Source organism: Parasteatoda tepidariorum, chromosome 3 (genome assembly GCF_982258835.1).
Source record: "Parasteatoda tepidariorum strain Cologne lab strain chromosome 3, Ptep-v5.0, whole genome shotgun sequence".
NCBI lineage: Eukaryota > Metazoa > Arthropoda > Arachnida > Araneae > Theridiidae > Parasteatoda > Parasteatoda tepidariorum.
In genome coordinates this window covers 67113504-67179359 of record NC_141757.1, presented here as the reverse complement: position 1 = coordinate 67179359, position 65856 = coordinate 67113504, and the positions used below count along the sequence as shown (strand labels likewise).

At 30.9% G+C, this 65856-nt stretch overlaps 3 protein-coding genes across 5 annotated transcripts in view; all 3 read right to left on the bottom strand.

The window, feature by feature from the left end:
• LOC107449304 (innexin inx2) overlaps positions 1-4821 on the bottom strand; it is a 7456-nt gene extending 2635 nt beyond the window's left edge. The window contains exon 1 of the mRNA XM_016064802.5: positions 1-4821. This exon is cut by the window's left edge and continues 2635 nt beyond it. Coding sequence (XP_015920288.1) covers positions 2574-3665 — 1092 coding nt within the window. The 5' untranslated portion in view covers positions 3666-4821 and the 3' untranslated portion in view covers positions 1-2573.
• Positions 4822-13793: 8972 nt separating this feature from the next.
• On the bottom strand, positions 13794-15562 carry LOC147813884 (uncharacterized). Its single transcript, XM_087159478.1, has one exon. The coding sequence runs from the start codon at positions 15560-15562 to the stop codon at positions 13802-13804; it is 1761 nt and encodes a 586-aa protein (XP_087015604.1). The 3' UTR covers positions 13794-13801.
• On the bottom strand, positions 13845-53030 carry LOC107449189 (uncharacterized). Of its 3 annotated transcripts, none has more exons than XM_087159481.1 (4): positions 52711-53030; positions 21732-22400; positions 16920-16994; positions 13845-16820 (listed from the first exon to the last, which is right to left on the bottom strand). In XM_087159481.1, exons 1-4 carry the CDS (start codon positions 52712-52714, stop codon positions 16225-16227), a joined length of 1344 nt encoding a protein of 447 aa, XP_087015607.1. In that variant the 5' UTR covers positions 52715-53030; the 3' UTR covers positions 13845-16224. The 3 variants fall into 3 exon arrangements, with proteins under 3 accessions (XP_087015607.1, XP_087015605.1, XP_087015606.1); XM_087159479.1 differs by lacking the exon at positions 52711-53030 and adding an exon at positions 44785-45517; XM_087159480.1 differs by lacking the exons at positions 16920-16994; positions 52711-53030 and adding an exon at positions 44785-45512.
• Positions 53031-65856: the final 12826 nt, after the last annotated feature.

Below are 65856 nucleotides of genomic sequence, written 5' to 3'. Positions count from 1 at the left end.
AATTTAAATCAATCATAAGGAATAATAATTTTGATACATTACATGAAAAAATTATTTTTAACATATTAATATAATGTTAATAATTTTTAAAAAGATTGAAAGTTTGTGATCTCTTTTCATTTTAGAATCCTAAAATAAATGTTTTTTTACAAATAAATAAATATTATTATTTGTATAATATTATTATTTATTATAAAAATTTATTATTTGTACAATAATTAACTACACATATTGATAGATATTTTATGCTTTAAATTATAGTTATATTAATTTAAAATAAGTTCATTTCACTGGAAAAAAAAAGAATAATCACAAATTTTCCAATCAATAATGTTTTAAACTACTAAAATGATATATTATTTTATATAATTATATAAAATAATATATCATTTTATTATAATTTATAATTTTGTTAATTTTTTTATAATAATTTTGTTAATTTTATTGTAATTATTTATATTTATAGTATATATTTCAATTTTAGGAATAATTTTGTATCAAAAATGTGTTTTTGTCCTCTCATCTTGGAAAATATAGGTTTTTGCCACTTTTTGCCAATTTGCTTGGCAAAAACTTGTTTTTGCCAGGACGGTTTTTACCGGTATTTACCATGGTTTTTTCCACCTGCGGCAAAATCTTGCCAACCCTGTAGCAAATTATATGGAATATTCTATGGAACAGATAAAAATCAGTGAGATGCAAAATACTAAACTTTTTCTAAGTGCAATGTATAATATATACATAAAAGTCAACAAATGCAATATACACTATTTTGAATTTAAGGTAAATGCTGGAATATAGCCAAACTAAATAATTAAATTTAAATATTTTACCAAGTCTTATCAACAGATAGTTTTAATACAGTGCCTATTGCATATATTAGTCCAAAACGGGGAATATTTCTGTGTCGATATCTATTCGCTTCAATAACTATTCTATAAGAAACTTTCAAAAATTTCATATTTACGAAAAGTATTACTTGGAGCGGTTATTTACAAGTTAACCCTTTAAATTGGTCCCCTTTTATTTTTATCTGTCACAGGCCACAGTTAATTAGTGTATTTTGGCACAGGTACTAATACAGAAAAGGGATATTTCCGTTTCTCACTCTGTCTCACCAACTACAACCACTAAGATGGCAATAGATTTCAAACTTCCAAATTTTTTTTTAAAAAACGTGTAGACGTTTACTCGAGGGTGGCTACGAGTTATACCTTTCTATGATGCTTTTTTTTCTTTTCTTTTTAAAGTTTCTAGCGGGGAAGTCTCCAAGACTTGACGATTATTCTGGATACGGAAATCTCCCCTAGAGAAATCTTCCCCAAAAATAAATTAATATTTTACAAAAAAATATTTGATAATAAATTTCTAAGTCTAATCATCAGTAAATTACTTATGTTCTAACCACAGTACATGGATAATATTGACAAATTCATAAAAATGTATGCTTAAAACAGCATAAATATGTTTCAAATATAAAAACATCAAAAGGCACCTTATACATTTAATTATTTTGCGTCTATATTCTACAAATCTAATATCGTGATAAATACGCTTGAAACTTATTTCCAAAACCTATTTATAAATTTATGATCAGTACTACATCCTTATCATTTTAATGATTATATTTGCTGAATTAATTTTATTTTAAGTGCACAAATAAGCTTTTTAGCTTTTAAAAATTATCCTGCATACATTAAATTCATCTAGTTAAATTTATATACAAGATTGTCACCACAAAAACACTATAAAATTGTATACAGTAAGATGTATAAAAATAATTAGCTATTGCTTTCATGTAAGAAATATAAAATGTCAACAGTATGAGTGCTAACAGCACTATTTATGAATCGTAAAAAGTTTTATATCAAAATTTCAGAGTATGTGCACCTAACCGACCTTCCAATTTGGATTCTTCCAAATGGAATTTGCATAAAAATATTAAATATATATAGCAATTAAAATGGAAAAGTCCATTCCCACACAAAGAACAAAATACACAACACATATAAAAAATACATTTGGCAGTAAATTGGTTTCTTGGTTGGTTAATATGGAATGCATTACATATTGGTCCCTAAATGAGTATAAATTATTTTGAGCAATATTTAGTTGGACACTCAAATTAAATTAAATTTTATTATAAAAACAATATTTACATTCCAAGAAATTCGATAAACATTAGATATAATTGAAATGTATCAAAAAAAATATTTTGACCTATTTAATCACAATGTATAAAATTTAAAATGGCATTTAAAATTTTTATATCACTTTATTATTATATGAAATTAGAATAAAATAGTCGATGATAGCTTACAACGTTTAAAAAAAGAACAGTATAAAAATAGTTTGGTTTTTCACAAATTTGTCAGATATATAAAAAATAATTAAGGGACATCACAAGTACTACTCACACATAAAAAATACGTAAATTAAAAAAAAATTCTATCGGCTTAGATTTAAAACGATTACTGAATTGCATTACTTACTTGAATGTGGATGATTAAAATATACGATAGTAAACAAAGAAAAAAAAAACGGCGTTAGGCCTAATGTGTCAATTCATAAACTCATGGCATTGTATTGTCAACAGCTTTTCTCTCCAATCTTCGCGCTAAATCGTTAATTAAGTCCCGATAGTTCAAACTGTCGATATTTTTACAGAGGAGATCCAAAACAAACCAGTCGCTGAGAGAACATTTACGCAGGACGATGTCCAAATAATCAGGTCGTGCTAAACGCGCACGAGATCTCAGAACCAGGAAACGAGACTGAGGCCAGACGAATATCACCAAATGGAATGCCAAAATCAAAGATGAGAACACAGCAAGAAGAACAAACCAAAACCACAAGAAGACATAGATCTTTTCATTGATGATATTAATTGGAAGGATGCACATAGCGTCATGACGCTGAACATCACCTGATGAACCATACCTATGGAAGGTGCATTTAGTGAGACGCGGGAAGACATGAATCATAGGGTCGTAACGAACAGAGTAGTCCCATTCAGTGAACTGGAATACTTTGTGTCCATATGAAGAAAATTCACCACCAAGAAAAGCATCCATTAAATACATTTGTCCCACAACATTGATAAAATTCAAAACTTCGCAGAAGAAATACTCAGCAGCATATAATTTATGATGCCCCATGTGATTGGTCAGATAATCAACAAGCACTTTGCGATTGTCTTCTTTCTTTTCTTCATTTAAAATAGGAGAATTGAGACCTAAAATTATGGCACGAATTTTTCCTCCTTCCCACATCTTCCATAAATATCGAGGAATATAAAACATGATGGCTTGAAGAAAAAGAACGAAACATACCCACTGGTAGTATGCGTGGTACACACGTTTTTCATTAGGAGTAAATTTATCCACGCCAGGATATGGTACTTCTTCACCTACTTTTTTATGCCATGCGCTTTCCACACTAAATGTGGAATGAATCCAACAGAACGAATCCAGTACTTTGTTTGGAATGTCATCCCTCGATATGCAGTCAATCGGATCTCCAATATATTGCTTTGAAGTAACGAGAATGCTAAATGCAAGCAATATTATAACAGTAAACTTATAATGCAAACGAAATACATTGTTGTCAATAACAGTGGAATTGAGCTTTAATAAACTCTTTAAAGATCCGAAAATCTTATCCATGTTTATCACCACGCAGGTGAAATTATTTCAAATAAAAGTAAGCAAATGATTCAAGTTCAAAATCCTGGTCAGACTCCACTGCGATTTCCCATTTTTCCCCCTTTTTCGAAAGAAAAGGTTATGTGTACTAAAATCGCGCCAAGAAAAACTCGCCAAAATTCTCCTTGGGTACTAGTGCGTATCCGAGTAATTTCTTTTTGTTTCGAAAGAGTGAGTTTATTTTGTTTCTTTCGCGTTCACACAACTTTCCATTTCGCAAGAACGTGTGAAAACCGCTTGCATTAAATAAAGAAACAATTTAAATAGCAAGATTGTTTATTTTTACTCGTGTGTTATGTTCGAATATTCTAACACGATTTAAATAAACTGAAAATTCTCTAAAAAGTATAATTCATGAAACAAAGCTGGTTTCTTTTCTTCTTTATATTTTAATTTTTGAATTGAATATTCAAGAACCTTGGTAATTTATTAAAATAATTAAGTAATCTTTAAAAAAAAAATACTTCATGTCATGAAGTCAATTTTTATTTATTTGATTTTTTTAATAATTTTTTTTTTTGCGATTATTTTAATATTCTTGGTAATTCAACAATGTAATAAAAATAAATTAACAATATAATATTTTTTTAAATAAAAAAAAATCTAGCTTTTGATAGAATTTCAACTTAGTTATTAATAAAAGCAAGACAATATCATTTTTAATAACGAATCATTTTGAAATGCATTTTTATATAAGTAAAATAAAATCACAGTTCTAAGGGGGGGGGGGGGGAATTGTAACACTCTCCTAAACACCCAATTCATATTTAATAACATTGTAACAGTCTGTTTTTTTTAATTTTGAGTTTAAATAGAATATAAAGAGATGGATTTCACAAGATGGTAATAGATGTAAACTCTTTGATAATAATTATCACTAATAAGAGCAATTCACTTGCCAAATACGGCAACCTTCTGTATGCTTTCTAAAACGCTTTCATTTTATTGGGTTAGACTATCTCTCTACAGCCAATGATGAGGTCGCTGCTCTGGAGCGGATATCACTATCTTGGGGGGTAGAAAAAGGCTAGGGGCGACCTAAAGCGTCCCCTTGAATAGGTCACGTGCAGAAAATAGAATTTATCTTTTACCTTCATCTCAAAACTATTTATGCCCCTCCCACCTTACCTATTATCACAGAAGTTCACAAGAATTTCCCTCAAATATTTGTACTGTGGGTGGGTTTTTTTTTTTTAATCTGAAATTTTTTTTTCTAACTATATATATAATATAATGCAACTTTTAAGCAAAAAATATATTAGTCTGCTTTATTTTTAACACATTGAAAATAAAATTTTTAACACCACAATCGCTACATAAAATAAAATTTTTTAAAAATTATACATTCTTTATTTTTCACATCTCAGTTCTTCAATGTATTTTGAATAAAACTCTTGACTATAATAACATATTGAACTATTTTAACACTCATGTGCAAAAAATAATAAACTTTGAAAAACGCCTATGATTTTTGCTGCAAATAAATTGTTTTAGATTATTATTTAGATTATAATTAGCCTATATTATATATTTAAAACATTTTTTTCGTTTGAAAGTTTATGTTTTTAATCGCTTCATTCAGTACGTCGATACGATAATATTGATTATAAAAATATAACTATGTAATTTAATATTTTTAATAAATTCCGGCACAGAAATAAAGCTCCTTTCTACGCACAAATTCGGTAATCACCGCTCTTAACATATTGTTTTTGAATCCTTGACAAAATGTATACTTACCAGGAGTCGAATATTGATTAAAGTAGCAAAAATAAACAAAAACGATATTGAAATCTGTCCAATCACTAATGGAGAAGGCGGGATGAAAACCTCAAAACCAGCTTGATTGCCGAATGAACTTTATATCTAGTAATGTAAGATTGGCTATTAGTTTAGAGTTCCCTATATTTCAGGAAAATAATTAGACAAAATTAGATTTTCAAAAAAAACAATTGATGCAATCGAAACTGCTCTTTGTTTTCTTTTTTTATCAATATATTTTACTTATGGAAATTCTAATGTTTTTGGTTTTTATCTAAGGTGTATGGACCTCGTTTGTTCAGAAGATAGAGGTTGTTTCGTATAGTTAATCGCCTTCATAAAAGCACCAATTACGGTTAATTTTTGAGAAAGAAATCTATGTTGATTTCAAGCATGGTGAGATAGTTATAATTTTTCCCATTCTAACAGGATAAGAAGGTTATTTTACTAGCTATTTTAAAAAATATTGTTGTACTTAACAGTTTTTTATTATCAATATTTCAGAAAGCACAAATAATGAGGAAAAATGTTTTTTTTTTCTTTCTTACAATATAAGTAATTTTGTTCAGAGCGCAAAATTAACTATCTCTAAAAAAAATTTTAGTTTTTTAATAATTAATAAAAAGAATTATACACAAACTAGATACAATAGAAGAAGGTATAATGGAAATATTTAAGAACAAATTTTGATTAGCTATTTTTTAACTTGTTTAGTAATGCATATTATAGTTTGCTGAAAAAGAATTGGTAAATATTTCCTTCAATTATTTGCATGTAAAGGAATAGGCATAACTTTCGCAAAAGATTCGATCAGATAATGTCCTCTTAGTTAGAATTTTAAAAAAATTACTTAAGAAAAATGAAATTTTAATTTTTTAATTAGTGTTAATTAATTGGTGTTAAAAACTTATCGTCATCGAAAGCTAAAAAGAAAGATATATTTCTTTATGTGTAACTTACAGAGTTTTAAAATCGCTAATACCAAATGATTTAAACAAAAATTATTTTATAAAAATAATTACTTTAAAATAAGGAAATGGATATTTTTGGGATATATTTTTACGTGGGAAAGCTTCAATTGATTTCAGCATGAGTTAGAAAGGAATAAACAAAAAAAGAATTATTTTTGGAAGTTAAAAATCACATTTGTCTTTGAAATAACATTTATATATAGCAACAACACCTCAGAATTACATCATTCGATAATTCTCCCCAAAAGAAGAGAGAAATTTACAGAGTGGTGCAGTGAAGCGTCCATTTTCGACCACGTGACCAGACAGGCGACTTTCCTGTTAGTGTGCAACGCGCTCGGCGTTTCGTGAGGGATGAAATTGGGGGAGGGAGTGTCCAAGGTCATCGAAGATCTTTGTCCTCTGGCGTCATGGATGTCCTGCTTTGAGCATGCAATAGCGTTTTTCTTTTACACTTCCTGCATTTATCCTGTGTGAATCTTGCAATGGAAAAGAAACGTTTTACGCTTTTTTTCCAGTTATTCTTGTGCCGTGGGTATTCAAGTGACACGCAAGAATTTTTTTAAAGTGGTTCTCATAGTGTATCCTCTAAAAATAAAAAGTTCATTCATTCATTCGAACATTACCTTGGCATAAATGAAATAAAATAAAAAAGAAGTAATATGATTTCCAAATACGGTGCGTTTTTCCTCTAATGCAAATAAGTCTTGAATTTCCACAGTAGCAACTTGTATCTTCTCCACATGGGGTGGATGTGCAAAGAAGAAAATTATTATACATTCTCTGTGAAAATTAGAAACTAAGACGTAGAATGTCATACTTCACGCTGATGTTTTTCTTTTCATTTCAGAAGGAAAGTTAAGAAAGTAATGTCGTTAGTTAACGAGAAAATAAACGAAGCTATTTATTTAGTTGGTAGACGTAGAAGTTTAAATAACATAGCAAGTTGTTGTCAATCCCAAAGAAAGACCTAAAAGCTATTTTGATCTACGTATTAAAATTAACGGGTACGTTAAAATATTATGCAGACATATTTTTGGTGATGTTGGTCCCCCTACTTTGTCTGTGAATTAAAAACACTCCTCCTATGATTAAATAAGATAATTTTTTTTTTCCTTTCTAGAAAGTTATTTTGGTTTTAAACTTATCCATTTTTTTGCATTTTAAAAGGGATTTTTCCAGTAAAATTAGTTAGCATTGCTCATACTTCAGTCCTTTGACATCATAAGTAAACAAATCGCTAACTCCTTCCCCTGCCCCCATAGATACTCATGCAATATTTTAACGATCCAATTTTAATTACTTTATAAACACATGCTGCTACTTTGTCCTATTATTTGTTTTAAAATCACACATTAACCATAGTAACATACGAAAAGTCAATAGATTAACCGCAATTATAGTGTTAGTAACAGATTAATTTGTCAATGCCCAGGTGCGTGCAAAGTTGTTTGATGGGGGGGGGGGCAATTTCCTAAATTAAATACTCCCTAAAATCTGAATGTCATCATTGCGGAGGAAAAAAATTTAATTGGTGTAATTTAAAAAATAAAGACCTTAATCCACGTTTTACATTTTTATTTCAAGAGATGTAAATGAAAACTATTCTAAGGAAAAAAAATTTTTATTTACAACAAAATATTTTTTCTTCACTACAGTGCAAATAATATTTTAATAATAATAATAAATTATTATAATAATTAATTTTCTTACAATAATTAATTTAATTTTACTACTAATAATAATAAATTTTAAAAATTTGTTTGAAAATCATATTTTATTTTTCATTAAACATTTAGCTTCAGTCAAAAATGTTATTTCGTTAAAAAATGTTATTTCATATATTAATAGATTTAAAGTTTAATTGATTAAACTTTTAACTAGATGCCTGGACCTAGGGGCCGTAGCCCTTTTCACCCTCCTCGTATCACGTCACTGTATAAAATAATTCAAAGGAGATTATATTTGTTGTCTCAAAAACTCTTGTATCATCATTTGCATGGTATGAAAATTTATTTTAATAACGTGCATTAGAAAAAACAAGGAAAAAAATTAGTTCTTATTTTCCCTTTTTATTATTATTATTTATATATTTTTTTTTTTCTTCTAATTTCAATGTTTGCTCGATTCCTCACGATCAATACCATGCATATATGATAGCAAAATACGAGTATAAATAAACAAATCAACTCGAATAAAAACATTTTTACGAAATTTCGCATTAATATTTCGCTTCTATGCAAACAAATTATCTGGGTTTCTTCTATTTATATTCGGCGATGGTAAAAAATATTCCAGTTTTTTTTTATCTATTTGTTTATTTAAAAGAAAATTATTACGTATAAACATTCTGAGGTTCGTAATTTGCCTATTTTGAATAGAGAAGGAAAGAAATCAAAAATGTGGCAACATTTCTTTACATATTATTTTAACTACCCTTTATTCCATAATATTTCATTTCTTTACATGCTGAGCAGTTTATTTTTCTATTCATATTTCAGGATTGTTAATATTATTACCATTTTTTTTCAGTGCCTTCAAAAAATATTTTGAATATAACAGTGTTGTTTTTCATCTCAATTTCGAAGTTCCAAATATTGTCATGTCCAATTCCTTCGAATTATCATTTCCTCATTCTAACGACAAGGATATCCGTAACGATGAGACAGAATGTCAATGATAAATATAACTAAAATAAATCACTTAATCCTGAGTTTGACTTCATAAAATCTTCGCGTGAAAAAAAATTCTAACATAGAAAAACATAAGTGTACTTTTCTCCATCTTCTTTGTACTAGTCTGTACTAGAGTGCCCTGTACTTGTCTTTCACCTGTTGGCGCAGATGTTTGTTAAAGCAGGTGATGGAGAATCTTTATGAAAATCTCCTTTCAATTGCAACCATAATATTCTTATTGAAGATTGCTGAATAATAGAAACCGAAACTCAAGAGCATCTACTGCGAGTTTAGGCTGCAGAACCATACATGGCATTTTTAAAAGAGTTTTATTATTATGAGGTTTAAAACTTTTTTTTTTTTTTTTTTTTTTTAAAGTTTTAAAGGTTAAAATAAAAAAAATTTTGTTAAAAAATCATGTAAAAAAAAATTGAAAGGAAATAAAATGTTTCTAATCTAATTCAATTTCTGAAAGAATTTATAATTTTTATTTGACCATTATAATTTTTATTTGACCTTTAAAACTTTTTTAAAAAGAAAATAAAAAATAAAAAATAATTGTTAAAAAATCATTTTTAAAAAAATTGAAAAGAAAGAAAATGTTTCTAATCTAATTCAATTTCTGAAAGAATTTATACCACTAGATTTTATTTAGTTTTTTTTTTCTTCTTAGATTTAATTAAAATAAGTTGCATTCAAGCTTTATCAATATATTAGGTGAAAATAAATAAATGAAATGATGCTAGGTGACGCCCATTACAATATTCAAATTCATTAGATTTATTCTAATCGCCTTCAGTTTTGGATTAAGGCTGATAAAGAAAAAAACACAATCATACCATTAGGTCAACATATGCGGTTGCTCTTATTTCAAAGTACGTTATCGTATTTTATTCTACTTTTTATTTTAGTACGAATTAACTCTAAAATTAAAATTATCTGTATCGAAATTAAAAACAATCTTATGTGTTTACTTTTTGATAAAATTCATTTAAAGTTACTCAAAAATTATATATTTCTAATTACATTTCAATATTTTAACCCATATTGCTTTATTATTACAGATATGTAATTACAATCCGTCTTATTTCAAAGCGCCACTTGAAATAAGACGGATTTTATTGATTTTTTTTTATTTTGTCAAGTTGAAATGTCTATGCTACTTTAATAATTTTAGACTCGGATGTGGCTAAGCTGCGATAAACTCTAAATATATTTTTTAAAAAATTATGTCTAAAATAATAAAACCAAACAAGTCTTGAAATCATACCTGAAGCATAAATAAAACAATGAGAAATAAATGAGAAAAAGAAAGACAAAACAATTAAAAGTGGTAAGTTATCTTATCAATCTTAATCCCTTAAGTTGCATTTTTGAAATAAAGAATCATAGGATATAAATTGGAATAAAAAATTAGTAATATTTCTTTGTTCGATGAGGAATTGAAAATTAATATCGATGAATCGGCTCAATATCGTCAAATAATAGTTTTATATAAAATTATTTATATACAATATTTGATAATATATTTATTGATTTAACAACTCATTAAATAGTTTTAGCTGAAGTGAAAGTAACTACTACTACTGAACTCAGTGGCGCGACAGCCAATAGAGGGCTAAGGCCTACTGTGACCATCTCAGTTTTCTTGACCTTGGGCTCTGGGGTACAGGAGCAGATTCTCTGGTTGGGTGGTCAACCGAACGCGGACCCCCAGTGTTTAGTCCACAATAATGCTCGGTACTCATTTTATCGACCCACTGAAGGGATGAAAGGCTGAAAAAGGTTCAACTTTGCCCAGTCCGAGGAGAGAGCCCAGGACCTGTGGCACGAGAGCGAAGTGAAAGTAACAATAAATTTATATTGCGTAATGAGTGTAACACAAGATTTTTACTGCTATGTTAATACTATGTGAAAAAAGAAAAGAAAAAATGAAAATAGGAAGGGGTAGAGATTGATTTTTTAGTGAAATCATATTGTTTCTTTAAGACAAACTTTATTAACATTGCTTACAATTCTCAATTAATCGCATCTTTTATTTTCCAGTGAAGAAATATCCAAATCTATAACATTTACAATGGGATTATGATAACTAAAGTAAGATACGAAATGTTTGAGTTCTATTTTTTCAATATTTCTTGCAAAAACTGCATCAATGATAGTTCCCCCTTTGGTTGTTGGATCATTCCTACCATTTATCATTTCCAATTCAAATTTGTCTTTAAGGAAGGTTAATAATGTTTCAGCTTCAGGTAAATAGAAATTCACATTAAAATCTCCTGCAAGGATCACAGGCCGCTCACAATAATCAATTTCTTTACCAGTAACGTCTGCCAGAGCTTGTGAACCTGCAGTAGATAGTGGCAATAAAGATTTTGCAATAAATAATTTAATATCCCTCATGGCTGCATTTGGTGAAACATAAATGGCAATTAGAATCAATTTCTTCGGATTATATTCGCTGTGGTTGACTATGCACTCTACAGCACATATGTCTCCAATTCTTTTTGACGTTGAAATTGTCACATCAGGGATACCTGAGTAAGGAGCTTTTATATCTAAATGTGGAGTCACAATATGACATCTATTTTTCTGATTGTGATAAATAGCAGCCCCTGCATTCCGAATTTCGTTACGTTGAAATCTTACAACGAAATCAAAATTTGGTATGAGAACAGGAGGTTCATTATCGTCCATAAACGTTTCTGATAACATTAAAATGTTCGATTTTTCAAACACTCTATACGTCAAATCATTGGCGTGTGCACGAACACTTTGACAATTGAATGCTACGATTGATAAGTTTCTTTTCGAGTTGATACATTTACATAGTTCTTCATCCAAGGTGGAAGGTGGATTTTGACGCAATTTCATCATCTCATCCCGTAAAGCGACACATGAGCGGTCGTTACTCCCGTTCCCATGGTAAAATTTCTTATGTTTGTTGACTGGGATAATGTACAAGCCTTCAATTGAAACCGCTCTCGACATGGCAACGTAAACCAACTGTTGAGATTGATTTTTTTCATAATAATAAACCACCTCATTGAAAGTTCCCCCTTGCGACTTATGAATCGTCATTTCACAGGCTGGTGCGAGTGGAAAATGATTTATCTTAGTTGAGATACTTCTTTGTTTATTAAGATAGATTGTAGCATTTCGTCGACCGATCGGGACAACTAAAGGATTGAGATTATTAGCGATCATAAATGAACGTGCCACGTCCCGAGCTTTTACTCCAGTTCTTTCACAATTCGGAAATATCAACCATACCCGAGTAACTTCCCCGTTATCATTTCTTTCGATGTGGTTCAATTTTCCCATGGCGCCGTTGGCCAATCCATCAGCAACTTCAATGTTGGTCGTTATGATGTCATACTGCCCAAGAAAGAATGTCAAACGTTTCAGTAATCCATGGTATCTGCTGGTAATTTTTTCTTTTCAAGTGCTCTACGTGCACATTCAAGTTGTTCCTCGTTGTTACAACCTGAGATGAAATCTATAGCCTCGGATATTGTCTGATTTGGTTGATTTTCTAGAATTTCTCTGTTATATTTCTCAACAGTTTGGTTGGAATAAGCCAGACGTATGCCCTGTGGGCATAACCGATTAGCCTCGTCTTCTGTCACAAATTTCGATTCCACTAGTGCAAGTTCGACATCATTCAATCGATCTCCATTTCCTATCTTCGTCAAAATCGTCGAAAATGCAACATTTGATTGACGCATGACTTGGGTGAGTTCGTGAAGTTTAAATGAGCGCCAAGTTTTTGAACCAATATAATGTTTCGATTGTTTGAAGATGGGTGTGGCTTTCACTGGTGGGAGTTGTCTTAAATCTCCAACCAGTATGACATCCAGTCCTCCAAAAGAGGTATCTGATTTGCCTGTTATCAAATTCAATCTTCTATCGATTCATTCGAAAAGCTCCGCTCCAACCATACTGACTTCATCGATCAACATCAAGCGAATGTGTTGAAATAATGATCCGAATTGTTGTAATGCTTCAGAACTCAAGCTATTATCTAAGCTGGTGGATAATGATCGAGCAGTGTGAATGATCGTACCGCTGATTGCCACTGCAGCTTTTCCTGTCAAAGCACATGTCAGGTACGCATTGCAATGTGCATTTGTAGTTCCATATTTATTATAAATTTCCATGATCAGACGAATCACGAAGGTTTTTCCGCATACGGCTGGGCCCGTCAGGAACACCAACAATGGTTGAAGTGGTTGCGATGTTAAATGATGGATAGTTTCTAGTAAAATCGATCGTTGTTCAAGATTGGTTGCTCGCATCAATTGGCAAAATTCTTCATTTGGCATTAAATTCTCTCTCCGCTTTGCAATCGCTCGGAGACGACTCAAAGTTGCTAAACGAAGATCATCGTTGGTGTTTGAATCGGGATCCGCATACATGTCATTGAATGGAGGTGGCTCTGGAACTGCTCCCGGACGAACTTGATTGTCTAGTTGCCTCAAATCTTCTTCTTCACGATATAACTGTTCACATAGTTTCCTCAATATTGATGTTAGATTCGAATTCCTTTCTACGCTCCATGATGATGTTCTCATTTTCTGTGTAGATTTCCAGAAATTTTGCCTCAGAAAGTAGATCTATCTCTTCGTTGCGGAAGGGAATATGTAGCATCACCATTTCTCTTTTGTACTCTTCAAGCTGAGTTGCCATATTATAATTTGTATATCTTATAATATGTGAGGTGTTCATTTTTTTTGTATTCATTGTTATTACATTTATAATGCGCACAAAATTGAGCAAGAGTGAGATCATTTAAATCCTGAGGCCGTCTTTCGTATTTATCAACGGCATTATCGTTCCAAATATCGGTGGATCGGTATCGTCTGCCAATTCCGTGCGTGCTTTTTTTCATTCTTTGTCGATCGACAGGCCATGATGTTGGAATATACGTTACTGATCTGGATGCATATGACATCGGTTTACACAAAAACCACCAAGCTGCTTCTTGGCTAGAAATATCCACAGAATTCAATAAATCGACGCTCATTTTTATCATCATTTCAACCACTCCAAAATCAGGATACTTTTCAGTTATCTCAAGAATCTGTCTTTGCAAATTACTTATACCTCGATTTGATTTATTGACGTAGTCCAGTACGTACATTGCACATGAATATTCGTCCAATATGAACTGCAAATCCATGTTCGATTTCAACACATTGAACAAGAATGGATTGTATGGATTATGCCATTTCTCCGATGGTTCAAGTTTTAATAATACTCGTGGCCGATTGATTCCCGCGGAAACAATTTTATAATAATGCTCGTCATAAGTTATATTGTTGCTTTGATAGAAGTCATCAATACTATTGTAATCTGTAATTTCGTACTGGGATTTGATTTTCTTGTAATGATCAGCATATCTGGCAAAATTATGTTCTTCTTTATCCATAGGAATAAGTATTTGCGTATACCGAGATGGCAGGAAAGATGCTTCGAACCGACATTTCTGTGGCTGATTACCCCGCACTTTCTTATAACACGTAAAAGTGTGTTTATGTGTCTGTAGCTTGATGTTACCTGAGGCTTCTGAGGTTGATATTGAGATTAAAGTATCGATCAATATTTTCGTAGCTTCTTTGTCATCGCCTCGTGGACTGATTGGTGTATCTTCCAACCAGAGTAAAATATGAGCGTGCGGACTCCCACGATGTTGAAATTCGATTCGTTTAAAATAATCTTTCACTTTATATTTTCCAAATGGGCATAGGCCTTTGTTCTGTAGGAGAGTCATTAACGTGTTAACTAATCTGTCAAAATAGATGGCACATGTGACAGCTTCCTCATTGATGAGTGTACTTTTTTGCAACCAATTGAGTTCACTTGCTTCATTTTCAGAAATTATTCTTCCATCTTTAAATTTCTGTAGCAACTGCAGCAATGGGATCCACCCAATTTCGTTTGCGCTCATAGTGAGAAAAACCGTCGGCCTACCAAGTTGCCGAATCATGGCAAATAGATCTTTTTTGCACTGGGACCAATAGTACACGGAATTCGGTATCGACTTCAAGAATGCGAGATTTGTTTCTAGGCAATCGTTAACATATTCTTCTGATTCGATTTGTTGTTTCGTCACTTTTGTATCATTGCCGATAAACTTGAAGGCAACAGTAAGTGATGAAGCAACACGCAGTCTCATATTTTTCGCAGCCATATAAAGCAAATGGCGAGGATTAATACCTCGTCGATCAGTTCGTCGTATTTCACTCGTTGCCATTTGAAAAGGTGTGACTGAAATTTCTTCACGAAATGTTCTCATGTGTCCAAGATAAATTCCCGGAAATGATAGTTCCTCGGCGTACTCGTCAAACAGCAGACTTTTTGGAATTTGATTTTCTCCTGGTGCAAGTCCCAAATATTTATCTTCATCCCATAATAAGGTTTGCTGCTGAGCAACGAGCCTATCTTCCATTGTGATCGCATCACTCAATTCATCGTTCGGTATTTCTCCATCCGTTACAGGTCCATTACAAAAAGACTGATCAATTTCAATGTCATGATACAGTAGAGTATCTTTCAGAAAATTCACCAAGTTTTAACTGTCCTTTTATTAACCAAGCCTTGAACGTAGCTGGATTTGTGAATTTTTCTTTTCTTGGTATGGACATTTATTGCATGATCATCTCCAATATCCCGTGGCAGGCGTTTTACCATTGTATCCAGGTTAGCAGGCACATTTATGATCTGTCCATATACGCCGTATTTACCATGAACGTGTCTTAAGCGTTTGATATGCATAAACGGTTTTCGAGGTGAAATCAATCGTTCCGTTATTATATCCAGTGGTGGTAAATTTTTTGGCATTGGTGGATATTTGAAACCATTATAAACTGCATAAGTTGGTATTTTGTTATGTTGCACTGACTGAAAACACGTTGCACGCAATTCGATACTTTCTCTCGGAACATTTGGTAAGATTCTGTCCAGAACTTCATGACCAATATCTGAAGGCAGTCCTCTCAAACCTTGTTTAAACTATAATCGATCACATATCGAGCATGTAAAACCAAAACTGTTCTTGGTGAATTTTGCTCTAATGTAGTTGTGAGCTTTCTTATGCTGATGGAATTGAGTTTATGGGACTTGTGGATTTATCCTTGCATTTTCGTCACCAATATTGCTGGTGTTTTCATCAGCAATCTCCATTGAACCGCCGTTGGTTTTCGCAGCCCTCGTAGATTCCCGTTGAGCTTTTTTCCTTGCTCTATATTCTCGTTGATATTGTGCGGGTGTTTTCCTCCTTGTTGGCTTTGCAAAACCAATATCACTACTCGTCGAAGGCCCAGCAGTCGTTGGTGGATTAATAGAAGGCCCAGCAGTTGTTAGTTGGTCTACTATAGTTGATTGATGAGTGGTAGTAAATCCCCCCGTCGAAATTGATGGAATTACAGCTAGCGAATAAATGAGTATATTGTCACGTTTGGCTTTTTTACGTTCTCGGTACTCTCTCTGATATTCCGCGGCTGATTTCCTTTTCCTCGATGTTACTGATCCAGAGACGTGAATTGTAGAAGAATCAGCAGTCGTAGAAGGATCACTAGTTCTATTCAACGACTCTTTTTCCTGCTCCGCCCGCTTCCGTGCTCTGTAATCACGGTAATATTGTGCATTTTTCCCTCGTGGACTTCTTGAACCATTGTAAGTGCTTGTGGTTGCTTCATCGTCTCGCCCTGGAAAATGCATTTGTATTAATAATGCATGTGAATGCGTCATAATGTAATTTCAAAAGAGAAAACCTAATAATCAATTGATATTCACAAGAAAAGTACCTTGACATAACCTTAAGACCGTCGCATTGTCCGTGGGATTGCTTTCATTGCTTGTGGTTGCCTCATCGTCTCGCCCTGGAAAATGTATTTGTATTAATAATGTATGTGAATGCGTCATAATGTAATTTCAAAAGAGAAAACCTAACAATCAATTGATATTCACAAGAAAAGTACCTTGACATAACTTTAAATCCGTCGCATTGTCCGTGGGATTGTTTTCACTCATTTTTTACAATTGTTATCCACTAAATTTGAAAATAAAAAATTCTACCCTATTAAATTATATGTGTATCAAATCAAAATAAAAAAACAAGTAAATGAAATAATGAATATTATAAATTAAAATAGAACAATAAAATAGAACAACAAGTACGTATTTCAGCTAATTTCACGACGCTCACACTGTTTACTTTTCACTCTCGCTCTGTCTCTTTCTATTCCCCCTCCCCAGGAGCGTTGAACGTTTAACGCAACAGCGTTAAAAGCTTGACGCAACCTTGTTGGAAGTCGCATTAGAAGTTTCACTTCAAAAAAAGATTCGCAATCGGAATGATTATATACGTATATCTTGTTAGTATCTAGTCCAACCTGTAGAAGACTTGATTATAATTTTCTTTCTGTTGCTAATAAATTAAAATTTTTAGGTTTCTTCTTTTCTATTTTTTATAATGATATTTATCTACTGCATCAGTTAAAAATAAAGATCGCTTTCCTTTATTAGTTTTGAATATCGTCTGCGAAATACAATTTTCCTACATGATAAAATAAACTGTGCGCTGCAATAAAAAAATACTAAAGGATTCATTTCTTTTCATCAGTTCTGTTGTAATCGTTTCAACTTGTTCTTTTGTAGCGGCTAGAATTTATTAAATTTTTTATCAAAGGCCTAGGTTTAAACTATTTGGCATAAACCATCACATTTCTTCAGAGAACACTACCATATATTTTGATTTTCTGAAATATCGTCTGACGCATTTTTTATTTTATAATTGAGCGAATTTATAACCCTTCGTAGGCATTTTCCATCAATTATCACTATGTAATGCCAGCTGTCTCTGGTTTCTCATAAAAATTGAATGTCTTCGGATCATTCTCCGGGATGTTTCCCAGACCGTCGCCAATAGCCCATTGTGCAGCTCTAGTGCGACGTAAATTAACAACAACAACAACAACATAAAAATTGAATGTAGCAAAACATACTTTGGAAAGAAATTTTGAATGTGCTACTAGTTAAGTAAAAACTCAAATCTGGATTGAAAAAATAGAATTTTTCCACGAAAGTTTTAAACAAAAAAGATGAACTTGTATCTTTCATTTGCTAACATTTTGGAATATATATATTTCAAGTAAGAATGAGTTCTCTTATTTCATCATAATTATTGTTAAATATTCGGAGTTAGCAAACTATCAGATTTCTAATCGGTTTTAAATATCACGATTTATAGCTTCTTTTGTTTTGAAGAATAAAAGCGGATTCATAATAATTTTCTGAATCCTTCTGTAAAAAATATTCCTTCTTATTATAGAAAACTTTAATACAAAATTGGAAACTCAAGTTGAAGATATAACATGTGGAGATTAAAATTGGATTTTAATGCAGATGTAAGAAAACTGAGGGAAAATATTATGCGAAACATTCAAGGATTCATTTAATCGAATGTGTTAATTCTGTGGTTGATTCTAATCTTTTTAAAAACAATAAATGTGCAATTAATCATGCATCGCAGAGACTATAGGTAAGTTTTGTTCTTAAGTATATAACTTATAAATTTTCTGACTTCTATTTGTTTCGATTTATTTATTTGTTTCACTTATGGAAATACTTTTTTCAATTTACTCATTTGTTGACTTTATTGATAATGTAAAAAAAAAAAATTTATAGTTATTTAAATTCTAAATTACTTTTATAATGCAAATTACCCATGTTAGACATTATTGTTAGATATCTTCAAACTAAATAATTCGCGAATAGCAATCCAAAATGAATATACCTGTGGCTATATAATTATAAGCCACATTTTGGAGAGTGTTTTACGTAGGAAAAATAAACACTAGGGTTAGCAAGTCCAGAATAAGATTTTTATTTATATATATATCGTGTTATTATATTATAGAAATTCCGAAAACGTATTAAACTGAAAACCGTAGAGTACAAGGAATAACTTGATGTGAAAACGTCACTTTTGCAAAAACAGTGGCTTATACCCCCAAGCTGTGAAATTTTTAAGATCCATATTTTTTTTTTCTCTTATTTTACATTTACACAACGTTATTTATTATTTAAATGGAGATAGAAGTTAGTTTATGTTGACACACCTTTATAATATTTTAGAAATTATACTTCATTTAATTTTAAAATTTTGTTGAAATAAGAAGAAAAATTTCAAAAAATGGGATGATTTTAAAAGTAGATGATCACATTTCTCACACTCACCTTTTATTTGTCTAAAAATATTTTGTTTAAATAGTACTAATGCTCTGTATGGAATAATAGATGAGAAAATATGAGATATTATTTATAAACCATAAGAATATTGAAACCATGAAAAAAAAAGAACTTTACTTATACTTTACAGACTATAATAGAACTAAATTTTCATAAATACATTGTTATTGCGTAGAATAACCTCTTAAATAAGTATACAGAAATGATTTTTATCAAAATCTAGCATTATATGAACAGAATTTCAATCTTAGAAGAAGAAAAAATAATAAGTAAATCACCATTTTCATTAATAAATAAAGCATCTATTCACCATTTCTTATAACCCATTCTCATAGAGCTGTCAATAGTTGAACCTTAGAAATCGACTTATTCTTTCTAAGAAAGGATATATTTACCATCAGCTGTTAATGATATGTTAAGCATATTAAAAAAGGAAAGGCAGTGATTGATTCGGTAATATATAATATTACAACAACGGAGATAAATTGAATTTGAGAAAGTTCAATAAGTTCATTAATTATTCGCCTTTTTCCCCATTTATAATGTTCTTCAAATGGTTTCATTTGGAACGAACAATCAAGTGGTTGCAGTGTCAATAAATTTTGCTAATGAGCTAGACGTGTTCTTTTTTTCGGGTCAATCATTGCATACATATCATAATATTAGCTGCTTCATCAAAGCAAATGCTGTAACAAACACGTTTAAAAGTATATTAATTAGCTCTTTTCCCCCTTAACATGAAAAACGAGTTTTGTGCCAACATTAAAATTAGCATAGAGGGAAATGCTCCGAATCCATTACATAGCATTGATTCTTAGCAGTTGATATTATCTAATGCTATGGGTACTACACATAAGAAAAATTATTTTAAACTAACTGCATACCCGTACTAACTTCGTACGGGGTGAAGGAAAAAAAAAGGAAAAGAATCAATAAATCGGTACTCCAAAATCGTTCCCATCTCAAAAAGACGTATACCAATAATTAAGAAAGCTAAGTTAATTACAATAGTTTTTATTTATTTTCATGTTTTGTTCAGGTACACATACATGAAACAGAACACGTTTTTAATAAGCATTTTTTTGTGTTTCTCCTAAATGATACAGTTAGGAGAACTCATATTTCCATTAATTTTGCTTTATAAAGTACATAGTTTATTTATTTATTTATTTTTCTTTCAATTAGTGACTGCGGCCAAATTTAAATGAGGATTATTGGCGTCAAAAATGGCATGTCGATTTTTTACTTTTAGTTGTCTTATTCGTCTTGAATTAGTAGGATTTGCTAATTTAGCTTTTTGATGCAGTTTATTTTGTTTTTGTTTCAATATATACCTATTGAACCGCGGTGGTTCAGGAGATAGAGAGTTCCCATTTAAAGAGCTGACCCAGGTTCGAATCCCAGTGGTGGCTGGTTGATACGAATTCTATTCCCGTCACGCACAGACCACCGAACTGACGTAAAATATCCTCCGAGGTAAACGGATCATGGGTTAGAATCCCCTTGGAGCCGGGCTAACCACGGGAGGTTTTCGTGGTTTTCCTCTCCACGTAACGTAAATGCGGTTTAGTTCCATTAAAAAGTCCTCAATGAAGTTCATTTAATTAAATTTTTTTTAAAAGATAATTAAAAAAACTGAAATTTATTGATGGAGATTATTTAAATATTAATGAGTTGAGTTATAAAAACAAAGCATTAGAAAAATTAGGAGCAGGCTGACTATTTTCAAACCTTAATCCTAGAATTTAAATCAAGTTCTTTTTCCTATTTCTATTCATGCAACAAAGATAATTATGAAATATGTAATTGACAGCATTTTTTTCTTCTTTTCTCTTGAATTTAGAAAACATTATTTAGTCAAAAATCATTTAAAGCTGAATCTCACAAAAGGGAAGGTAATAGAAACTTTATGTCTGTGTTGATTCGCATTTCTTGCTTAAAAATTTTCTAGAATCAACCTGTATATTAAGGGGAATTCAATTTAATCTAAGTTTTATTGGTTAATGCTGTTTAAGTGATGTAGATGGTAAAATAAGAAACTTCCGTACTTTATGTAATTGAGCAGACAAACCTGCATGTATGTGTAGCAGTGAATAATTAAATCTCTAAGTGAAGGTTTCGATAGAGAAAATAGTTATTTCCGATTAGGTTTGTAATGAGTAATTTATGTTGTGAGCAATAAATGGTACTTATAAATATTAAAATTTTTACATACAAAACCCAAGTTAAAAAACGTGCATTGAAACTAAAAATAAATTTTAATAAAGAGAAGTCTAGAAATATAATTAATTTAGTCAATAAATCTAATATCGGCAACTAGTATTTAATCTTGTAATTCTAGAATCTAGATGTATGTACAGACTTACTAGAGGCAATATTCTTTAAAAGTTTAAGAACCTCAAATTGAAATTCTAACGTTTGCTCTGATGTCAAATTATTTAAAGTTGGCAACAAACTATTCATAAACGATACATGAGGGTTTGGATTTTCTAACTTTTCTATTGCACTAATGAGTCTGGTTTCGGTATCTTCGTGCTTTCTTTTAATTCCTTGTTGCACAGGTTCTATGTATTGGATAGGTTTAATATATTGAACAAGTTTGGTGCATTGAACAGGTTTGGTGCATTGAACAGAATGAGTTGACTCCGGCATAATGTTTGGAATTAACTCTTCGGCAGTTGGTATGGCTTCATTACTTTCAGTCTTTTCGATCTCGTCTTCACTAATATAGTACTCCAATTCATATTTCAAAGGAATATCATATTCTTCTCCAGAAGAATTGTCTTCCTGCTTGATCCGAATATTTTCATATTCTTCCTTGAAATTGCTTTCAGGCGTGTCTGCATTCTTGTTTTCTTTATATGTGAAATTGTTCTCAAGGTGACTGTAGACTTTGTGCAGAAACTGAAGTTCATCATGAAAGATGTATTTTTTAACAAACGTTGGCGGTGTTCCTGTCTTCCTTGCGTAGGGCCTTTTCTGAGATTTCAAATAACTGTCTCTAATATTCCGCCATCTCCTCGTTATAACATTACCTTTAAGAAGGAAAAAAAACAGGCATTAATATATCATCGAAAACAGTTTTTATCATCGAATACAGAATTAGTTTTCAGCTTATAAAATATATAACACTATATAGCAGGGGTTACCAACTTACATGAGGCCGGGGGCCGCAATTAAAAACACCAGTCAAATGGCGGGCCGCAACTTTTTCAAAATTTTATATAGGACTCTTTAATGTTTGAAGGTACATTAAATATTGCTGTCTGATTTTTATCAAGCTGTACAAAATAAAAGTATTGAATTACAAATAATAATAAATATTTTTTTGGATGCAAAACCTGAAAAATAATTTTTTTTGTACAGTTGGTATGTTAAATTTCACAGAAATGAAGAAATTAGGTTTTTTTTAACGAAAAAAAGTATTTTAAATCCATATAGATTTTTTACGAAAATTATTCGCCTAAGAGATGACAACTAATATATTTTAGTTCGAGGGCCACAAAAAAAGGCTTCCCGGGCTGGATGCGGCCAGCGGGCCGCCAGTTGGTAACCACTTCTATATAGGACTATAGGATAAGGTTAATGGTTTCAAAAATGATATAGATATTCTTTTCACTTGTTTTTATCTTGTTTAAAAAACAATGTTTCTCAAGAGATTTTTAAAAAGGGGAAATAATTATTCATTTGTTAATGAAAATTTTATGGGGTTCATATTCGGAACAAGTGGAGGGGATATTAGGTGACGATAAAAGATTATTGCGAAAGTGATGTTGCCCAAAGTATTATGTTTAATGTGCCATAAAAAATCTCTTCGAATAAGTCTACTTGAAAAGCGTGGTTTTTTAAAAAGTTCCTTTTTTTTATTGTGAAAATGATTTTCTTCGATTTAATTGTGTATATGATAGAATGGATCAATTGTATGACACGGAGCATTGGAAACCGCTCCGTTGCAATGTCATCGAAAACTGAAAAGTTTAATTGGTTTCATCCGTAGACAAGAGTGGAGATATTCTTTTTTTTGTGTAAAATTCATGTTTCGAATTCAAACTTTTGTTACAAATTTTAATACATTTCATTACAAAATATTTCCCACCCCTGCACCGACACTACGTTTTGTCACTCTTTCATCAAAATAAAAATTCATATGAAATATACATTTTGAAATTGAGAATTTGATTGGTGCATTTAAAGTAGGACGAATGTAAAAGTCATGAATTGTATTCAATTATTCTTTAAGACTTTATTTTTTTATTGTAGTTGAATTATCTAAAAAAATATTGATAAAATAGTTATTATTAAATAAAGATTAATGACGTCAAGTAAGAATTATGAGTTGGATCAATCGAAAAATCAACAGATAAACGAAGAACAACCGTTAAACTTCTTAAAGACTTTTGAGCTGGCTCCAAAAGCTCCGTTTCGCGGAATCCATTGTTAAAATCGGATTGATAAACAATCTAACAGAAGATAATTTATCCTATCAGAGATTAAATATATTCGGGATAAATTCTGCTGGTAGCGGCTAAAAAACTATTGAAACTTTTATTTCCGTTTGGCACGGACTGAAGTTGAAATTTAAGCGATTTAGCTTATTAGTCGGAATGAGGTCGAAATTCCGATTGCCAGATTTGCATAAACGAAGCAAGTATGAAGTTTATATTAATAGGTGCAGAATTAATTTGAGGTTCAATTTAATTTTGGCAATTCGCGATCGCAACGCTCGAGTACGCCGTCTAGCGGGAGCCTGTAAATATCGGACATTAATTTATCACGTTTTCATTTAGTTCCATCAAAGTCATTGACTGAATCAGACGCCATTTTTTAGCAGCAAATAAGAAACAAAATTTCCCTAAGGAAAAGGCCGAAGAACTTGAAAGAAATCTCCAGAATATTAGTAAATCTTTCAGGAACAGAACACGCCAAACATTTGAAGAAAAATTCCTCAATTATTTTTAATTTCTATTATCAACAAACTTGCAACTGATGACTTCCGATTTCGGATACTGTTACAGATGTGTGTATTAAGGTAAAATGCATTTCTTCTGTCTTCAATTCATTACGAATTAAAGTGAAGTCAACATTGCTTTCGTCATTCCAGTGAATAAATATGAATTCAGAACATACAGAATTGTAATAGTTATAGCATATTCTTCTTCGTTATAGAATAGTATATATTTCTGTATCCATATAATTCGGAAAACAACAATAAAAAATTATCCAAGTTACTTGAAATAGTGCCATTTGTGCTGATTCTTAATTAATTTAAATCGTTTTCTTGGTAAGTTTTTTTTAATTTTGAAAGAATAAGTTCAACTAGAATTCAGCTATTCTGTTTTTAGCTACATATTCAAATTCATATCAATTATAAAATTTTGCTGTGTAGTATGTTATCTAAAAGTAATGAAGGTATAAACTATGTATCTATTATTTGAGAATAAAGTTTTCAAACAAGGAACTTATCATTTTGGAATTCTCCGGGAATCATAAATCAGGTAAGTGCAATGATTTTTACAATAAAAAATTTGCTTGTAAATATTTTTTTTTCATTTGATGATGGTTCTCTACAGAATGGTTTTTTACGTCTGATTAAGAACTATAAGAATAATAAAAAAAGAAACAATATGAAAATTTTTATTTCAATGTTAATAATTCTTAAAATCGTTTTTTTTTATCCTAAGAATTCTTTATTTTCCGTTTTTTAGTTTATAATTTTTTGATAAAAATTGTTCTCAAAATACTTTTGAAAAATTAAATGGTATAACATTATGTGTTTATGTATACTTCTTGTATATTCCAACGTTTGAAATAATATGATTCAGAAAAGTATGGAATAAAAATTCGGTACTTACGACGTATTAACGCCACCGCCGCTACAGATTTGGCGGTTTTTAAGTGCCGCCAATCTACACTTAAAATTTTTGCGACAGTTCATAAAATAAAACACTTTATTTAAAATCAAAATAGTTAATTGGATTTCGGTGGAAAATGAGCCGATATAGAGTTTAGCATAGATTCAAAACAATCATATCGCCATATGAACTCTGATGAATAAGATTCCAAATGAAATAACATTTCCAAAACGTGCGTTTGCCAAGATAAAGTCTTATGTTGTGGGAATTGGTACATTTTCGTTTTTTCGATAAAATATTTCCCTCCTGAAAAAATAAAATTGCATCTTGTTTTGTTTTTGGCAAATCCCAAAGACGAATATTCGTAGCACTAAAAATGGTGACAAAAAAGAATTGTTTTTTTTTTTTTGTTTTTGTTTCGTCAGCATTCTTTATTTTACGTTTCTTAGTTTCTAAATAATGATTTTTATTGAAACTTGAAATTTTTTGATAAAAATTGTTGTCAAAAAACGTTGTTTACAAAATTAAATTTCATAAAATTATGAGGCTTATGTATACTTTTTGTTCATTTTAATTTTTGAAGTAATATGATTCTTAAAACTATAGAATGTAAAGTTTAAATGGGCCTTTCATGTTATATCCTTAAATTTAGTAATACTATTTCTCGGGCATTAGGTTTTAACTCTTATAAGAATATACATATTTTTTTCTGTTAATGTACAAATATTTTTCCGATGTGTTTTGGATATTCCTTCTCTAATAAAAAGAGATACCATTTTGTTTTCGTTTGCATAAGAAAGAAGATCAAGCATTTTTCTTTTTTAAATTTAATAAGCCACATTAAAGAAGGAACGTTGCAATGCTACACGCTACATTAACGACGTCTCCAGAGTAACTGAATGACGGTTCATATGGAAATCGCAGGTAAGCGTCTCATACAACAACGCCCCCTATAGTTCGTTGCGATCGCGAATCAAATTTGAAAAAGCTGACCTATGTTATTTTTTTTTCTGATGTAATTGGGTATACTATAGCCTACGTCACAGATCGTGTTATTCCTATTAAATTTAACTAGTAAACAGCATTTTCTGCGAACCTGATTTCTAGCAACAAGTAAAAGCATCAAAAGAAGTGTCTTGTTATAAGTCGCTACTCGCCAGGTTGGAACTGTATTAGTCTAGTTCCTTTGGAAATAATTTATACTGTTGTTTTACCGAAGTTTATGAATTTATTTAGCATATTTAAAACTCAGTTTATTAATTAAACTAAAAGGTAAATGTTATTCCTAGTAAGTGGAAGTAGTTGTGCTTTTATACCCAATTGTGACCTCTTAGCTTGCCACATCGAAAACATCCAACAAAACGGTTAATTAGACCGTTGGCCCTAGCTGTCTTGAAATGATCTAAAAGAATTATAATACTGTCATTCTAAGAACTAGTAATAATATCCTTTACAATGGATTTTTTTATTTACTTTATACTCTTGGCCATAAAGATGCAATATCTTTAAACTTAAAAGAAGGTGCGCTGCAGAAAAATTTTTTAAACCAATATTTTTCTCTTTTGCTTATAAATAAAACAACGACATGTAAAATAAAATGTAAAAATAATATTTTGAATTCCTTGCGAGAATCTCGGTAACTTATATAGAGTTGTGAAGTTGTCGGAAGTAGCTCGCTGCAAGTAGCGAAACTACTGTAGTAGATACTTTTTTTTTTGTAGTTAGTAATGAAGTTGCGCTACTTTTAAAAAAAGTAATGCAGTGAGTAGGGCGATTAAAAAAACTGTAGTTTGTAGCAATTTCTGGCAACTACTTTTAACGTTAGTTAAATGTAGAAATAAGGTTAAAACACAACTAAATTTTCGAACTTGTTTGATCCGTCAAAGGGCAATTTTCGTGGATCCGAAACAACGAGAATGCTCGTGTGGCCAAGCGTTTATAAGTAGGGTATTACTAATATTTAAACTAGTCATTATGAATACTAGCCAATTTTGTCACTTTGACCACACCTTCAAAAGCGAATGGTCACTCATAAAACAATGATGTTATTTCAATCGAAGGGAATACATTTTTTTGTAATTTTCGATGCACTTTATTTCTTTAAGTAAATAAAAAAAAGCATTAACACGTTGAATGCCAAGGGGTCACCGGTAACCGGCGAAGCCAAGAATATTAAAAACACAAAATTCGAGTAAATTTTTAATGCTTTTAATTTTTTTATATTATTATCGTTACTAAAATGGCTTGAAGAAATTATTGCAATACATACTGAGAAAATAATTTTGGCCAGAAGGGCAAGCCATGTAAAATTAGCGTGGCATTCAACGTGTTAAACACTTGTTTTTTAGGTATTTGATAATCTTGCAATTTTTAAAGTAAACATCTGTTGTTGAGAAAGCATAAAAATTTGAAGGTGAAAAGAAAAAATTCGTAAAAAATGGTTAAGAATAACAAAATGGCGCAAAACTTGAAGAAAAATTTCTTGATAATTCTTCTCGTTTAAATAGGCCAATTGTTTAAAACCGTTTTAAACATGGGTGTAAATTAAATTCCTCAGTAAAGTTCGTCTCCTAAAACTAGAGGAATAGTGACTAAATTTCAGAAGTCGTTTGTACTCACTAAATTTTAAAAAAGTAGCTGTAGTTAACCACATTTGTAATAAAGTAGTTGCAGTTGTAGTTAACTACAAATATAATGTATGTTTTTCTAACCATTGGAGTTATGTAATATGCAGAACAAACAAAATGACCCCCAGCTTAAAAAATCAACTAAAGACAAATGAAAGGAGATAGATATCTATGGTTTACGTTTCGCTTTAGAATCTAGAGAATTTATCCAAACCAAGTTTCAAGATTTGTTTTAAAGTTTGTAAACAGATGGCAATCAGATGCTAAATAAAAAAAAACTGTAAAACAAATGTTTTAAATCAGCCACCATTTGTAGCAACAAAATGGAGCAGTTAGATACGAAATTAACAATAAATGCCTTACAAAGTCGGTCACTTTCAGGACACCCAAATTTAAATAATATTTATAAGGAAGTCATTTTTGTTAGCCTCATGTAGATAAAGCTGAATTGGAAAGACACGTGGTAAATAACCTAGCGATTATCAATAATAATAGGGTCTAAAAAGGACTTTAATTATGCTAGCAAGCTTGTAAATGACTTCAAAATTGAAAGGAGATAGAAGATTACCAATTTTGTAGCAAATGGCGAAGAAAAACGTAATACAGTAGAGAACCGATTATCCGGAATGATCGGGACCATCGCTATTCCGGATAACTGATTTTTCCGGTTTTCTGAATCGCTACAAAAAGCCGTTTTTTTATTGTTAAACCCAACTGGAAAAAAAATATTTGGAAATAATCTTAGAAAGAAGAAAAAGCGATGAAGTAATACACTAATGATTATTTCCAAAATGATGGTAAGGTAAATATTTTTCAAAAAAGAAAGAAAAATCTTTAAATCTTATGAGGGAATTTTTTTTTTTTAAATGGCGGGAAAATTTATTGAATTTCGTTCCGGTTTTTTGGTTTTCTGATTTCCGGGTAACGGGTTGTGTACTGTAGTAACAAGTTTACTGCAAGGATGGGAAGAGGTAAAGTTTGAGTCCAGTGAGTTCAGCAAAAGCTGAAACAACTATAACTACCTATCTCGGTCAATGGTTGTTTCTCTTGGCCACCGCGTTTTTCTTGCTTTGTTTTTAACCATTTTATTAATATTATTGTTCCACATACACAGGCAGACTTGTGTACTCATAACGAAGACCAGCCCTTGTTAAGACAGATAGCACAAATTAGAAAAGGACATTGTAAAGATACATCCAAGGTTATGGCAGGATTCGAACGCACTACCTCTATGTTACAGAAGGTTTCGTGGATCGCCAAGACCATTCAACCAAGGAGGCCCCCTTGTTTCCCACCTTTATTTTATTTTCTCTTTTTTAAGTGGCAATTTCTTCTTACAAATGCATTTTGCTTTCCGTAATCAGGTCTGGTGACTCTTGAGAATGGGTGCTTGTTTTTAAGAGTACGAATCACGTTAATAAATTTTCCCCTTAATTTTTGAAGCGAATGACGTTTTTCCATTATTCAAATTTATCTTTCGGCTTCAGATTTTTGGCATTATACATTTCAAAATTATCTCTTACCTTGCTTTCTTGTGGATTTTAGGCTAAATTTTTTATTTTCCTTTTCCTATTTTTTTTTTTTTTAAATCCACTTTTTGATGATAAAATATCGCTAACTATCACAATACCAATATCACAATTTGTATAACTTGTATTTCAAGCAAAAAAGTTTTCGAACCAAATTTTTTGTCATTTAAAATTATTATTTAAACGTTACTTTTAAGAATAATTTTCGATTTATGCTTATTACGTTTTTAGACACTATATTTTAGACTACCCAGCGATAAAAAAAAATCTCTGGAATCTCTGCAGCGAGAAACGAGAAGTAGTACTGAAACTTATCAATGGCTCTAATTAATATCTAAAACAGCATTCCTTTCTAAACAAATCAACCCTTGAGGTTTTTGATCACTTACAAAATCAACTTTATTAAATCACTATACAAAATAATATCCAACAACTGTAAGATATTTGGGTAGCCCCATTAGAGAGATTTAGCACTTCCACTTACCTTACGTTCACGTTATTACATTCCGCACTGCGCAATTACTACAGAACTATCGCGGTTTTATAGCTTGAGGAGAGCATTAGTATGCGAACGAGTTGAGATGCTAAGTTAAAGTACAAATCGCGATGTTAAATTTTAGTCATAACATCCTAAGAAATTATGAAATTTTAAAAAAAAAAAACCTTTATTAACTGTTAACTAAGGTCAAGAAAACTGAGATGGGCACAGTAGGCCTTGGCCCTCTAGGGCTGTCGCGCCGCTGAGTTTAACTGTTGATTTGTTGATTGAGTTCTTTTAGTACAAGTATATAAAATCACAACTGTTCAATTTATTGTTAGCATCGAAACTTTTTTTCCAATTAGCTTTAATAGTTGTCTTCATTTCGCTCCCCCCCCCTCCATCCTCACAATTTGAATTCATTTTACCTTCATTGAATATTATTTTAAATAGAAAAATATTCAACGGGTGTCTATTGTAAATGAAGAGTTTTAGAAACTTTACGTAATACCCCGCACATTCAAGTACACAAGCTCTGTGTAAACTTTAAAGAGAGCTGAGCTCTTATTTTCGTAATATTTAAATAAAATAAGAGAGAGAGATAAGTAAAAACACAAGTATAATTATTTTCATTTCTTAAAATACAAATAAATAACAATAACAAAACAACAACATCAATTTACAATATTTTTTACAATGGGAATAAAGACAGAACTTCATAGCACAAAAGGAAAATTAACAAAATATTTATCCTACAATTAATCATTATTTAATTAACAAAGCATGTTTAAAATACCATTAATAAAAATTTTAATGTGATGAGGGTGATAAAAAAAATTATTTAAAAATCCAACTTCCTTTACAGAGCGCAGATTAGCGATAATTGCGTGAATGAAAAAAAAAAAAAAGTAAGGGCACTTTCTTAAGTCTGACTGCTTATAAAATAAAATAAAAATATAAATGTACTAAATATTTCTTATACGAAATTTAAATTGAATTTTAAATATTCAGCAATTTTACAACTAGCACTTTTTTTCCTTCTTTACTAATATTGCTAAGCTACATTTATTAAATAAAATGTTATTTATTAACTAATGTTATTTATTAAATGTTGTTTTATTAATTAAATTTAATTTAATTGTACAACACAGAATATACTTGTTTTTGATATGAAGTTCATTGAAATAGTCATAGAAGTTCATTTGATTTTTAAATGAACTACATTACAATAAAGTTCAGGTTAAGTACGTTTAAGTCTATTTAATTCAATTGAACTCAACACTCATTAAAGATTTTTGTAAATTTCACGGACTTATTCAACGTGCAACATTTCACTCATGAAATTAACTCAAACAATCTGTACCAAAGATGATTTTCAGTCATCAGTCTATCCCAGGAAAATGTAAAGCGGTTATGAAATTTAAAAATAAAAATTAACACGAAAAAACAAGATGGAGGCTACGAAATCCTTTAAAAAAAAAAAAAATTAATTACTGAAAGACGACTTTTTTTCTTCTCAAAATAAATAAATACGCCAGAAAATAGTTCATACCGTAATACTATAAAAATTAAAAGTAAGAAGTACTAGTTGAAAAATGTCTTTTCAGATGATTTAGAAGAGGTAATGTCTTTCAAAAGTTTCAAAACACCATACTGAAAATCTAAAATTTGTTCTGGTGTTAACTTGTTCAAGGTAGGCAACAAGCTATTCACAAAGGAAATGTGGGGGTTCGTGTTCTCCATTTTTTCCAACGCATTCAACAGTTTCAACTGAACTTCATCATAACTTCTTTTATTTCCAATCGGTACCAATTGAGTGGATTGTGGAGTATCATCCAGTAGTGCATCATCAACAGTATCAATCCCGAGAATATATTCGTCTTTCTCTTCAATCGTTTCGTTTTCTGACTTTGACTCTTCAAACATAACTATACTATTGTCGACATCCGCCATGATGTCTTCTTCAACCAAACTTCTTTTTTCTTTCTTAAAATGGTATTTATATTCTGATGGGTCATAAAGTTTGTATAAAAACTGCAGCTGGTCATGAAATACATATTTTCTCGGCTTCTTCTTAAACCTAACACCGTTTTGACTACGCATATTTGATGCTTCTTTCATCTCTCTAATTCTTCTTACAAAGTTGTCTTTTGTGTTTTTCCATCTTTTCATCACAGCTGAACCTTGAAGAAAAGAAATATGAATTAAAAAATCGAATTCCACCATCTAAAGGCCTGTTTACACGGTTCAAGTTCTTGAATCCGAGAAATTGGAGGGATTTCTCTGTCCAAGAAATTGGATGATTCGTCAACACTATCCAAGTTCTTGAGTGTCACTGATTGGTCAAAAGAAAAACTTGCGCATGCGCATTGCTCATATTCAACATTATAAAAAAATACTTACATAAGTTTAAAATTACTAAATAAATTCAAATAAAATCATAATAACACAAATAAACCGTAACAGATCAATTTATTTGGACTAAAATAGATGAAAACAGACAACAAAATGACATAATCTGATGCCTGAACGTTGACGTCACTAAACCTAAGACGCTGATTGGTTAAGGGAGAAAAAACTTGGATGGAAAGTAGAACATGCTCTACTATCGTCCAAGGACTTGGACCAAGTTTTGATGATCGTTTACATGATCCAAGCTCAAAGCAAAACAAGTTTCCATCAACATCAATCAATCTTCGTCCAAAAACTTGGATCGTCTAAACAGGCCTTAAAACCAATGACGTGGTTATAAAATATTTTAGACTCAACAAGTGGCAAGAGTTATATAGAGCAGTATTTTCGAAAAGGTATTCCGAGGAACCTAAGCGTTCTATATGAAAGAGTTAAATAGTGGACTTTTAAAACTTTGGACTTTTTAAACTTAGTTTTTTAAATTTTTGAAATTATAATTATGTTGGGATCTAATCAATAATCTATTATTTACTTAATACTTTGGTTGTCTTTACGAAGTTATTTAAAGCAAAATGCCAATAAAAAAGAAATTGAGATATTAAAAAAAAATAACTCATAATATTCCAAATAACATTGTATTGAATTAAATAAGAAAAGGGCGTACATTTATAAAAAATTGCTTTATTTCGCATCGCGCTTTTCAAATCAAAATAATATAATTAAGTAATTTTCAATGCAGCATTTTTTTAAGGCAGTTTTTCTAAGATTTTATTTAAACGAAAACCATAAATCGGCTTATTTTATTCACTTTCAGCTCATACATATACATCAAAAACAAATTCAGTTCTAGACTACATTTAGCTCCAGGATTGCGAATTCAACTGTGGGACATAAAACCTAATTGAAGATGATTAATGATTATTAATGAAGACTATTAACTATCAATGATAAAACTATGGAAACATTTCATTTCTCTAATTAAATATTTTCAAAATAAAGCAGTCTTTTATTAGTTAATACGTACTAAACTATCTTCATATATTTTAGAAAATCGGGTCTTCGCTGAGAGAATGGAAAAAAAAATGGAGAAAAAAAATTGAGAACCGCCGGAAAAAAATATTGAGAACCGCTGATATAAAGGATATATGTAATAAAGCAAAGTGTCTCGCTGTTCGGAAAGGATCTGCATTAGTTTAAATAAAAGTTTTTTCAAGATCATGGTATTTTTTTAAAACACTATGCATTTTTTTTTTTTAAGTTGCAAGTTAGAGATCAAAATTAAATACGAGCAACATGCATCTAGTAATCTGGGAACACATTTTTATATACCACCACAAAGTTTTAAAATAGCAAAATTCAAAGAAACCCTGTGAATTACGAAATAACTATTAAATAAAAGTACTCGTTCATGAAAATTTTGTATTTACGAAATTGCTTCTCATCTGACATTTAATGTTAATTTTGAAAAATACAGTTTATAAAGTGAAATTAAATTCTACTTAAATAATACAAAATTTTTTCCAAGAGAAAAAAATTTTAGTTCATTTTTTAAAAAAAGGGTGCAACGCTGAATCGGTCAAACGGTTAAACTAGATCTCTGTTACATGAAAAAAAACACGTTTGAAGTTGTTTTACTGAGTGTTTACTTTATAGATAAAAATTTCCTAGCTTATGTATCTGATAATCGGAACATGAAAGAAAATAAAGAATCTAAAAAAAAAATTTCTTTAGTTATACATTAATACCACTTCCTTTTTAATTTAAAAATATTATTTTCCTTTTACAACTCAATCTTTACGTTTTTCTTATTCATACCCTAGCAGCAAAATAACTTGGGCTCTCATTAGGCCAATATTCATGAATCTAATCTTGGCCCAGTAAGAAATCAAAGGGCCTTTATTTTTCCGACATTGGCCCTATATAGAATTTCCCAATTCAGTCGATACTTTATAGCCAATTTACAACCAATATCGGTCCTACATAGAATTATCAGATTTGTACGATATTTTATATCTATTCATTAGCCAATGTAGGCCCTATATAGGCCATTCTAGGACCAATGTTAAAAAATCTAGACATCCCAGTAATGGTTCATCGGTGCATGTTCTTATAGAATCCATATCGAGCCAATTTGGAACCCAACTAGGGCCAAGGTAAAATTGTTGTTTGGTTAGTTACACAAAAAATATGTAATTAGGGAAATTTCAAAACACAAAGTGTGCACTTCTCTGTTTACTATATACATCTAAGTGGGAAAAGAAAAAGAGTTTTACTAAATTTATTTAAAAAGTTTTAAAAGAGTTCAATATTGCTATACATATGTGTGTGCAAACAATTTTAAAATATTGGTTATGTTTTATTTGATAAAACATCAAATAAACGTATACATCATTACATTATTTTAAATTAAGTAAAAGAAAACTTTTTAAATTAAAATATATTCACCTTAATTATCAATAAAGTTGTTCCACTTTCGAGTAGACTTCCATGATGAAATGCAGACTTCCTCGTCCGATTCCGAACTCAAGAAAAAATTTACTTTTTTGTCCGTTCGCATAATTTGAAGGAATATTGTATAAATATTAATCGAAACTGTATCGATTACTGTATCCGACAAATTAAATGAGTTCAAATGTTGGGCGTGATATTACAAAAATTGTTTTCCTGTCATTATAATATAAATTTAAATTGAATTTAAAAACGGTCTTAAAGGTGATAGCCTAAGTTGAATAACCAATTTCTTTAAAATTGAAGTGTTTCTTTCTTTCCTTATTTTTTTTAATCACTTTTTATAAAAGAATAGTATCTAAGAATTCTAAAAATGGTTTCTAATTATCAAAGTATTAAAAGTAAGACAAGTTTTAAGGTTGGCTGAAAAAGCCAGAAGTGACATTTGAAATTTCATTACACCAGAAGTAAGCCTTAAATTTCAACTATCTTTTCCTTAAATTAACCTAAATTTTATGTATTTAATTACAAATCATCATAAAAATTAATCATTTACTGTACATAATCTATGAAAAGCAAAGTAGCATTAAATATAGAATAAAAAACGCAACATGCAGTCTTAATTAATATTTAATGCAGACTTTAAAGTTCGAGTAATCTCGCCAGTTTTGAAGTTGGAGAAAATTTAAATATTGCACCCAAAGGTATATTAATTACTAGCTGAATATCCATTATTGGTACGGGGTGAAAAAAAAGCAATTAATCAATAGAATTCAACTCTATGAAATCGTGCACCAAACTGAAAGACATATACCGACACAATTAATTGAGCTAAAGCAATTCCTTTTTATTTCCTCCTTCGTGGTAGCTTTATGTCGTCAGATGAAGCAAAATATTATTTTTAAAAGTTCATACCATCAAAATAGAGATTAATTTTTTCAGTAACGACTAGCATGATCCTATTGCTCGAAGTCAACTCCTGTTCGTCAAAAATTACCATAATCAACAATTTTAACCTGCTCTTATCCTTTTCGGTAAGCCATAAAAAAATTATTTATTTCCAGTTTTTACAGTAGGTATCTTGGTATCAATCAGGGTTGGAGTTTTTGCCGGCAAAAAGGGGTTTTTGCCAGGACAGTGGCAAAAACCTGGTAAAAACCGGCAAAAACTGGTAAAAACCGGCAAAAACCAAATTATCTAAATTACTGATTAAATATTATTACAAAATACTTGAAACAAATTTAAATCAATCATAAGGAATAATAATTTTGATACATTACATGAAAAAATTATTTTTAACATATTAATATAATGTTAATAATTTTTAAAAAGATTGAAAGTTTGTGATCTCTTTTCATTTTAGAATCCTAAAATAAATGTTTTTTTACAAATAAATAAATATTATTATTTGTATAATATTATTATTTATTATAAAAATTTATTATTTGTACAATAATTAACTACACATATTGATAGATATTTTATGCTTTAAATTATAGTTATATTAATTTAAAATAAGTTCATTTCACTGGAAAAAAAAAGAATAATCACAAATTTTCCAATCAATAATGTTTTAAACTACTAAAATGATATATTATTTTATATAATTATATAAAATAATATATCATTTTATTATAATTTATAATTTTGTTAATTTTTTTATAATAATTTTGTTAATTTTTTTGTAATTATTTATATTTATAGTATATATTTCAATTTTAGGAATAATTTTGTATCAAAAATGTGTTTTTGTCCTCTCATCTTGGAAAATATAGGTTTTTGCCACTTTTTGCCAATTTGCTTGGCAAAAACTTGTTTTTGCCAGGACGGTTTTTACCGGTATTTACCATGGTTTTTTCCACCTGCGGCAAAATCTTGCCAACCCTGGTATCAATATTAATATATTTGGTACCTATTAAAAACACCAATTAATATAATACTGGTAATTAAGCATCAGATTAATTAAGCATCAATGACGTCAGTAATAATAAAGCGATAAGTGAATGACTTTAGCGTTTTAGTACAAAACCTATTTTTTTTTATTTGAATTTCTGCTTTTACAAAAATTAATTGAACTTCAAAGGTGTCAAAAACAACATGGCAATTATTTACGATCAGGCCCCTCTTCCCCACTGGGCACTATGGGCACGTGCCCAGGGCCCCGCGATCGAATGGGGCCCCCTAGTTCCTGCCAGATTACCAAATGATAACCGATACATTATTACCGAAAAACATTAATTTTGAAAAATCTGATGATAATGACTTACTACAATACCTACGCTTATTATATTAGCTTTAGTTTGCCGCATGCGGATAGCTATACCTTGTACAACATAGCTTGAACTTTTTGACAGATGGGTCAGTGATGGGAAACAGAAAATATCTATTGGTGTAAAAAATGTGTTGGCTAAATATGTGGCTGTATGTATGTTTTAAACTATTCAAAATAAATAAATTCATTCGTCAATCAATTTTATTGCACTAGACATAAAAACATTGGGTAGGTAAGAAACCATTGTTTTCAGTTTTTCTATTTAAATTTTACCTCGAAGCAATAAAAACCACTTAAGACTTTCGGAAAATGCTTGAGTCCTTAACAGGTACTTTTATGTTGTGTGTCTATTCTTATGATTATTATCACTTTTTAATATTATTAAAATAAGAAGATATTGTTCGTCGTTGCAAAGTTATATCGATTTCAGATTTGACATCTGTCAAAAAGAAAGATCAAACTAATAAATAAACAGGGTATAATACTCCACTCTCTCTCAAAAATGAGTTTTTCCGATATTAGTATGTTTAGGTTAATTTAAATACCTATATGTAAGTATAAGAATACAATTTTAAAAAAAATTATTAAATTAAAAAAAGAATTATTTGATGCGGTGTGGTTTATGTCTTAAAGAAACCTATTCGAACGTCATTCGTAATACCAAAGACAAAAAAGGGGAATTCCCGATCGTCGTTTGACTTGACGAACGGGAATTCCCTTCAAGTATTTGTCTGCGATGTTGTGGCGTTTGTTTTGTTTGTAGTTGTTAGTTTGTTACTGACTGTGCTCGAGCTCTGATAAAAAAAATAGTATTGTTTGATTAAATCGTCGTTTTGTCTGTTTTGTGTTAGCGAATATTTTCGTTATAAAATTAATTAAATAGTGAATTATAATATAAAATGTCGAAACGGTCATATCCTAGTGGATCTGAAAAAAGGAAAAAAGCTCTACATCAGAAAGAAGTAATTGAAAAGTTACCAAAATTAACATCATATTTTACTACTACTACTGGAGAAACTTCTGTAAGTAGCAATCAACTCATAAATGTTCCACATGATGACTCAGCTCAATTACAAATTGCGGGAATTTCTAAACCTTCATGTTCCAATTTTGAAAAAGAGATTGAATCAGAAAGCGACTATTCCTACGACGAAAGTGCAACGACTTCAGTGACTTCACTAAAACCGACAACTCCAACTGTGTCAATTGAACAGCAGTTTTCCAACACAGAAGAATTAATATCGCACGATCCCGCCGATTATTTTCACGAAAAGTTTGTTGAAATAAATCGCGAAATTTTAATTCGTAAGGGACCAGTATATTTTCAAAATAAAGATTCTGACTTTTCCGAGGCATCCAGAACATACAAAGATGGTAATAAATTAGTAACGAGATATTTCAACAAAGCATTATTTATTCGCAAATTAAAGAACAATGAAAGCGTCGAAAGAAAATGGTTGCTGTATTCGCCTTCCAAATGCTCTGTATTTTGTTTTTCATGCTGCTTATTTAACCCAACTGATGTTAATCTTTGCTCTCGGAATGGATGTAATGATTGGAAGCATATTAATCACATAATTTTAACACATGAAAATAGCCCAGCGCATAAGCAATCTATGATGACTTATCTGGCACGAAGTAAAGCGGTTGGTAGAGTAGATATAGACTTATTATCTCAACATCAAAAGGAAGTGGATTACTGGAGAAACGTACTTAAACGGATTGTAGCTGTTGTAAAATTTTTGGCATCGAGAGGGCTTCCATTTCGCGGCGACAATGAAATCCTAGGATCTCCAAACAATGGAAATTATTTGGGTTGTGTGGAATTATTGAGTGAATTTGATCCATTTCTTGCAGATCACTTAAAAAAATTTGGGAATCCTGGAAAGGGTAACATTTCTTATTTATCAGCAAATATCTGTAATGAGTTTATTGAAGTAATGGGAAAACAGGTTCTAAAAAAAATTATAAATGAAGTTAAATCAGCAAAATATTTTTCCATAAGCGTTGACAGTACGCCCGATCTGTCTCATATTGACCAGCTAACTTTCATCATTCGATACGTAAAAGACTGTGTTCCTGTTGAAAGGTTTTTGAAATTTATACCTATTAAAGAACATAAATCTAAGTATTTAGCGGAGACCATCTTAAATTTTTTAGAGATACATGATATTCCCATAAAAGATTGCAGAGGACAAAGCTACGACAATGCTTCAAATATGTCGGGAAAGTATAGTGGTCTACAAACAAGAATCAAGGAAAAATGTGAATTTGCCACCTTTATACCATGTGCAGGACATTCACTAAACTTGGTAGGTGTCCATGCTGCTGGGTGTGTACCGGAGGCATCACAGTTTTTTGAAATAGTTCAGAAAGTGTACAACTTTTTTTCGGGCTCTACCCACAGATGGAATATGTTAACAAAACATTTAGGTTCAAAAAAAGTTGTTAAGAGTCTTTCACAAACCAGATGGTCAGCCCGAGCTGATGCAGTAAGTGCTTTGCATGGGGGTTATAAAAGAATATTAGAAGCTTTAATCACCATCGCAAACGATACTGAACAGGCACGAGAAACAAGAGACGAAGCCCTTAGTCTGTCTAGAAAAATGGGAAATCTAGAATTTATTATACTGACGGAAATCTGGAGCACTATATTGGAAAGAATAGACAAAACAAGTAATTATCTTCAGAAAGAAACAATAACACTGGACGTTGCAACCAATTTGTTGACTTCACTTTATGATTTTATTACTAACCTCAGGGATAAATTTGATAACTTCGAATCATCTGCCAAAGAAAATAACCCAGAATCTGACTACAAGGATCTATCTCAAAGAACAAGACGTAGAAGCTCACGGCAGAGTTTTTTTGATGGCTCTGCGCCATCAGTCCAATTGAATGGAAAAGAGCGATTCAACGTAGAAACCTTTCTCCCAATAATCGATACCTTGAGTGTTCATCTAAAACAGCGACAAAGTTCATATGAGATCGTCAGTCAACGTTTTAGTTTATTTTTTCACTTAAAAACTCTGAATTCCGAAGAGATACGACAAGGATGCAAAGAATTTTCTCAAATCTATCACGAAGATGTAAATGAAAAAGAGTTAGAAATAGAATGTCAACATTTAAAAGAATACTTAATAAATGTTCAGAGTGAAAATGAAGCATCTAACAGTGTACAGGAAGTATATAATCTATTAAAGCAAAACAAAATTGAAGACACATTTCCTAACGTAGAAATTGCATTGAGAATATTTTTAAGCATGATGGTAACTAACTGCAGCGGAGAACGCTCCTTCTCCAAATTGAAACGAATAAAAAATGAATTAAGAAGTACAATGCTTCAAGAGAGATTAAATAGTTTGTCGCTGATGTCCATAGAATGTGATATTCTCAATACCATAGATTTTGAAGAAGTGATTAACGATTTTGCTCATCTTAAATCTAGAAGGGTACCTTTGCAATCAACATAGAATTAATCTAAGGATTTTAAGTTAAGCGAGTTACTTTTGTAGATTATTTTTTATATTTCCTATTTTTTTATAGCTAGTAACTAAATAAAAAAAAATTTAGAACCTTGTTTGTCTTTCTTTATCTATTGTAACTAAATAGTGTTTTCTCAAGGTCATAGGGGCCCCATGATCCTAATGTGCCCAGGGCCTCAAATAGTTTAAAGACGGCCCTGTTTACGATTCCCATTTACAAGTATCATTTCTCCATTAATTTAATTTTTTAACAGAAAACTTATTTTTTAATTTCAATTTGTACCAATTACCAAAATGTGTATTAATTGAAATTCGCAAAAATAATTAGTAACGGCATGAACATTTTCACAGTAGTTTTAGGCGAACTAACATCGTATTTATTTCAAATATCGTAAAAAATAATCAAACAATCATTCTCACCAGAGATATTTAATTTAAATGTGGTATTAAATACTACTGCCGTGTAGGTGCTTTGGTAATGAGTACCTTAGGGCGCCGGCAGAGGGGTGCAAGAGGGTGCACTTGCACCCCCTGGCTTTTTTTCTTTAAAACAATTAAAGAGATACAGAAAAACAATTTTGTTATAAATTTTTTTACTAAAAATATTTTTATTCAAAACAAATAATTAAGTAATTATTGATACATAGCAATTAAAAAATTGTTCAATCAAACAAGAATTGTAATCGTCTTGTTTGCTGTCCAAATCAGTTTATAACTTTTTCAATGAATTCTGAGTCATCTTTGATTCTTTTCTTATGCACACTGAGCATGCACAAACTTGGCAGATATCTAAGCTATATTTTTTAATTTCATTTAATAAAATATAAACATTATATTTTCTATTAGTTATTTAGTTCAACAAAGGTGTATAACACAAACTGACTTCTCACAGCTGTAAAACTTCATCAACACAATAAATACCAATGTTAAGCGTGGACAAACACGCCAGTATACGAAACTACTGTTTGTAGTTATTTGTGTTTCAAAGTCAGTAGCTATACCAGCGCAATCAATACAGATTCTAGTGGCAAAATTTGTAAGTACAAGAAATTCGTACTTTTTTTTAAATATCTTGTTAACATAAAGAAATGTATCTTGAAAAAAAGTAACATGGTGAAATATATATAATAACGAAACAAAATGTAATAACAGAATATTTTAATTATTATTTTTTTTGAGGGGGGTAGTTTATTAGAGTGTTGCACCCCCTTTTATATTATTCTGCCGGCGCCCTTCAGTACCTATTATATCAATATAGGTGAATAATCTGCGATAATAGTTTTCTTAACCGCCCTCCGAACCGGATATGTAGCCATATAGCATCACACTACACACTGCGGGACATGGCAACTTTGTGTACTTTCCTTTTACCTACGTAACCTTTTTTGTATATTCCGGTCCAGCTTCATGCTATTGGCTTTAACAATATGAGTTTGATGTTCAACTAACTAAAAGAAAGATTAACTATACCTACAGTAGCATCTAATGTGTGATATTCAAAATTTACCACAATTTTCACAAAAGTGTATTAGATAACTTCAATATTTATTTTTTTAATTTCCCATCATTAAAATTTTTAGAGGTTTAAAAGAGTATTTGTTGTTGTTAATTTACGTCGCACTAGAGTTGCACAATGGGCTATTGGCGACGGTCTGGGAATCATCCCGAAGACATGCCATCACAATTTTGATCCTCTGCGGAGGGGATGGCACCCCCGCTTCGGTAGCCCGACGACCTGTGCGCGAAGTCGGGCACTTTACGGTAGCACAGTTTAACGAGGACCAATACCCCACACCCTCGGTCCCTACGCAGACTGATCCAAGTGGTCACCCACCCGCACACTGACCGTCGCCAGTGATGCTTGACTTCGGTGATCTGCTGGGAACCGTGTCTTAACGATCAGTCCACTGCGGGACTTAAAAGAGTAAGTTTTAATATAAGAAACACGTGGTTTCATATACCTCTTCGGTAAGATCACCATACGTCGTGAAATTATTAACATAGATTTTCCTTGCAAACATAGGAGATCATAGATAAATAAATACTTTATTAAAACATGTGGTAAAACTTATTTTTGATTGGTTAGAGCTGCAAGCTAGAAAATCACTCATGTTAAAAAATACTATTTCATTTTATAACAGCCATTGAACAGCCGACCCAGTTCTGAGTTACGATTATCACTTTTGAAGCCAAACCCAGAAGACAAGGGAAGTCCTGGACCAAGAATTGGGGCCTCCGAAACGGGCTTTTGATAGAAGTAACCTGCAAATGCGTTACATGGCGCGGGAAACCACAGAAAACTCCCACGCTTAGCCCGACGGCATGGTAATTCTAACCCATGATCCGTCTACCACTAAGGATACTTACGTCAGCACAGTGGTCGCTGCGAGCCGGAAGTAGAATTCGTACTAACCGTTGATCGGAGGTCGTTTGAGAGTAGACAGTTAGGTCCGTCGTATCTTCGAACATATATAACTACAACGAATTTGGTGCCGTTCGATCCAGAATTGCGGATTTGTATAAAGTACATTCACACATACATGCAAATATTCTGGTTTATTTACATAGATTCTTATTTTTGAATAGATCTCTTATATGCCTTTGGGTCAAATCGTTTAATTTTTTTCCTTTTTAAGGAAAAACAAATTAGATTTCAAAAAAGAAGGGAATAAAATTTTTTGCTTAAAAAATTTTTTAAATTATTTAGTTTTTGTAATTTAACTTTAAAGAATTTATTTTACATAAGTCATCCTTGAAATCTGATTAGTAAAGTTTGCTTAATTTAAAAATTGCGATTAGTTAGAAAATTGCGTAGTGACGCATTAGTATAGGAAATTATCTGCAATGATTAATTTGTAATTATTTGAACAATAATTAAATAAAGTAATAACTATACCTTAAAATATAAATAATAGGATTATACAATATTGCAATAAGTAAATGACCAAAATAGAATTTATTTGAAATTATAACAGTTATGTAGCATAGATTATTAATAAATAAATTTCTTAAAAACCAATCCTTTCAAAATTGTGAAGTTGACACTTATTCAAAAGAATAATATAATTAGCTACGCGAGACTATTGAATTTCCGGCTAATTAAATTAAAAAATAATCCTTGATATTAATTACAGAATAATTTTGCAACTTGAAAGATAATTTAAATTTTAAAAAAAATATATGTAAATAAAGCGCATTTAAAGATTTTGATTTAAAATATTTTTAGTAAGAAATAACTAAGAAAAATCATGCAACTAGTTTATTGTTTTAATAATTCTTAAGTTGTCGATTATTTTGAAGAAAGAAAAAAAAAAAATAATATTTTTAAGAACCACGTCTTTGTAGTGGAGAATAATAGTTAAAAAATAAAAATTTGAAAAACGAAAAACGTGGGGCGTCTGAAATACATAACAGTAATGTTATATTAGTGTGTGCATGTGTGTTCATGAGAAAATGTGTATGTATATCTGCAATTGTATCTGAAAGTGGATATGTATGTGGATATGTTTGTGTATATGTATGTGTATGTGGCTGTGCATGTGTATGAGTAAGAAAATGTGTATATGTATGCGTATATGTACTGTTATGTATTTCATGCACCCCACGTTTTTCGTTTTTCAAATTTTTATTTTTTAATTATTATTCTCCATTACAAAAAACATTTTTTTTAAGAATATTATTATTTATTTTTCTTGATTTTTTTTTTTTTTTTTTGTACTCACTTCCAAAATCTCAATTTTTTCAGTCACTGTACACAAAACTTTTCAACTGACATGTGACACTAATTTGAAATAATCGAATCGTCAACCAAAGACAATCGCGAAAATATTAATTTTTCTTCAATTTTATTTTACTTTGTATGTCTTCTTTCTCTTCATTTTCATGCATTGTCATCCAATTCTGAACTATGTGCCAAATTTGAAGTCTGTAGCTAGTCGGGAAGTTAGTTTAAAATCGATTACAAAATTCCACCCGAACAGACATACACGAAGGCAAGTTAATATAAACGTGGTAAAATTGAGAAACGCAAAATAAATAAGTATAATAGCATTTTGCCAGCAACGAAAACTGAAATAAGTGTGACAAAAATAAAAGAAAGTTTTTTTTTTTTTTTTTTCATTTTAGATTTATTTTATCTATTTTTGAAAATGTTGATTCAAAAAAATAATGGAAACATTCTCTGTCATTTACATTTCAATACATTTAACAAAATTTTTGGTGTGCTTTAAAATTATTAATCACTACTTTATTCGAATCAAATTTTCCGCTGAAAATTATCTTTCAAAATGAAACCACAACATGAAACGATAACTCACCGAATTCACGTTTTTCTACAACAGGTAGAGATTCAAAATCTGGATTCAGCAGTCGGAATACTTCATTCCAAGCTTCAATTGTCACTGTCTTCAACTTATATTCTTCCAAAGTTCTATCCCATAGACAGGGTCTTTCTTCAATTAATCGAATCAAAAGTTCAGTATCGATTTCAACTTCCATATTGGTTATTCAATAATATAGTCAATAAAATTAAGTCGAGAGCACAAGCCAAAATATGGCTGCAATGGCGACTGAAAAACCGGTCTTCGTTCCGGCAGGGTGATAAAGCCTGACGTCAAAACAACGTGCGGTCGATATTTGTGACTCACCGACACAGCTGCAGCATGGGGCTACGTCACTGGAGAACAACCGCATGCTGTTACGAACGACGCCATGTTTCGAATATTTTCCTCCTTGGCGCGTTTTTTTCTACACACTTGCGGCTGCGGGTGAAGGAGTGTTTTTCATTCGCGTGTTGTGTTTTCATCTTCATAGTTAGAAAATGTGTATTTTGTTTTCTCACGTCGATTTAGAATATCCGAAAATTAGAAATGTCTAATTGTATTGTGTATTTTGTTTTATCACGCCGATTTAGAATATCCGAAAATTAGAAATGTCTAATTGAATTGTGTATTTTGTTTTATCACGCCGATTTAGAATATCCGAAAATTAGAAATGTCTAATTGAATTGTGTATTTTGTTTTATCACGCCGGTTTAGAATATCCGAAAATTAGAAATGTCTAATTGAACTGTGTATTTTGTTTTATCACGCCGATGTAGAATATCCGAAAATTAGAAAAGTCTAATTGAATTATGTATTATGTTTTATTACACCGATTTAGAAATTGAAGAATATTTTAAATATTAGGAATGTCTAATTTAAATTTATTTAATACTTTGTAGTCGAAAACTGTAGTAATTAAACAGTCCAATCTTTAAAACTAGACAGAAGGAGGAAAACAAGAGCGAGCAATTGTGTCGTTCCTAATTTTTCTTGTAATTTTTGCTTCCTCTAGGATTAATAATCAAAGGGGGGAGGTAGTCTTGAAAGGAGTGAGTGAAATTGATGTACTTTATCAGGGATGGCGCTGAGGAAAGGGCAAGGGAGTCTTCATTACCTCCCTTACAGCAACATTCACAGGCGTTTTCTAAGGGAATAAAAAATACTAAAAATTTATTATAAAAAGAATGAAATTATTGAATTAAGTCCAACCATATTCATCCCGTTACAACTCTGCTCCCAAATGCTTTTGCCCTGATTCCACATTTTATACAAACTTAAAACTAATTAATTAAAAATAATACGGTTGCTACTCCACGGGGAAAACCTGGAAAATACAGGGAAATTTAATTTTTTTACAAGCTGGGAAAAAAAAACAGTAAATTTTATTTCGTATTTTTATCTTTCAGAAAATGCAAGTCTCTCAAAGCGTAATCTATGGGATATTTAAAGATGATAGTTCATTTATATTATATTATTTCATTTATTATAGCGTTATTTATTTTATGTTGAGCTGATGCTTATTTCTCTAAATTTTTCTAGCCACTAAAACTGGCATCATTATCCTAATATAGCTCACAAGAGCACTATAGAAGTGTATTTTCTTTAAATATATTGTGTATAATTCGTGCATGAAAAACGCATGGAATTTTTTTTCTTCCAGATATGAGTGACAACACTGAATAATGTTTTTCTGTTAAATTAATAAAGTGATTTGCGGAGCTCCAGAATTAGGGAAGGAGATGTCTGATTTTTAAATTCTTTTTTTTTTTACTTTAAATAAAAGTAAATTTTAAATCTGCATTTTCTGACAATATATATTTTTTATCAACTTTTAACTATGCTTTGTAAAACATAAGGAGCGGAAAATATAACATTTTATTCACATTTCGAATCATGTTTCCAAAATAAATAGCGCAAATCCAGATAATTTTTGTTCAAAATTATAAATCTTTTTATCTGAGCCGTGATGGCTCAGGGGATAGAGCATTCGCCTTCCAATGAGGTGAACCGGGTTCGAATCCCAGTCGATACGAATTCCGCATCCGGCTTGCACCGACCACAGTGCTGACGCGAAATATCCTCAGTGGTAGACGGATCATGGGTTAAAGTCCCCTTGCTGTCAGGCTAACCGTGGGAGGTTCTCGTGGTCTTCCTCTACATGTATCAAAAATGCGACTTAGTTTCATCAAAAAGTCCTCCACGAAGGCAAATTTTTCCCAATACTTGATCCAGGAGTTCCCTTGTCTTCTGGATTGGGTTCAATATTACAAGTTGTTGAACATTAGTTGTCGTGAACCCAAAAATTGGGTCGGCTGTTAAGTGACGGTTATAAAAAAATAAAAAATCTTATCTACATAAATCTCATAATATTCCAACTTTCACTATAGTCTCCCTTTGTAAATTCGAGAAACGAGAACTAAAAAAAAATTTTCTCCTTTATATTTCGTCATTGTCTCTTATGGCGAAGCTCACTGCAAGTATAACAATTACTTGAATGTTTATGGTCAACTGTCAAAAAAACAAAAAATGCCAGGTTTATGACCATCCAAATATGCAAGATCTGGTAACATGACCAACTTATAAGAGAAATTATGCCTATAAGGAATGAAATAGTTAAATTATGCTGTTATGACAGATAATAGGTAACAGAAAATAAAGAAGATTTATTTCTGAACAGTTCTTTTACCTGTTGTTTAGTTCATTTCAAAGGTCCTTTCCCCCCTTATTTCTTCGTATATTTTTATTTGTATATACTATTTATCGTTTCTTTGTTTTTAATGATTTTTATCTGTCTGTCGTATGTTGCTAGGCAAATATTATTAACTCTTTTATTTCTTTAATGTTTTACTGCTTGTCAAAATAGATCACAGTGTTCTACCCTCGAGTTTGAAAATTTCCCTAAAACGCTTTCTTTTGCTATATAAGTTGATTATATTGTTAAAAAAAATTAAATCATGAAAGCAAACATTTAAAAAAAATGGTCCAAAATTATGAGATCAATAGTAATTTTATAACTTTAATATTTTGCATCAATAGAAGTGTAAGTAAAATTGTTAGTTTTCTATTTTTAGCGAAACACGCAATCTTATAATTTTCATTGATTGACAGATTGATCATTATATCTTTTCAGAATGTTTCCGTTACTTAAGGAAAAAATACGACTTCTTTTCTAAGAACTCTAAAATCTTTCATACTTAATACTATAAAATGTTGCAAAATATGCCACATTTTTTATTTATTACAATCATATGATTTTTCATTTTCCTGTGTTGTAATACAACTCGCTAAATAAAAATTAAAAAAAACACTTCAATAAATCTGAAGCAATTTCTGCGAAAGATATTCTTAAATTAGGAAAAAGTTTTAAACACTGATTCTAGATAAACATCATCAAACAGTTTCAATTTATGATCAGTAATTTCCACTGCATGGTTCTGGTTACAGTTTATTACATCCATGTTTATTATTTTTTGTACTTCCCAGTTAGATAAAAGCACACTCATTAGAAATAATGTTATAATTTATCATCGGATTTAAATTGGCTGTTACTGCTTTAAGAATCAGAAATAAGATAAAATAAAAAAATAACAATTTGAATCATAAAAATGTAAAAATCTCAATCTCATCAATCCTGGTATGCAAAATGAAGGGGGGGGGGATCATTCGATGTGTTCATCTTCAATTTTTCCAAAAACTGTTCTAATTTTTGCTTTGATCAAATATTTATTTTGTACATTAGTTGTGACTAAAAAGTGAAATCAGTATTTTTAAAACCGCATGACTTTCTTTTTCAGTGATGTAACTAATAAATCATTTACAACGATAATTAGCTTATTCAGTTACCTATGTTTTCTTAAGATCGTATGTTTCATCCTCAGGGGTGCTTCCCAGACCGTCGCCAATAGCCCATCGTGCAGATCTAGTGTGACGTAAATTAACTACAAAAACAACAACAACAATAAGAAATTATGAGAATGTGTAATTCACTCCATGCGGTGAATCATAGAATTAAGTATTCCCGGAGTAAACAACAACATTTCTCCAGCGAGATGAATAAATTGAGCAGGATATGCCAAATTTCATTTCCTCCCAAAACCCCTTCCATTTGCCAACCAGCATAGACTTTCCTGTCTCAACAGTTTGTGTGGGGTCGGGCAACTGCTGTTGGTACCCCATATTTCCTTCCTTGAAATCCATTATTTTTTTTTATTGCCCTCTACCCCTGGGTGGGTAATATCCTCAGAATGCTGCCCTACCACTGCTTTATATTATCATAGCTTACAAAGGAAGGGGGTCTGCAATGGATATAATATATTAGAAACACACGCGCGACCTTGAAAATGTATTTTCCCCCGTTGACAGAGGCAAAAACTAAAGGGTGAGTTTATGATCTAGTGACCTACAAAAACCCTTCTTCTCTAAATATTTTTGAGCCCTAAAAGGGTAAAAATGAGAAAAAAGTGTATAGTAGTGTACGTTTTTGTACTAATTTTATACTTCATGACGTACAATCTTCATTTGCTTCAAAAAATATGAAGATGTTAATGAAAGTTGACGCGTAAATATTGTCATCCTCATACGTTTTAAAGCAAATGAAGTTTTTATCTCATCAAGCTAAAGCATATCCTTCAGCTACAGTTTTTTTTTTGGGACTTTTCATTATATTATATTTATTTGTGTTTGATAAGTACTGAGGATCAAAATTAATTGCAATGTTCGTTAAGACAGTGAACTGAAAAAACAGTATCAAATTGAAAAAATAATTTAAAAAAATAAATAATAATAAAAATTAAAATAAAAAGTGTATAGCTATAGAAAAGGCCACATTACAAAATCCACCACTTTAACAATTATATAAATTTTATTCGGGTGATAGATTTACTTAAATCTTTATTATAATGTAATTAAATATTATTAAATTAGATATTTTTTTAAAAATTAAAAAAACAAGGATTAAAATAAAGTTTTGCACTTAATATTATTTAACTAGGACTCTTCAGAAGAGCTTCGTTTCTTATTTCCAATAATAACGCTAATTGTATTATAATAAAATAATGTACAAATAATGCGTTTTAAATTTTTAATTTTTTTTTAAATGTATTAAAATGAAACATTTCATAACTTTTGTTCATATTTTTAATTTATTACAAGATTAACCCCTAGAGACAATTGCTATGTAAAGTAATTGTATTACTTGCGATTAAAAAGTATTTATAACATTAAAATTTTCTTGCCTCAAATTGCAGTTTAAACATTACATATTGATTACGTTTTTTTCAAGAAAAGTGACCAACTACAGGCGAATAAATATTTAATTATATTAAATTCGTGCTCAATGACCCGAATCAAATCTGTCATTAAATCATTAAATTCATAAAAAAAAGAGCCCCCGTAAAAATATAAATGTATTTGTAAAAAAGGTTCCCTCCCCCCCCCCTCCCCCCGCCAAAAAAAAAAGCTCTTTATGATTGAAAAACTGCAGCCGAATTTAATGTTATTGAATAGAATGAATATTTATTTAAAAAAAAAAAAAAATTTAAGAAAAATAGTATGGAATTAATTTAACAAAGATCTTAATTCCATATGAGATTAACATTAATTGAACAATAATGACCAAGTCCTCTCTCCTTTGTTCTGATCTCTCTTGAGATTTATTAAAATGCATTGAAAATGAATAAATTGATCTTACTGAATTCTATAAAATAATTGTCAACAAAAATATGAAGCAAGAATAGTTATTTTAAAATGTCTTTCTTAATAGTGTAGTAAAAATAAAGCTTTAAGGTAATATCTAAAAAATAAAGTTCTACATCAGTGACAAAATGCTCAGTAACCTCATCTCAGTAAGTGGTAAAATGTTGCAAGACCTAGCAAATCGGGTTTTGTCGGGGAAGGGGAACAAAAGGGAAGAAGCTTAACTTCTTCATTACCTCGTTCGCTTCTTAGCTCCAGGGCCCGGATTAAGCGTACGTGGGGCCCTAGGCCATTCAAATTTTTGGGGCCCTTAGATTAAATTTTTTTCTCATATATTTTTTATTTATTCAAATATAAAAGTATTTATATAACTTTTCACTTAAGAAAGCATATTTAAAATTAAAATAAATAATAATAAATTAAATTTTACTTTATTTTATTAAATTCGAACTAAAAAATAATCATAACATTTTGAAAAATCATTGTTTTTCTTAATATTTTAAAATTTATTTTTGAAAAACCCATTTCACAGGGGCCCCTAATCATTGGGGGCCCCAGGCCGGCCTAGTGTGGCCTAATGGATAATTCGGCCCTACTTAGCTCCTAAAAACACGCTATAAGAAAATTTATATAAATTTATAGTCTTCCCTTCTCAGAAATATTCGTGCATATTTAAGTTTCTTAGGATTACGCTGATTCGAATTTTGTTGAATTGAATGACCCCAAATTCAAGACGAGTTAAGAAGAAATGAAGAAAAAAAAACAATAAACAAAAGTAAAATAACACATAAATGAATTAAGAATAAAATAAAACTGACATTCAAAAGATCTGTTTCAAAATTTAGCCAAAATTTAATTGCAGCGAAATCGAATTTCGTTTCGCATGAACAAAGATTATTTGTAAGAACGATTTAAAAAGGAGAGAAGAATTTTTCAGTTCTTTGCCCTTTTAAAATTCGCTTGTGCGGCATTTTATTTGTATAATTATTTTTTGATTAAAAATGTAGAACAGAAATTTTTTATTTATAAGACCCTAAAATTACTGGTTGTGAGAAAATTGTTGAGGTTTCTTATGATTCCTGGAAAGTTGTTATTCTAAACCAAACCGGTACCGGGTTCTTTACCTTTCGAACAAAAGAATATAAGAATATTTACCACGAAATGTCGAGACGGCGTCTGCAAACCAAAATATTTATTACCTGTACTGTAGCGCTCTTAGAAAGTCAGGTAATTTTCATGCCCGATTCAGCTTATTTTAAAAGTCTTTTTTTTATCATCTATTTATTTCTAAGAAATGAATCAAAGGTTAGAGTTCTGTAACTTGTGCTCTGAAAGAATTGTTTTGCCATTTGCTGAAGGTTCTCAAAACATTTTTATATTTTATACGCTCTTTTATTATGCAATGACTTCGCGAAATTATGCCCAAAAAATGCTTGGCTGGCTTGAATATGATAATATAAAGCTCAGAAGCTTTTATTTCTTGCGGAGGGGAATTAATTTTGATGAGTTAAACGAAATTCGGAGTGTGCGATGCGTCTGAAATGTAAACAATATCGTATATGAGTTTTAGTTAAGTGTCTGTCAAGCATGAAATTGAAATTTGAGTGATAAATCTAGATAAGTCTAGTTCAAATGTAATAATGAGAAAAAGAACTTATAGTAGCAAAGGAAAAATAATAATAATTTTACTTTTGTATGTTTCCAGACTTTATTTTCTTGATTTTAGTGAGTTGAAAGAACTTCTAAATAGATGAGTTTTTTTCTCGCCTAATAAAAGAAAGTTAGATGAGTTTTTTCTCTATTTCAGATGATATTGCGAATTTTAAAATTCTATTTTATAACTGCGCTTTTTTTTCTTTCTTATAATATGACATAACATGACTTGACAAACATTTTATTTTTATTAAGAACTATGCTTTTTTATAGTGGTAGTCAAAAGGTTATTTGGTTGATCCCTTTATTTGTGTTGGGTATTGTAGGTTCGATTTCAACATTAAAGAAACGGCTTTTTACAGATAATTAGCCAAGTTCAGTAAGGTATTAGTTACTCTACCAATTTTTCTGTTCTTAATTCTGCAAGATCAAGAATCTTGAGAATGTGACGGGTATATATTTATAATGTGGCGGGTATATAATTAAAGAATATCCAAATTGAAAGTTAAAGTTACATTTTATTTATTACTAATCATTATACATATCAATAAGGAGAAGGAGGACCACACTTACCCATAGCTGCTCGTATTGAGAGGCAATCGGACTGAGGAGACTATTGAGAGGCAAATTCTCTTTCTGACCAACTCCTCTTTTTTTGGAGTTTATTTATATATATTATTTTAAGGGGTTAAACGTGGTCTCGTGTTCTTATCATGCATCCGAAGGTCGACAAATCAATCATCTTGTGACAAATTTCTAGAAAGTTAAAAGTTCAACTGACCATTCGATTGCGAGATGAGAGCACGGGATCTTAATCAACTGTTTAATTAACAAGTTTGACCACGAGAATTGTCACGAGGCAACGTCGTGACAAGAACATTCTTCAAACATCTTTTTTTACCAGCACATTTCTTCTGATTTTGATTTGCAGTTTTATGCATGAGGAAATTCTTATTTGTTTCTTCGTAAATGCATTTTTTTAAAAATTTATTTAATGAATAACTATATTTCTAAATTAAATTTTTTGGTGCATCAAATACAAGTCTATTAGGATTCGAGAAACTAAACATTTAAGATTATTAGCTTTTTAAACAGCATTTGATTTTAATTTTAATTGGTCATGCATTTCCTACTAAGGATGAATATTCTAAAAAGGAAATAGTTGGGTCAAATTTGAATTATTTTGGAATTTATTTTAAGAAATAGTGATTGAGATAGTTTATAAATTATAATCGTGTAAAAATATTTACAACTGTATGTGAAAGGAGGTAAAAAGTGTAAATTAATATCTTACTAATTCAACCACATATTGAGACGGCCCAAGTTCGAATTGTAGCGATGGTTGGTATTATACTGGTTCCTGTTCCCACAAATTACAGAGCTGACCTAAGCAGATTTCGGGTAAGATGTTACTCCTTTGTCGTCAGGCTAACCATAGGTGGTTTTCCTTTCCCAAAAATGCAAATACAGGTTGGTTACGTCAAAAAGTCCTTTATGATGGCGAGTTTGTTCCAATGTTTTATTCGAGAAGATTGAGCTTAATTTTCTCTGTTCTATTAGATTCGATGCAAAATTACAAGAAATGAACATTGGTAGCGGTAAATCTGAAAAGGATTAAATATTCAACGGCGATGATAAAATCAAATCAGATGAAATATTTTTTTGTAGCCAATTCTTTTACTAAATGATTTTTACCGTATTTTAATCTTTCTTGCAATTGTTCTTGTTTTCCAGTGGCGCCATTTATGGCCAAGAATTCGACTTCTGCCACACCCATACGTCACACCCGTTTATAGGGCGGGCCCATTCATACATTCATGGATCGTAATTTTGACCTGAATCAGAGAACGATCAATCTCCAATCCAGTACCCCCAGAGGTATTGATTTATTGTTATGGGAACATGGAAGATTTTGCGATTCGACAAATTTAACGTGCATCAGTCACCATTTACTGCACGGGGAGTCTTCGGCCGGAGGGGAACTCTCGGTCATGGGCCCAGCGCCCTACCGACCAGGCTATCCGGGCCACCTAAGTAATATATTTATTATATATTACTGATGACCCCTTAAAATTAAGGGCCTTGGGAAAGTGCCCTTTCTGTTCATGTTATAATCAGGCATTTAGTATCAAGAAAGTAATAGTTCACAATTTACACATTTATTTATTTGTTTTAAAGCAGAGTATAAAAAGCTAAATGTAAGCAATGCACGTTAATGATACAATAAGTAATACAAGTTTCATTTGGTTTAAAAAGCATAACGAAATGTACCTATAAAAAAATTCTAAATTATAATTTCCCACGCGTCTATAAAAAAAGTGTCAACACTACCCCCTCCCTTTTTAATCAGTTTTACTGAAGAGCAAATAATCTTATCGAACGCTATCCGATTTTTCAAGTTGTTGTGTACACACAGTACACCTATTGTGAATCAGTGAATTCGAGAGACTTGATGTTTATAAACTGATTAAGTACTGTGGAGAAAATAACCTTCAAAGGAAAGTAGTTAATCAGTAGACGAGATATCAGACACAGAATCTCAACTGCGTATCTTAACCTCGAGATGCATTCGAAACCTGAATAAACAAATCAGATTTGCTTATTTGATTTTGGTTTGATGTAGAAGATGATGATGATGAAATCCCAGTTTTGACTCGAAATAAAAATTATATTCGAAGAATCGTGACATTAAATTGAAACATGAGTGCATAACTTTCCCTTGTTGTAGGCCTAATAATTACGTGGATTGTAGGCCTAATAATTGCGTGTGACAATAGCAAAAATTATGTCGAGCGAAATGAAATTTCTGCGTACAAACTAGATTCCATCAAAGTAAAAATACATTGTATGTAAATTTAGCTATCTTAATCTCCTTGACTATGACTTAGTATCCAACGTATTCTTATAACAAAGTTGACGTTGATGCCAATGTAGAAAACAGCTCTGATAAACATAAAAATTTGTTGCGAATTTTATAAATGCAAAAGTCCATTGTTACTGGCAAATCACGTGGAATTTCTGCGTAAAAATACAGGAGTAATACAGTTTGAAAATTTATATTCTGTTAGAAAGTTTGCCTATTGCATCTAGTATCGAATCGATCATTTAATGTTTGTTTAAGAAAAGAACATTGAGAATAAACAAATCGAAAATTTAGCCCAGATTCCTAAATGACTTCTTAAATAAAATTTTTTTTGTTTCGTTGGCTACTAATTTATAAGCTTTAAACCTTCAGATTTAAACGGAAATTTTCTGATTAAACGGTTTTTGTAGGGATGAACATTTATAAGAAGTAAATTACAATTAGTATTTTGTGTTATTTTTGGTGAGTAAAACATGCTATGCAGAAAAGGATATAATATTTGGATCCGCAGATACGTTTCGTTTTGAATGTATTCAACTATAACGCTTTTATTTCAAGTATTTACTATTACTTTATAACTCATTTTTAGTGTTTTACTTTGCAGTAGATTAAAATATTGGTTTTTATGTATATATTCAACATTTACTAAAGAAACTAGAGTCGTCACTTTTACTGTAGAACCTAGAACACCCGGAATCAGAAAAATCTCAAACATCCTAGGAGGTTCCATAGCACAAACAAGAACAGGTTCTTCACCCTAAAATGCCCCCCACTTTCGGTTGCTTCTAGAGGTGAATCAAAAACGATTAATTTGACACGCTCCCCCTAAAAATAAAAAGAATTTGCGTGCGTCAAAGGTCAAAAGAAGTTCCAGGAAAAATTATGCTTGACCTCCTTTTCTTATTGTTCTTCTAAGAGTTATGGGAAGTCATACACCTTGCTTTGCACCTTACATCACGAGAGACATGTTTTTTTCGCGTAAGAAAAAAATTTGATCGCATTTTTAGTTTTATACGATAGGTGATTCAGATAAATTCTAAGGAGGCTAAATAAGTGATATAATAATTTAATTTCCATCAAAAAATTGCTTCATCAAGAAGATATCACCTAGAAATACAGAGGAAGAGTGAAAAAAAAATTTCTTTGGGCTTCTTAAAAAGCTAGACTTTTTGTATTAGAGTTGTCCTTACATATTTACTCTTAATTTTTTGAATTTAAATTCATATTTTATTTATTTATTTCTTGCTGCACATGTAGTTGTTGTAGTTCATTTACGTTGCTCTAGAGCTGCACAATGGACTATTGGCGACGTTCTGGGAAACATCCCTGAGGATGATCCGAAGACAAGCCATCACAATTTTGATAATCTACAGAGGGAATGGAACCCCCGCTTCGGTAGTCCGACGACCTGCACGCGAAGTCGAGTACTTTACGGTAGAACAGTTTAACGAGGGCCAATACCCCACACCCTCGGTCCCTACTCAGACTGATCCAAGTGGTCACCCACCCGCACACTGACCGCAGCCAGTGATGCTTGACTTCGGTGATCTGCTGGGAACCGTGTCTTAACGATCAGTCCACTGCGGGACTTGGCTGCACATGTAAACACCGTTTGTATGCTCATTATAAAAGCATCTTATAAGCCTTTGGAACAGATAGCACAAATTAGGGAAGGACAAAGTAAAGTCGTGCTGCAACCGTTAGAGCACAAAGCTGGATTCGAGAACGCGTTTGGCGTGGAGGTAGTCTTAATTGAATTAATGCTTTATTAATTTTATTCTAAAGAACAAAATACCGGAATGAAAAACTTACAAATCCACCATTTTAGTTTTTTTAGAAAGTTATATCACAATTTTATAATATAATGCTCACGTGCAAAATACGAATACAGAGTTTTCTTGTACCATAACATGCGAAGATAATTGTCTTAATTGTGGTGCATAATCACATCATTCCAAAGAGCTTCTTAAATTCCAAAGAATAAGTATCATTCCGTTGAGCAACATACTCAACGGAAAATTTACAAACCCGTCATTTTAAATTCGTAGAAAGTAATATCGTAACTTAATCGGAAGTACACGTAGGAGACAGAAAGTGAGATTTCGAGGATGACATAGTGTGGGAGCTGCATCTCACGTGGGAGTCGTACTTCGTACTTTCACTGCCCAACTTTTAAAATGAGTAAGAATGTGGTAATTTAACTTTTGTTGTAAGGTTAGTGATAAAATTTTAAAAAATTTTATAACTCTGAAACTTTTAATTCTTACATCTATACAATTTATGATTAATAATTTAAACTGTTTTCCTTGTTTCATTCAACACGAAGATAAATATAGTTCGAAGAAAAAAAAATTCACCTTTCTCTTCCTGTTGGTTTGTTGCACATTTACGAATTATTTTTTTCCTAATGTTACGACTTCTCATTCTAGTACCAAAAACACTCTAATATGATATCACTTTTTAAGAGATATCTTTCTTCGCCATGGTTAAAAACTAAATTTTTGATTATCATCTTCTTATTTTTTTAAAATTTATTTATTTATTTTTTGTTCTAAATAAACTTTTGAATTTCATTTTCTCTCTATTTTTTTTTCTGTTCTAAACAACTTCGATTTTATTTCATTTACTTATTTATTTAATATTTTTTGGACTGTAGGATTAAAAATAAAACGTTACTTTATGAGTAGATTACCGGAAATAAGTCTTGATAATTTTTAGAACTTTTATGGTTTTTTTAATATAGTATTGATAATAATAAGATATTTTTTTTAAACTAGTTTAGTAATGTACACTTTTCCCTACTTATATCTTTTAAAATTTAATTTTATCACTGTCTAAATTGACGAAAACTGATTTGGATGATGCTGAAAAATTCTTCTAACGCAAATTATGAAGAAAAAAAAAAAAAAGATCTTGATAATAATTCCTGAAACATTCTTATGCGTAATACTAAATTACCTTTCAGAAAATGTTGTTTATAGTATTGTATTGGTACAATTTCGTCAGGAAAAAAAAAAAAATCAGATGAAATTTTAGAATAATGGCAGCTATATTTTTATCATTCTAAATGAGTGACGAGTGTTTTCCCATTCTAATTTTATTTTGAATGTTTCGTAAGATACCCCCTAGTAGAATAAATTTCTAGCATCAGTTTATTTGTGAAAATTAAATAAAGATTATATAAAGGATATTTAGATTTCCCCACTTACTCGCCCCTCTATTTTACTGTTGAGTACATGAGAAGAGGCCTCTAACAGACAACTTTTTTCAGCAAAAGAATCTGAACATAAGAGTTTGCACTGATCTCACAAGAATTAACTGCACAGCTGAGATAACACTTCAATAAGGTATTTGTTGATTAAATATTTTATTTAAGTTAGTTGATCGAGCTTTTAATTTCTAACTTCGATTTTTTTTTAATGAAGAGTTTATAGTGAAAGTGACAAGCTACATTGAAAAGTAGAGAAAGTGTTTCTAAGATTTAGAAGGAGGGACGAACTGCATCACGCCTCGTCCATACATACTTTTAGAGTTTTACATTTTGTAATTCTCTTGGTGTTTCGGGTAACAAAATACGCTTCACTAGAAGAACATTTGAAACAGAATGTCAATAGAACATGTAGCGTACCTACCACTACAAAAATACAACTACAATTCACTAGTATATAAGACATGTTAACTCGATTCTAAGGTGGGGTACCTTTTCATAGATGAAGGTTGACATTGTTTATAATAACTACGCCCCCCACACATTGGTGACCCGGACGTGATGTGAACACGCCTACGTTGGCAGAAACGCCCACTTCGAAATGAACTCGCCTATACTTAACAGTAACGCCCACTTCGATCTGAATACGCCTACTTCGATGGATGGTCCACATTCGACAGTTGACTTGCTACTTGTGACTGCGACATTATACACCTCCTCGCACTGTTGCTACTCAGTCTCTCGTCTCGATCACACACAACGTCAGCCTGCATACACTCGACTACTAAAGGCAACACAGGAGCGGGTACGACAATGATCTTAATACAGCTCTCATGACTAATGTTCAAAAACCCGGTGACCTTAATCCAGCTCTCCCGGTCTGTCACAAATACAGCAACTAGTGGTATCCATGTATCAAATTCTATCACAGATATTATTCTGGTGGGGGAGTACTGTAGCGTATCTACCACTACAAAAATACAACTACAATTCACTAGTACATAAGACATGTTAACTCGACTCTATGGTGGGGTACCTTTTCATAGATGAAGGTTGACATTGTCCATAACTCTGCCCCCCACAGAACATATTCAACATAAATAAATATAAAATATGAACATTTGAAAACAAAAGCTTTTTAAAGTTATTTAAATTAGTAGTGTGTATATCGCGTTGAAAATAAATTTCTAAACTGAAATGAAAAATATTTCTCATGTCTATGCTTAAAAAAAGAGCTAAAATGTTTACGAATTAATTCGCTAATTAAAACTATACATTAACATTGCAGTTCAGAAACCTATCATCGAACCGTAACTTGATTGGTACTTATTGTTTGTTTCGTTATTTTTATTTAAAATTGATTTTTTGCTTGCTTCATTAATAGATCGAGGGGGGAGGAGTACTGTGTGGTTGAGTCGTGACGTTCGAGGCTGTGCACCAGTGCACATGCACTTTAAGGAAGAAGGTGCCCGTGAATTTAGGGGTGTATATTTAGTTCTCATCATGTGATTCTATCTCTCGTTATCAGATAATTGACTTTTCTTTTAAATGTTTCTGTTAATGGGGGTAAACTTTCTCTACTTTACGGGACAATTAATTTTTTAATCTGTATAATCCAGTGGTGGGCGTAGTGCTGTTGAAGGGTACATATTTTATTAACATTTCATATTTTATTAATATTTCATAGCTTTTGATAATTATTGATTTTTACGTTAGCTTTTGCGTATTTCATATGAAGTAAAGCAGCATGTTTAAAGAGCTGATGCTGCCAAAGGCTTCAAACGTTGTTTTATTCACCATAGACTAATTCACTTTTACCCCGAATTCGGTACTATTCATTGGATTCAATTATAACTCGTTATTTGAAGTGTATCATACATGCTAACATTTTTTATCTTATCACTTATTGCCTGAAATATATTAATATTTTACGTTTCAATTACATTCTAGAATCTAATACAATTTAATAATTACTAAGAATATGAACAAACGCCAAAATATTATAGAACTTAGTAAGTCGTCGATAATTATTTCACAGCAGAGTTCTAATATTTTTTACAGAATTTTTTTTAAAACTTTACAAAAAATATTTAGAAAAAATAATAATAATATTATTGTAGATTCCTTTTGTAGATACATACTGATTTTTTTTCTTTGCGATTTTATACATTGTTTATTTTCTAAATCACTTTGTAATTTTTAATTTTCTAAAGAAATAGAACAGTCCTCAAAAAGTGGGAGCATAACACAGATCTAAACTTTAAGCTCTGACAGCAATAAGGTTTAAGAGTAATTCACAGTAAAATTTTAAGATTAAGTTCATAACTCTGTCTAGTGGCTCAGTGGTTAAAGTATTGAACCAGGTTTGATTCCCAGAGTGGCGGTTTGAAGCCCACCTAGCTTCAGGTCGAAGGATATCAGCTTATATGGAAATTCACTCAATCCACACACATTGCCTCAATTATACCGTTGATCACGGAATTGTGGAGCCTTAACCTCCATGGCACCCTGGCCCACAACGGGCTGTTGCGGGAATGCTTTTATTTACTAGTGATAGGAATATTAACATAAATTAGTGCAGAAATGTTTCATAAATACCTTAAAAAAGTACTTTTTTTCTAACTAAAAGGGCCAATTTCAGATATCATGATGTTACCTGAGCCAATGTAATACACACACAAAGGGAGAAAAAAAAACCAGATATTTACAAATAAAAATAAGAGTATAAAGTATTGGGATGGTTACTTTATAGTATCCTTATCAACTAACAGCAATAGGTTAATTATTTTATTCTGCGTGAAAGACTTTTAGAAAAAAAAATAGTGTTTTGTAGTGTATTCAAATTTTTTAAAGCACAAAACTGAGTTATTATTTTAACAAACGATAGATTAACTTTGTATAGCCACCCTTGAAATAATTGTTTAGGCATTTTATTATAATATTTCTGCAGTAAAATGCAATTTTCTTACACACGAAATAGAGAATAGTCCAAATCATGCAACAAGCAACGCCGATTTTTTCTACAATTCAATGAAAAAAAATAATTGTGGTGTAATTTCACATAAAACGAAAAGTGTATCGCATAAATAGTGAATATAACATAAATATTAACAGAATTCAAAATAAGCTTTTGTTAGTATTATTATTCCTACCCTTTTAGAAATAAGAATTAAATTTTGTTTCCTTAAATATTTTTTAAATGTAGAATTTTATAAAAATTTCCCTCTAAAAAATTGCAATTGTCTACGTTTTAACTACCAAATGAGGAAAAATTAAATCATGTTCATCAAAATTGCATTTTCACACTTATTCACCTCGATTTAAATTAAAATCGTCTGCACAGTTTTTCAGTGACAGTGACGACTAACATTTTCTTATCTGAAGTCTTACAATTTTCCAAGACAGCGACCCTTTACAAAAGGGCACATCCTGCTCGTTGGCGACATCCAGGGAGGGAGAGGCATGGTTGGGACACAATATCCGCCAAGGACTTGAGGATTCCGGTGACTTCCGTCTGTAGTGCGGTAGAAAAAAAACTTTTCCCAGTACCTTTTCCTTTTCGAAAGTAAAAATAGGACACCTTTTTGGTCTAGACGCCTAAGTTTCATTGAGAAAAATCCTGAAAGAGGGAGTAGGTATGGGATTTTTATGAATGAACCCGTTAAGCTTTCAGTGGGAATGGAAAAAAAAAAAAATTATACAACTTTTTCTCTAGGAACTAAAACCTTTCATTTCCCGTCACAAATAATTTTAATAGAAATGTAAAAGTTTTTTTCTTCATCTCTAATTGAAACGACTTAGAGGCAGAATTTTTATTTACCAGAATTTTCATTATTTTGTAATAATTTAAGTCAAAATAAGTGAAAAAAAATTTAGTATAGCATTTAAATAATTTATTGTTATGAAATACATCAGGAAACAGCAGTGTCATCTTCTAAGTTAAAGGTAAAATCTTACAAGTACGGCCCACTTCTAAACAATAATTTTTCAAATTTGCACTTATTTAGATCTAAGAGAAACATGATTGAAATTTTTTTAATTTAGAAAATCAAGTATTGATAAATTTTGAAATGTGAATGAAAAAAGAAGAATTTTTTTCAAACAACGTTTTTTGGATTTTATATTTTAGTGCAATTATAAAGCACAAATATAATTCTGCTAATCTAATACATTTTTTTAGTAACTATTAAGCTATATTTTTATAATTAAATGCCAAAATATATTTTTACTTGTAATAAATAAGAGCTCCAGAAAAAAATATTATAAGAGGTACACTGATGTCTCATCAGCGTCAACGGGTTAAACCTGTAGTAGCGTACGAAGATGTGAAGAGGCTTGAATCTAACTCTTTGATTAGATGCCCCCCCCCCTAAAAAAATAGCGTAAAAAGCGAAATCCAATTTTAAGGGGAAAATAGTTGAAAAGATTCCTATAGAAATCTAAATCTACGTTTTAAACTCAGTTTTATGTAAATGCACGTGGGTCATGAACCATGGTAAAAAATTGATTACTGTTTCCGATAAAGTATTTTAAATTTTTCTTAAATGCGAAGAATATTTCAATTTTGATGACAGCAAACTTCATTATTCATCATAACACTCATCTATTCATCATAAAATATTTCATTTCATTAAAAAAAAGTATAAGTTATAGATTCAAGTTTAAGTGCCTTTGATGGTCAAATGGAAGCCTCCGTTGGTTAGGGTCCTTGCCCCCCAGCCAGCTAAGACAATGATTCTCAAAATGTATTTTATTTTGATTAAAAATATATACATAAATTAATAAAAGTTGATAGGTTTTTTGAATAATGTTGAAATTGAATTTAGAGAACAAATAGTTTTTCTTTGATTGTAAAGGCTTCGTAATATTGTAAAATGTCTTGTAAAAATTGCATGAGCCAGATAAATATCTATGTATAAGAATTTTGATTTTTTTTATTGATTGATTTCATGTTTTATCAGTTTTATATTTGAAATTTCATTATTTGCAGGAGTACATAGAATTATTTCATTTTATTGCATAGATTTTCGAGATAAAAGAATTTTGATAGGGAAATTTTTTTAGATGCGTTTCTATTTGTAAAATTTTGTCTAATGTTAAATTTTTTTTTAAAAAAATGCTTTTTTTGTGTGGTTATTTCAGTAAAATAACAAAAAAAAATCTTTTTTTTAAAACATTTTTATTAATTAAAAATTGTGGGTGCTGCTAGATTATCCTTTCACTCTTTAAAAAAGACATTCTATTGAAGAAAGTTTAAATTAACGCCACAATGTTTTGGATCGCTTGGTAAAGATTAATTTTTAAATTTACCACTTAAAGGAAAATTCGATACATTCCCGTCAAATTTCACTATTTTTTTTTTTTTTTTAGCGAATAAGAATAGTCCGTCAAATTAAAGTAATTTTGTAGAAGTAGAATTTTATTTGAGTACATTTTGCTTTATTAATAGTGATATTAATAATTATTGAACTAAAATTACGATTAGCTAAATAAAGTCTTTTCACGTTTTCTTCAGTCTTTTAAAGTTTTTTCAAGAAAAAAAAAAGAAAGACACTATAGTTATAAGAAATATAGTAACTATAGCGAAACCCCACCATGTCTTAATGATTAAATAAAATTGAGCTGTCAAAGAATATTCTCCGCTTCACTTCATCTGGGACGTAAAGGTGGCTTGTACGCAATGCTGACACTATAGATAATTGTGTAGTTTCAACCTCCATAGTCCACAAAGGGTCATCGCGGGAATGATTTACTTTTTAAGACTAGAAAAATTTTTATGAATGTTACTTTTTTTCTTTTAACTTAATTTATAAACACAGAAATCTAGGCCTGAGACTATGCAACGATATTTAACGAGGAAATTTTTAAAAGGATATTTATCTGTAAAGGTAAATTCTAATTGAATTCTTCTAATCATTTCTTATTTGAACCAGTACATTTAGACGAGTCTCATTCTAATTGTAGTTTCTATCGTCGGGAAAGCATTCTAAATGCTAATCACTACCAATATATTTATCCTCATGGTGAGTAATTTTACAGAAGCGTTCCTTATCATTAGTGTTTTTTTTCCTTCGTCATTAAGGAAATATTCGATGATAATGGCTGCGATTTGTTGAAGCCAAAGTGAAAACTCGAAATGATGGAGGGCAATGCGCCACAGTCTTGTCAGAAGAAATAATGACAGATCAAAAAACTGTTTTTTTTATAGATCATTAATGAAAAACACCACCATCATGATATGAGTTCAGTTAGAATGCACAAAACTTAGAAAATAAAACGGTAATTTTTGTAGTTAAGAAAATAACCTTTCACAAGGGCAAGGTGACTCAAAATCAAGCCATTTATTTTATTTTTACTTCGAACAATAAAACGGAATGAATTTTTAATGAAAATCGGTTGTGGTAAAAACAATTTCAGGTACCCTTTGGGGGAAAAAAAAATACTTGAATGCAAAATAATGCTAGAGTCATTTTGCAATCAAATAAATCCATTCCACTACTGAAACAACAAAACGAAAATGCACTTAGAATAAAATTTTGTTAGACGCACGAATATTATGCAGCACAAAAAATCTATAAAGATGAAATTCTGGGTAAAAATTTGTCAAAGTTTAATATATTAAAGTGAAATGAGGAGTTTAACGGAACAAAATCAAGGGATGTACTGTACCAATCACAATCAAAGCCGGGCTATACTGTACCAATCACAAACTTTGACACACTGTAACAAAACCAAACTGTGTAATCAACTTATCTTTTAAGATACGTCTATGCTTCGAGATTGAGTGAACCATATTAAGTCGAGGCAAACTTTTGAGGTTCATTATAATTAACTAAGTAACTTACAAATACATTTTTTGCTGGCAAAATATCACAACTTTGTTACTTGTTGAAAGCCTTTCCGGAAGAATTAAATTTTTCATTCTTTCAAAATTAGATGTTACATCAGATAGTTCAATTCACTTGGTTCATTTGTATTTAGTTTATGCATAAACTGAAAAAACTATTAGAGAAACATATTTCTTTTACAGTTGAATCTGACCGTTCTCTTTGTATTAAAAAGCTCGATAGAAAATACTATTAAATTATTAAAGAAATAACACCAAGAAACTGATGCGGTAAGATAGTACTTGATTAAAAGACTTCATTCGCTTCAAAAATATACAGAAAAAGCAGTTGACATGTTTCAAGTGCTCAAAAATAGGCACCCATTTTCAAGACTTGTCAGACATGAATAAGAAGAAACAAAGATAATTTGAATTACACAAAAATAAAGTTGTCAACGAGAAATGCAAGGTAAAGCTGAGAAACAGAACTAAAGAAACTTCTGTAGCTGAGTTAACTTTAAAAACTGCGATCTTTTCCCCTGACATTTCGCTTGATTAATTTAATAAAACTAATCGAAATATTACCTAAATAATGATTGGACATATATATAATTGCAGATTTCAAAAATTGTCACTAATTTAAATAAATTGCCAAAACTCTCGGAACTCCGAAGAGCATTTCACGGAACGCTAGGGTTCCGAGGAACACGTGTCGGGAACAGCTTTACAGTTATTTCATTAAGAGAAGTATTAGCGATTCTTGAATTGCATAAAAATTGTCTGCCGTAAGTGCAATCAAATCTATGTTCGGAAAAATATGCT

Excerpts from the sequence above, each read along its gene's own strand:
- LOC107449189 (XM_087159479.1), bottom strand. The coding sequence starts at position 44,965 with ATGGAAGTTGAAATCGATACTGAACTTTTGATTCGATTAATTGAAGAA. Across the intron at positions 16,995-21,731 it reads TTTAAAGAATATTGCCTCTA|GGCGAGACGATGAGGCAACC; the intron begins GTAAGTCTGTAC and ends TACATTTTCCAG. Across the intron at positions 16,821-16,919 it reads GGTCTTAAGGTTATGTCAAG|GGCGAGACGATGAAGCAACC; the intron begins GTACTTTTCTTG and ends TGCATTTTCCAG.
- LOC147813884 (XM_087159478.1), bottom strand. The coding sequence starts at position 15,562 with ATGGAAGATAGGCTCGTTGCTCAGCAGCAAACCTTATTATGGGATGAA.